Source organism: Rattus norvegicus, chromosome 2 (genome assembly GCF_021556685.1).
Source record: "Rattus norvegicus strain SHRSP/BbbUtx chromosome 2, alternate assembly SHRSP_T2T, whole genome shotgun sequence".
Classification (NCBI taxonomy): domain Eukaryota; kingdom Metazoa; phylum Chordata; class Mammalia; order Rodentia; family Muridae; genus Rattus; species Rattus norvegicus.
In genome coordinates, this window is record NC_141535.1 from 228,423,068 (window position 1) to 228,495,156 (window position 72,089).

The window sequence follows — 72,089 nt, forward strand, 5'->3', positions numbered from 1 at the left end:
GTAACAACAGAGGTTGGTGAGGATGTGGAGAAAGAGGGACACTCCTCCATTGTTGGTGGGATTGCAAACTGTTCTGGAAATCAGTCGGGAGGTTCCTCAGAAAAATTGAACCTTCCACTACCTGAGAATCCAGCTATACCTCTCCTGGGCATAAACCAAAAGATGCTCCAACATACAACAAAGACACATGCTCCACTACGTTCATAGCAGTCTTATTTATAATAGCCAGAAGCTGGAAAGAACCCAGATGCCCTTCAACAGAGGAATGGATTAAAAAAATGTGGTACATCTACACAGTGGAGTACTACTCAGCTATCAAAAACAATGACTTCATGAAATTCATAGGCAAATGGAATGAACTAGAAATTATCATCCTGAGTGAGGTAACTCAATCACAGAAAAACACACGTGGTATGCACTCATTGATAAGTGGATATTAGCCAAAAAGCTCGAATTACCCAAGTGCAATCCACAGACCACAGGAAGCTCAAGAAGAAGGATAACCAAAATGTGGATGTTCCCACTCCTTCTTAAAAGAGGAAAAAATATACATAGGAGGGGATATGGAAGCAAAGTTTAGAGCAGCGACTCAAGAAATGGCATTCAGAGCCTGCCCCACATGTGGCCCATATATATACAGCCACCGAAACTAGATAAGATTGATGAAGCTAGAAAATGCATGCTGAAAGGGACCAGATATAGATCTCTCCTGAGAGACACATCCAGAGCATGTCCAATACAGAGGTCAATGCTAGCAGCAAACCACCGAACTGTGAACAGGACCCCCTTGGGAGGAATTAGAAGAAGTATTAAAAGAGTTGAAGGAGTTTGCAACCCCATAAGAACAACAATGCCAACCAACCAGAGCTTCCAGGGACTAAACCACTACCGAAAGACCATATATAGACTGACCCAGGGCTCCAATTGCATAGGTAGCAGAGGATAGCCTTGTTGGGGCACCAGTGGAAGGGGAAGCCCTTGGTCCTGCTAAGATTGCACCCCCTAGGGCAGGGGAATAAGGGGGGATGTATGGAGGGAATACCCATATGGGGGAGGGGGAGGGGAGGGAATGGGGGCTTATGGACAGGAAACCGGGAAGGGGAATAACATTTGAAATGTATCTAAAGAAATATATCTAATTAAAAATTTTAAAAAAAGAAAGCATGCAAGGCCAGGGGTAATATATGTGCAATGACATATAAACTGCTGGAAGCGTCCAATTCCATGTTGTAATTGGGTCTTTATAAAGCTGTAACTATAACATTCCAAAATATTACCTCGGTTATCTGTAAGGCTACTGAAACATGGTCTCAAATGATGATTTGTACAAACTTTCACCCAAACAATATCATGACATTCCAAAATCAGGACTAGACCCAACATCCTGGCTACTAAGTTAGATATTAAAGAAATTTCAAAGTATAAAAACACTTTCTTGTTTCACTAAACCATATTTTTATTTTAGAAAGCATTTATCTTTTAACAAAAATATTATTTAACAGGTATCTGATATATTAATTTATCATTTGACATTAATTCATAGTTTTTAAATTTTCTCAGTGTTAGTTTCTGAGATGGTCAATTTGAGAATATCTTTTCTTTATTCTTTGAAAACCTCACATATCTACAGTGTACCTTGATCATAAGATCACCCAACCATTCCCCATTTCCACTCTACCTGAATACTTTGTAACACATCTCCTTCCTGCCTTCATGCCCTGTTGATTTGTGGTTTTGTTGGTTTTCTGTTTGTTTGTTTTTTTTCTGTGGGCCACTGGGACCAGACAGTATTTCTTTGTAATGTTATTAGTTTCATTGACTTGATCCTGTGTGAGTAACCATGTTAGCTCATGAGCGCCATAATATACCCACAAGGCAGCATTTCACAGCTCTCCCCACACCAGTGTTCTAACTCTAACCTTGTTCCCACACCTTCTTTCTTAATTTTTCCTGAGCTTCCAACTGGAGATTAATACCAATGTCCCACTTAAGGTTGATCATAAACAGTCTCCTGTTCTTGGCATTTTGAGACTGCATTAACCAAGGACAAAGGTCACTCTGACCAAGCTAGAGAACAGCACAAATCTATTAATATAAACATAAATATTTAGAAAGCAATTGGACATGTCCATTTAGCAAAGCAAGCTTAATAGGTTTCCCCCTAGGACCTCTGACCTCCCCAGCCACAGACTTTGTCAAGGTTACATTACTAGACATGACTTCCTTCCTGTGAAGTAGGCCTCAAACCCCAAGAGCAATTAGTTACCTGCCTAGCCTTCATGATACAGTTAAACTAGTGGGTACTTGGTACTATAACATCTAGGTTTTACTGCTAAGTAATATCATGGATAACCCCTCTCCTTCAAGACCTCAATAGGACTTTCTGGAACAACAAAAGCTAAGTTTTCAGGTCATTTCAGGTTGGTTGTTCTCTCTCTTGGAACCAAGGCACATTGTGTCCTAAGCAGTAAGGTCTTACCTTCCAGTTACAATGAGTGAGCCACCAAGAGAAATAACGATCTCCTGTGTTTTGAGACTTCTGGGACCTCCCTACCCAATAACCCATAGGGAGGTACCCCATACCTAACATTGAAAATTTTCACCTAATAGTCCATGTCTTCTGAAGAAAACATACACGTATGCAGTATACATGTGTCTAAACTTCCTTTGTTATTATATTAATTAGCTTACGAAGCACCAGGTTCCTAGAATGGTTATTCATTCATGTATCCTTAGTTTTGGTTAACCCATCTCCCACACCCTCTCTCTCCGCCTCTCTATCCTAGGATAGTAAATATTAAAACTTAAACTCATCTACATGAAAAGTCTCTGGGGGAAGCTCAGTAATTTTAAAAGTGGAACCAGAAGAGTAAGGTGACTCAACAGGTGAACGCCCTTGCCACCAATTCTGATGACTTGAGTTTGATCCCTGGGATCCACATGGTGGACGGAAAGAACTGATTCCTGCAAGTTGCCCTCTAATATGTCCATGCACACAATAGCACATGCACAACGCATATAACACAAATAGAAACAAGTACGTATATAATTTTTTAAAGATTTATTTATTTTATGTATATGAGTACAGTGTTGTTGTCTTCGGACACACCAGAAGAGGGCATCTGATCCCATTACACATGGCTGTGAGCTACCTTGTGGTTGCTGGAAATTGAACTCAGGACCTCTGGAAGAGCAGTCAGTGCTCTTAACCACTGAGCCATCTCTCCAGCTCCCATACATAATTTTTAAAAGAAATTAATGGACTATAGAGAATGAAGAGATGATTTCAACTCATACACCATTGAGCCACGCAAAACATTTGCTTCTTATAAATTCTTTTTGAAATTTATGGATCAAATATAAGTATAATAAAACTTAGAATATGTTATGCTTGGGGATTAGTCCGCTCACTCTGCATAGGTTGCCTCACTTTTGAGGCATTGGAAGCCCAGATAGTAGATGTTAAGGGATAAAAGCAAATTTCTCCAACTCCCCTCCAGCTTCCTCATTTCAGTAGATACACTTCCATTCTACTGGGTGGATGAAAGTCACACCCAAAGGTCAGCAGGCAGAGGTTGAAAATGAAGCTACAGGGAATAACTCAAGGGTGATTTCTGGCATTTTTTCAGAACAGATGACTAGGGAAAGCCTGCCTTTCATTTGTAGGGTATTTTTTTTAGACCTCTGTCATCATGTACACATCTTCTCCTTATATAAGTAGATATGAACCCCTGAAGTAGAATTTCAGAATGGGTCAAGCCACAGTGATCCATGAAGTAGACCACTGGACTATCGGGAAGTTATTCTGGAGTATTCTTTGGGGAATCAGCATTGAGAGGTAACCTAAGATAACTGGAAAATGATGGAAGTCTGTCCTCTTTGCAAGCTGCTGTCACTCCTACCCAGATCATCCATAAAAAGGAAAATATCTAAGTTTCTTTGGGGAGAATGGGCTCATGGAAGAAGAGCTTCCTAGATTTGCCATGATCTGCTGTGAGAAGCAGTGATTTGTGGTCACTGTATGTCTAAGTCACTAAGGCTGTGTGTCTCGAATGAAACACATACACCCTCGCTTCCTCTCTCACCAGGTTCTACAACTACCCAACTGATGGATGGCATTTGGGGCTATCTCAAACTTTGTTCATTTAGTCTTATGACCCAACTCAATCATCATGGGACCCCTAAGCTCCAAACTGCTATATTGTATCTATTATTAAAGAAGAGTTTTCTAACACAGACTCCATTGTTTAAAGATTTCTGACCAGAAGGTAAAAATCAAATAACAAAGCACTTTGGGTCCTCTGGTGAAAATATAATTAAATACTAAATTTATATTAAATATATTCGAACAAGACAATGTAAGAATATATAAAAAAATTGAAGGGCAAGTTTAAAAGTGATCCCCAAGCTGATTCAAGAGATGGCTCAGCAGTTAAGAGCACTGGCTGCTCTTCCAAAGGACCCAGGTTAGGTTCCCAAAACCTACACAGGAACTATCTGAACTACACCTGAACCTACTTACAACCATCTGTAACTCCAGTTCCAGGGGATATAATTCTCTCTTCTGATCTCCTCAGATACAAGGCATAGTGCACAGACATTCAAACAAATAATCTATACACATAAAAATAAATATAAACTTTTTAAACATAAACCTTGAGGATTTTCCATAACAATAGCATACTTGACTAGCATGAGCATGTCCCTGGATTTGATTCTTAGCGTCAGGAGGAAGAAAAAAGTTGTTAGCTCGCTTGATAGCACAAACCTTCATCCCAGCTACTCAAAAAACTAAGATAGATTCAAGACCAGCCTGATCAATAAAGTGTGTCCCACTGACCAAAGTAGTGATGAAGATGATGGTGATGACAGTGGTGGTTGTTAAGGTTGAGTCTGTTGCTATGTATTGTAATGCTAAATTCTGCGCCCAAAGGGAAGATCCAGGCCTACAGAGTGAATTCTCCAGTTTACAAGCTTTTGTTACGCAAACCTTGTTCCTTGATTTAAAACTATTGGTTAAATAAAATTGACAACAGCCATTTACTGGAGGGATTAGAGGTAGGTAGGTTTGGAGTGACCTGGTTGGAGGAGAGACCAGTGGGGAGGGAGAAGAACAGGAGAAGAGAGAGAAGAGAGGGAAAGAGGAAGAACGAGGAAAGAGAGGAAGCCTTCATGAGGAGAGACAGACAATGGGCACATGGACAGGAGAGACAGCAAATATCTGGGGTATACCACTAGGAGATAGCCAGGCCAGCAGTTAGAAGAGTAGATTAGGGGTGACCCCCATTGCCCCCCAGTAATTGTTAAATCCAAATAAAATAACCTTAGTCTGAGTTTTATGTATTTGTAATCTAGTTACCCAACTAGCTTAAATTGGTGTTACTATAGGTGCTGGTGGTGTTGGTAGTGGTGGTGATGGTGTGCTGATGATGTTATATGGTCATGATGATGATGGTAGTGATAATGGTGGTGATGATGATGGTGATGATTGATGATGTTGGTGATGGTGGTGACAAAATGGTAAAAACATACTCCCGAGTGATAAACCTATCTAGCATTACTTTATGCTTTTTTAAATGTTCTACATTTGTTTATTATGTGCATGCATGTGCATACACATGCCATGGCTTACACAGACAAAAGGACAACTTGCAAGGGCCCATTCTCTCCTTCCACCATGTGGCTTCCAGGCACCAAATTTAGATTATCAGGCTTGTAACAGATATCTCTACCTGATGAACCATCACCCCACCCTCTATCTGTTTTTAATTTTTAAACACCACATTTAGAATAAAACAAGAAATGGCAAATAGACAACACTTGAATTCTTTCATGGGAGAATGACAAATATCTGGTTGAAATTTTTTCATAATTTCTTTGTCTTGATTTTGTTATTGCGTTGCATCAATTTTCAAGTTAAAAAGAATGGATACAGTAAGTCACGAGAGCTCACTCTGGGACAAAGAAATAAAGCGTGGTTGACCTGAAGGAAAGAAAAAAAAGTTAAAACTATTTTGGGGTTGAGAAAGACTAGCACAAGTCCAGGTGGAGGCCGAGGTCCCAAGGAGCAGGAACTTCTCCACACTGAATCTCTTAAGAACAAAGTATGAAGGGGGGAACACTGTGGATTGACAGTTTTCTCTCCAATGAAGTAAGAAGTCTTCACAGGGGAAAGGGGTCAGGAGTCACGATACGATGTGAATTTGTTAGTCTGTTTTCTTTTAGTTTTTTTCTTTTGTTTTTGTGTGAGAGGAGAGTCAGTATATTTCAAAGGCTGACCTGAACCTCATAAACCTTTGGCTTCAGCCTCATGAGTACTTGGGTTATAGCAATGTGCCACCACAGCTGCCTTTATGGTCACTTTTAAAATTGCTGAACTCAGGCTACCTCAGGAGCTGACTTCAATCCTACCCTCCATTCACCACCTCAACCATAAGCCAATGAATAGGTTTGCTTCCATTTTTTTTGCTGCAAATTAAAACAAAACGAGGGCCAGCGAAATAACTCAGTGAGTAAAGGTACCTGCCATCAAGCCTAAAAATCTGAGTTCAATTCCTGTGACCAACATTATAGAAGAAAAAAAACCAGGACTGGAAGAGCATGTCATCCCAGTTGAAAGAGTTGGCAGTGTGTTTGGGGTACCTAGATCTCAAACTCCTAGCAATGGAAACTATCAGCATACAGGTTGGAATAGAAAAGCTTGAGCTGAAGGAGAAGAGGAAAGCAGAGGCCAAAAGGTTGAAAAGGAGAGGACCCCTGACAGGGTTACTTCCCAGCATCCCTGGGCTTCCAGGACCCTGAAATCTTGCTCTAGAACTTCATCTGCAAGCCAAGCTTAAATTAATATGGGCTTTTGTCCTTTGCAACCACAAGACTCCCAATGCACTAATTCTCACTGTGAATGAGACAGAAATTGGAGAACTCTGACAAGACCCACTGAAAACTCAGGGTCTCCTGAGCAGGCACTGAGGAATGAAGGGAGAAAAGAGCCGAGGGAGAGAGATGCCATTTGGCCTGCCATAGCCAAGAGGATTTGAAAAGGAAGTTTCTGGTGATGCAGGCTCATGGGGTGTTTTGTTAAGACCAGAGGACATGTGATGTTTGGAGAGAATATAAATGGACTCAACAGACAGTGTCAGCGTGCTTACATAACTAGCCTTGTACCGCTTCATTGGTCTCCAGTTTTCATCTTCGCTGATCTTCACTCATTGAGCTTCTCCTGGTGGCCAGGCTGCTCCTGGTTGCTTCTGACTTGTGCAGCATTGGCGGAGACCATGCTGTTTCTGCTGCATTGTGCTGATTCATATTTAGTATCCCGACCCCACTGAACTGGATTACTAGTTTCCTGACCAATGGAGATTGGAATCCACATTCCCTTGTCCTATTTACCATCTTTTCTCCCTACCTTTGGACAGTTGGCTAGAAGGGGGACCAAAAGCTTGAAAAATCTAAGCCCATAAAGACTTGTTACTGAGTCAGGTACAACAGGACTTGGAAGTGCCCAGAAACATGGGATAAGACTGTGCTCTGTAAGGAGGATGGCAGCTAAAGGAATGCTTTTATTTGTTTCTTTATTTGGTTGCTTGGTTGGTTGGTTGCTGTTTTCAATTACATGGTTGAGACTGGTTTGGTTTGGTTTGCTTTCGTTTGGTTTGGTATGCTGGATATGTTGCCCAGGTTATCCTCCTTGTCTTAATCTTCCTGCATGGTTGCCCAATTGCTGGGATATTAGGATGTTAGTGTTGATATCAATTGGTAATTGAGTGCCCTACTAGTTTGACCTGAAGAACAAGGTTTACCAGGGGAAGTGACATAGCCCAACTATCATACAGAGCTCAGTAAATTTCTAGATGCTTCTTACTGTAGCACAAGTAATTTTATCATGAAGAAGCTTTATTCACCAAAGATTAATGTATTGAAGAACTGTCTTTTCCTAACCAAAATTTGAGATGAAATGTGCTCTCTCTCTCTCTCTCTCTCTCTCTCTCTCTCTCTCTCTCTCTCTCTCTCTCTCTCTCTCCTCCTCTGCTTAACTGTCTTGTCTCCTTCCTAGACTAGAGTCACAGTCCAGTGGAGATTTCTGATTTCTGGCTAGTTGCTCTTCAAAATGGTTGCCAACCCACAACTTCAATGGGGTTTGTACCAGAGTTGGCAGTGTGGCCATGATCCCTTCCCCAGGTTTCCAATGTAGTATTTCCCAATCACGTAGCCCTCTAAACGAGATCCACCTACTCTCCTTGACACCTGTCAATTTTATTTATAACCTGTTTTTTACCAGAATCATTCAACACAATAGAAAGATACCAGATCTGGCTTCCACAGGTTTTTAAGGAAGACAAATAACAAGCAATACTGGACGGAGAACAAGGATGAAGGTGGTCAAACATGCCAATCATGCAGGCCAATTACTACTCTGTGTCTACCATGTTTCCATGCTTCATGGCAGCAAGAAGCTACAAAAAAAAAAAAAGAACAAAAACAAACAAACAAACAAAAAACCTTCTATTAACGTTGGCTTAATTTCCCATTCCCTTCATAGGACAGCACTATTCAATTGAAAAGGACTCCTCTTGTGTGGAAGTCAGTGTTTGCAGTTGAGTAATCCTCTCTGGACGTTGTCAGGTGATGCAGAGTAAACCTGGATGTCATGAGTGTGTTGAGCATAATTACTCATGTGTGATATTATATTTTCTCAAACACAGCAAACTGCATGTATTTCCGCCCTGTGTCCAAGGGGCATGTGTTAGTGTCCACTTTACCACTGCTCAACGAAAAAGAAGTTATTAGCAAGTTGAGATTATTTTAGCTGTCTCTAATTTTAGTCAAGACAAACAAGCAAACAAAACTGTAGGTATTAGGAACTTAGCTCGGTGTTAGAAGGTTTCACTAGTAAACAAAATGTCCTGGGTTCAGTCTCTAGCTCTAAAAAAAGAGAAAAAGAAAGGAGGAAGGAAGGATGGGAAGGAGGGAGAGGGAGGGAGAGGGGAGAGAGAGGGAGGGGAGGCTGGCAACTATACCTTCAGGAAACAGGTTGAAAGGAACAATACAATTTTCATTCTATTTCTTTAGTGCAAAAGAGAACAGTCATACTTCCGCAAAGAGTTTAGTTTAAATGAGCAGAGTGCAAACAGCAGTACCCAGTTCATCCAAACAGAAATGCATCTGCTCAGAAAGTGATTAAAAATCCAAAAGCCCCAGGGCTTGTGCAGCTTCAACCCAGCCTGGCTGCAGGGATCTTGACTCTGGGACTGAGCCAAACCTTCTCGAATGCTGGCAGCCGCCCTACTCAGTATCTCCCTCCAGACCAAAGGGGGAAGCGGTAAACAAACCCATCCATCACCTGCAACCGGGAAGTGGTGAGAGCCATAAGTTTCAGCCACTGGTAGGGAAAACGATTGAGAACTCTCCATCCATCACCTCTCCCGCCAGAGCCCTGCTTCGAAGGCTGGCTCAAAGGGGTGGAATTCTGAAGGCTAAGCAGAAAGAAGACAAAGGCTCGAAACCACCCATGGAGAAGGCACGATGGCACTAACAGTTTTAGGGACCGAGTATTCTTGTACTTTAAAAATATGAACACAATTCCCTGGGATATTTATATTCCTGGGGGGAATACAATCAAGGTGCTGACACATGAGATGCATAAATAAATTGCCCGGTAGCTCATTCGGTCTTTCCTTTTAAAATATTTACCAAGAGGCTCAGCAGGTAATAGTGCCTGCTATTGAGCCTGACACCCTGAATTAGATCCTCACACCCCATATGCTTGCAAAAAGAACTGACTGCCCCAGGTTGTCCTTTGACCACCCAGGTGCACACACACACACACACACACACACACACACACACACACACACGCACAAAACTTCTTAGAAAAGAATGAAAATAATTATCAAGCACTTTCTTGATTCTCATACAATTCAAATTCTAAGGATAAATGAAGAGACATAAGAGATATAGGGACATAAAAGACAGTGTCTTCTACCAAAACCTTGTCATCTGAAAATGTGGGTAGGAGACTGTGTATCTACTTCCCACCAGATGTACAAGTTCTGCACCCCCCAGATTCAAACAACTCCAAGTTGAAAATATTTGAGAAAAAGTTGTCTCTGTGCTAAACACATGTGGATGTTTCGGGCCTTTATTCCTGGAGAAATACAGTATGACATATATACTGCATTGGGTGTTATAAGTAATTGAGAGACAGTTTGAAACTCTGCCCAGTGAACAAACACTGCCCCATTCCATGATAGGGATCTCGGTATCAATAGAAATCCTTTGTTTCTGAAGAATGACGACAAATTCAACTTTTTTTTTTAAGGACAGGAAGGTCTCATGCCATGATGCACAGGTAGTGGGCAGAAAGAAACTTGTGGGAATCGGTTCTCTCCCTCCACTGTGTGGGTGTCAGGGATCAAACTTGGATGCCAGGCTTGACAGCAAGTCTCGTACCTGCTTAGACATCTTGTCAACCTTTAGTGCTTACACAGTGGGAGTTAACACTTAAAACAGAATAAAAATAACACAGGTTCTACTCAGGGTTATTCACCAGCTTCTAGAAGTTACTAGCTACATTCTTGCCCGTGACTCTTTTTTACCTTACTAAAACACCACAAGATAATTAGTTCTTAAAGTTAACTTCTGCTGGGTGGGAAAAAGCTTGTCATCCCTTGGTAGTACCTGGGTATAGCCAATATGTTCTATGTTTCGGGTCAAAAAGAAAACCAGATGGAGCTCAGAACACCTGGGCCAGGCCTGTGTTCTCGGCTGGTGCACACTTCTGACTTGAGCACGTGACAGTCTGGGATAGTTTGAGTCCAGCCTGAGCTGCACAGCGAGGGCCTGTCTCAAGAAACAAAACAAACAAAAGAAAAAACCACGTAGAGTTTGCTTATATCTGAAAACACTGAAAAGATGAAGGCAGTAAATTCCTAAAATAAATAAACAGTAATTCTCTACTTGGGCCACATATGGCATTATGTAGAAAGCTTTTTGGAAAAATTATATATCTAAACCCCACTTCAAACCAATTAATTCAGAAGATCTGGATTCACAGACTGAGTGAATTGCTTGGTTTTTTTTTTCTAAACTCCTTGAGCGATTTATCAGTATTGAGTTTGGCTTTACAAAGGGCATAGCATCAAATCAATCAAACGACCATCAAGTTCTTCCCAGGACATTTTACCTTGAGCAATATGACTTCCCCACATAACTCCCAAGGTTGCTGTTATGAGCCATTTCAGAGGTAATTAATTCTATTATTAAGTGCATGCAGGCCAGGGCAGTAACTGAAGGACATCACTCAGAAAATATTAGCTCCCGTCCATTTTGAAAAGTTGTTTCCATTTCTCATCTTCCCGCCCTGCAGTTTGTGACAATACAGCCATATGACATACATCAAAGAAGAAGAATTATTCCCTGATACAAGAGGCACTCGGAGAGCCCCCCTTGAGGAGAACTCTGCATATCGTGATCACCGAGTTCTGAGAACAAATTACACCAGGTGGTGCCCACCCCTAAACCCCTACCCATCACGACAGCCCCACCTCACCCTAACCCTCAAAGTAACATAGAGGTATTGCAGAAGCTTTGGTGAGTGGTGGGGACACTCACTCTCATTTTTTGAGACCCAAGAAGACTAAGGTTGGGGAATGGACAACAAAAGCCACCAAGTAAGGTATGCGACTTCTAGCAGATGTATCCAAGCTCTAGTAATGAAGAGAGTTCCTGTGCAGAAGGCCTTTTGTTCCTCATTCAGCTGTGACAATTACCATACTGGCTGCCTAGCCATCCGGTTGCCTAGGGAACCTGCTTAGAAGCATACATGCTCTCAGGGCCTCAATGAATCTTGAAAGGACCCAGGAATCTGTATTCTTAATGAAGACCTTCAGAAAATTCCTTTGCAGCAAGTCTGTGTGTCTTCTCACAGAACCCTTATTTCAAAGAGCCAAGGCTTACAATTCATCAAGAGGACAGCTGGAATAATTTTAACTGGCATGTCTAATCTCCATACAGCTGGAAGGTGAGAGGCTGCCGCACTCTAATGATGTTGATTGCACTCTGGGCTCCCGGCGTTATCGTTCTTTGTCGATGGCATTGTCTTATATGTACATTTGTTTGTTCCTTGAAATGTGGTTTCCTTGGATAGAGCAAATGCTCTCAAATAGTAGGGTTTTTTTTTCTATTTTGTTCATTTATGCCTCTCCTGATTTAGAACAGATCTTACTCCATAGACACTAGTTAGCAAATAGAAAACACGTGAGGTGCGTAGCGATAGTGAGTTAATATTGAGGATGCAATAGTGCTGATAAACTAAATCCGACCTAATACAGCAGAGCAGTTTAGTGCAGGAACAAGAGAAAGAGAGGCCACCTCATCCACCCTACCCGTTCGACACAGAAAGGTCAGAACCAGAGCAAAATGGGAGGATACAAATAATAAAGGGAGAAGTCAAAGTATCGCTATTTACAGATGACACGGTCCTGTGTTTTAAAAAACATAGATCTAGTAAACACTTTCAGAAAGTAACAGAAACAAAGTCAGGATGTAATACTCATCTTTTCCCTCTGAGGGGGTTGGGGGGGTTGAGAGAAAAGGTCCCTTTGACAATTTTTAAAAGCACGTAGTTTTTAAAAAATTAAAAAAGGGCTGGGGATTTAGCTCAGTGGTAGAGCGCTTACCTAGGAAGCGCAAGGCCCTGGGTTCGGTCCCCAGCTCCGAAAAAAAGAACCAAAAAAAAAAAAAATTAAAAAAATATAAAAGCCCTGGCATGACTTTGCATCTCCAGACTCTAGATGCAAATCCCTTGTCAGGTTGTCCTCCTTTCCGTGGGCTATCTGTTCTCTAAGTTGATAATTTCATGCACCTTTCCGTGTGAGTCCTTGGTAATCATCCCTGTGCTTTTGGATTCTTGTTTGGAAGGGAAGGCCTTCCATGCTCATAAACCAGCAGACTTAAAATTGTAAAAATAACTATTTTATCGAACACAGCCTACACATTCAATGAAATCCTCAGTAAAACTTTAAATTTTTTCACAATAATGAAAAGAGTCAAAAACAGATATAAAAGCAAAAAGAATCCCACATATCCAAAGCAATGGTAAGTCAAAGGTGCAATGCTGAGGGACTCACACGCCTGACTTCAAACTGTAATTCAGAGCCATAGTGACGAAACAGCATGGTGGTGGCGTAAAACTAGACATCTTGGTCAAAGTCATAGAACAGAGGACCCAGAAGTAAACCTATGATGCCACAACATAAAAGTGCCAAAAGTACATTATAAAATACATACATACATACATATATACATACATACATACATATATACATACATACATACACATACATACATACATACATACATACATACATACAAACAGTCTCTTCCACAAACAGTGCTGGGGACAGTAGATATCTACATGCACAATGAATCTAGGTCCACATGGACAAAAACCCTGAAACTATCAAGGAAAGCAATCAGAGCCTTTCACAATGGCACAGGCAAAGACTTTCTGAAAATGGTTCTAAGGGCACAGGACATCATTCTAAGAGTTGACAAATGAGACTGCATCATATTGAAAATCTTTTCATAGTAAAATAAGCTATCATTAGAGTGTGACAAAAGGCACACAAAAAGGAGATTATACTTCCAGTTATACAGAAAATTAGTATCTAGACTCTGTAAAGAACTCAAGAAAACCAGGCAGTTGAGGTACACATCCTTAATCCCAGCATTTGGGAGGCAGAATCAGGTGGATCTCCATGAGTTTGAAGCCAGCCTAGTCTACAGAGCTGGTTCCAGGACAACCCAAGCTACACAGAGAAATACTGATTCAAAAAAGAAACAAAACAAAAATGAAAGGAGGAGGAGGAGATGATGATGATGAAGAAGAAGAAGAAGAAGAAGACCTTAAATACCAAAAAATAAAAGATAAATTAATAACCATTAAAGAAACAATTCTCAAAGAATAAAGATAAAGGGTTGTATGCATTTCTGTTGGTAGATTATATATCTAGCATGCACATGGCCCTTGTTTCATCCCCAAAACAAGAAGAAGAAGAGGAGGAAGAGGAAGAAGAGGAAGAAGAGGAGGAGGAGGAGGAGGAGGAGGAGGAGGAGGAAGAGGAGGAGGAGGAGGAGGAACAATAAATTACTAACAAATATAAAATGAAGTGCCCAGTATCCTAAGCTATCGGGGAAACACACATCAAAGATCCAGGTGAGTCCATCTCCCCTGAGTCACAATGGCTATCATACAGAGAACCAATGGCAACAAATGCAGATGAAGGTGTGGGGAAAGAGGAAATTTTATACACTGCTAAGAGCAACAGGAGCTGGCACAGCCTCTGGGGAACTCAATTCAGATTTTTGATACCCACTTTTGATGTAGTTTCTTAGTGTTTGTGCAATGTATATGTACACATGGAAGCTATGTCTTTATAAGTTCTTTATCTCTGAAAAACATTAGTGTTGTGTTTGTACTACTGAGCACTATGAACCACTAGTGACTGTAGGTAGGGAGTTCTGCTGGGAGCCTTACATTATTACTATGCACAGATTTATATCTCAGAGGAATGTAAATCAGAAAACCATAGAGAAACATACTCATCCATATATAACTGCACTATGCACAACAGCCAAGACATGCCCATCAGTGAATGAGCACATAAAGGAAATGTGCCGTACATAACCAACAGAACTGGTTTTAGGTGTGAGCAGGGAAATGGGTGAAAATGATGGATGTCATCATGTTAAGTGAAATAAGCCAGACTTAGAAAAGCATATGTCACTTCTTTTCTCCATATGCGAACCATATGTGTGTGTGTCCATGTGTATGTGTGTGTGCATATGTGTGTGCATGTGTGTCTGTATCTGTATTTGTGTATGCATGTGTATGTGTCTCTGTATATTTTATGCCTTGAGTATTCACATGCTTTCTGAGGTCAAAGAGGTACTGAATCCCCAAAAACTAGAGTTCCAGTCCCATTGTAATCCACCAAACATGAATCCTGGGAATTATACTCTGGTCCTCAGAAAGAACAGGATAATAAGTGCTCTTATCCAACCAACCAGAGCTTCCAGGGACTAAGCCACTACCCAAAGACTATACATGGACTGACCCTGGGCTCCAACTGCATAGGTAGCAATGAATAGCCTAGTAAGAGCACCAGTGGAAGGGGAAGCCCTTGGTCCTGCCAAGACTGAACCCCCAGTGAACATGATTGTTGGGGAGAGGGGGGAGGATGGGGAGGGGAAACACCCGTATAGGAGGGGAGGGGGAAGGGTTAGGGGGGATGTTGGCCTGGAAACCGGGAAAGGGATGTAAATAAGAAATACCCAAGTTAATAAAGATGGAGGAAAAAAAATAAGTGCTCTTATCCACTGAGCTCCTCTGGAAGTCATTACAGTGCATCTATATACTGGTGGAAGTGACCCTGTAGAGAAGGCAAGGCTGAGGACAAGAGAGAGAAGAGGCCAAAGGTAAGCACCAGAGTGAAGCTGTAGGAAGAAAAGTGGGAGGGCTCTTTGAAACAAAAGGAAAGGTGTGGTCCTACTGAGGAGCCAGAACCTATCCTTATATGAGCATGAAGACGTAGCAAGGGAGGAGTGGATCTGGTCATGAGAGAGCTGGCACTGCCCTCTGACTTTTCTCAGTGAAGTGAAGGTGCTGTTATTATTAGAAAGCAAACAGGGAGGACGAGTAAAGTCTCCACAAACAGGAAATGGGAGGGGAGAAGGTAACATCATTTCCTGAACAAATTGGAAAGTGAAGTGAGCAGAATGGGTACAGCTAGCTGCCCTGGTGTGGTCCTACCAACCTGGTTTGGTTTTGCCTAAGTGATGTTTCCCTGCTCTCCTGTATAGAGTAGGTAGACTGAGTGTGGAGGAGTGGACTTGTACCTGCAGCAAAGAGTAAGGGCTTATGCAAAGGAATGGCTTTGCAGAGGCCACCGGTGGAACGTGTAATTTAAGTGGAATAAGTAGACAAAATAGAGCAGACAGAGATGACACAGTGGGAGTGTGATGGAACTGACGGATCGGACGTGGCATTGAAGGAAGGTTACAAGAAAACTGGCTAGGAAGATTGGAGCTGGCACTGCACACCGTGTACAATTCGAGAAAATGAGTCTGCTTTGGTTGTTGGTATTGGCAATTCAAATTATTTCTAATAACGAGATCTTAGTATAGGAGATAGTGGCTGAAGAAATGTGGGGAAGGAGGAAAAAGAGAATAAAAGGCAAAATGCTTCATGGATTATACACATGAAAGCCAGACTAGCCTGAAGAAAGTGCAGGGGCCAGTTGCTGTCAGTGTCACTGTCTGTCATCCCCAGCAAATGAGAAGGAGAAAACAGATAGGTAAGTTTATCCACAAGCAGGATTACAGTGTGAGTTTTGTGTTCTTCCTTGGAGACTAATGAATTAGGCAGGGTTGGTTTGTTTTTATTTTCTCTAATTTTTTTATTATTGCTGTTGTTATTATTACTATTATTATTAAATCTTGAGGTAGCTATTTATATGCTAATGAAAGAGAGAAAGAAAGTATGAATTTGGGTGGGTAAGAAGTGGGGAAGCAGGAGTTGGGAGAAGAAAAAACCAAAACCAGAAAATATTATTTTTAAAAGTTTACTTTCAATAAAAAGAAAAAATATGAAGTGGAAAGCCATCACCTCTGCCCTTCATGTGCTGGCGCATGCACACATGCCCATAGCCACACACTCACTTGTATATGTGTATAGACATGTACACACTCATATGTATAAACATGTACACACATAGACAAAAACACTTAGACATACAAATAAAATTCGAAATGAATAGACGTACCTTTATTTGTTTTCTTTTGTTTTTGTAAATAGGTCTCATATAGATCAGGCTGGCCTCGAACTTGCTCTGCAGCTGAGGCTGCTTTGAAGTCTTGACTCCACTTGTCTCTGCCCCTCAATTGCTGGGATTACAGGTTTGCATCACCATGCCTGTCAAGAAATTGGCTTTAACACAGTATCTGGAGCTTCAAATCACAGTAGTCAAGAAAAACAGTGTTCTTTCCTATCATGTATTTTAAAACTCAGTTATATCCCTAACCACAAAGAAATTACAATGAGTGAGAAAAGAAAAGTTACTACATCATCGGGAAAATAAAACATCTGAACAAATCTAGTTGGTATCTGTCAATGTTCAAAGTAAGGAGACATTTTACAACAATCTGAGTTTTATAGAAAATAAACTTAATATTTTGTTTCTATGTTGTGCCAGTCAGTGTACCACTACAGCAACAAAGGAGATACTGAGGTACTCGGCTTTAGAATCGGGAAGGATTTCAGAACTGTGAGCATCTGGACGCCCATCTCTGATGGTATTGGTCTAACTAGACTAGGACATCCTGACAGGAATGTGGAGGAAGAGAAGCCTGTCTTAGTTACAATTTTGATTGCTATGATCATGGCAACTGCTAAAAGGGAAAGCATTTCCTCAGTGCTGGTTGGCAAGTTCAGAGGTTTAGTCCGTTCTCATCGTGACAGGAAGCATGGCTCCATGCAGGCAGACACGGTACTGGAGTAGGAGCTGGCAGTTCTACTTCTTGATCCATAGGCAACAGAGATGAATGACAACCTAGGCCTGGCTTGAGCATCTGAGACTTCAAAGCCCACCCCCATGATAACACATTTTTTCCAACAATAGTGCTCCTCGAGTACTATTCAAACACACTTATCCATACCTGTTGAAACTACCACAAACCCTATTCACCCCTTAATACCTCACAAGCTAAAATAGTGTCAAGAAGCAGCAGGGCTCTTCTTGTGCCCTTCGGAAGCATGCCTCCAGTGTTCTATTCCCACTAGCCACACCTCTTAATGATTCTACCACCTCTCAGCAGTACCACCAATTGATTGCTAAGCACGTGGGACACTGAGGATCCAAGCACTGTTAAAGACCAGAATTCACGTTTTATTCTTTTAAAAAGAAAATCTCTTATGTAAGAAGTTATCAACGTTATACTTCCAGAAGGAATTAACAATATAGACAAGAAAGTTAAGGAAGAGAAAGCCCATATAAAGAAAGAGGAGGTGGGATGGGAGTGAGAAAAATCACTGTGGTTAATCTGTGGCTTCCTGTATAATCAGAAACCTACTTGAAGGTACTTACTTCCTGGCACGTGATAAGTTTGGTGGAATTACCAAGAATAGATGAATATTTTGTTTCCATAGTTGAGCCCTTTTGATTGTAGTCCTGTATTATGATTAAGAGTGCCCCGTCTTGAGACTAGGGGTGTGGTCCTGTCAGTGGAGAGCTTGGATTGCAAGTAGTGAAGATCTAAGTTTGAACTCAGAACTCACATAGAAATGTCAGTATGATGCATGCTCCTATAACCCCAATGCCAGGGAGGTGGGAACAGAAGGGGCCCTGGGGTTCCCTGGCCAGCCATTCTAGTCCAACTGGTGAACTCCAGATCAATGAGAAGCCCTTCTTCAAAATATGTGGCTAGTGTTCCTGAGGCTGACAACTTGATTTGTCCTTCAGGCTACACTTACACACACACACACACACACACACACACACACACACATACACACACACACACATACACACACACACATACACACACACATACACACACACATACACACACACACATACACACACACACACACACATACACACACACACATACACACACACACACACACACACACACTAATAGAATTGTCTTTCTGTAGCAACACAAAGGTTCATGACCTTGGAACCTGACCACCATGAACCAAGCTTACCTCTGTCTGTCTGTCCCGTCATATGCCCCAGCTATAGCCCACATCCTGTAGCTGGTGTCTAAGCCATCTCCACCTGAAGACTGTGACAAGGCTTAGCATTTTTAAGAGACACTTTTATTTTCTTTGCTATGTGGGAGATTTTTTTTATTTCTTAGAAGAGCTTTACTGTCTTTTTTTTTTAAGCAAAGCAGCTTAGCTGTTTTATTTAGGAATGTGCTCTGTATGTGCCAATTGCTAACTCTGTAAGAGAATAAACAAACAGCCAACTCCTGAGTGATTTGTCCAAGGACGTGTTTACACACTGATCTACATGGAGAAGCATTTGTGGGAGAGAACCATCTCTGCTCTATTGGTTACATAATTATATTAGCTCATGTGCCTAAATGTCTCCACAAACATTTTCTAAAGTGCTGATAGCAGCCTTGTTTATATAGCTTGTGAGTCTCCCAGGCACTTTGGAGGGCAATGATACCATCTCCTCTCACACTTCTGATCATTCATTATGATGAATATTAATGCAATGGCGAAAGCCATGCTCAAAGTATTCATCCTAGCTCTGCACAGTAGGGTTGTCTCCATTTAACACACAGGGGAACTGAAGTGCTCTAAATAACTAGGGGGCCAAAATTGTAGAATTGGTGCCACCTATCTTTAGCCCCAGGTCTGTTGATTTGTTGGTCCATGCTATTCAACACTAGAAGAATTCCTGCTATGGAAACAGAGCTGGAAATAAAAATATAAATGTATTTCCATGAAGTAAACTAATTGAAGTTTCATCTTCATAAACACAAGGACAATTTCTCCAAATCAAATAATATTCAATAAGGAACACGGAGACAGATGAGATGGTCTGGTCTGCTGTCTCCCATTAAAATATCCATGAAGATTAAAAGAAATGCAAACCCAGTGATTACAAAAGAAGAGAAGAGGGATCAAGATTTACAGGCAATCTCCCCTAAATACACCATATAGTGGTTTGAATATGCATGACCCAGGGAGTAGAACTATTAAAAGGTGTGGCCTTGTAGGAGGAAGTGTGTCAGTATGGGGGTAGGCTTTGAGAACCTTCCTCCTGGCTGCCTAGAAGCTAGTCTCCTCCTGTTTGCCTTAGAAACAAGATGTAGAACTTCCAGCTCCTCCAGAGCCATGCCTGCCTGGGTACTGCCATGTTTCCCACTGTGATGATAATGGACTGAAACTCTGAACTGGTAAGCTAGCCTCAATTAAATGTTGTCCTTATAAGGGTTGCCTTGGGCTGGAGAGATGGCTCAGCAGTTAAGAGCACTGACTGCTCTTCCAGAGGTCTAGAGTTCAAATCCCAGCAACCACATGGTGGCTTGCAACCTTCTGTAATGAGATCTGATGCCCTCTCTTGGTGTGTCTGAAGACAGCTACAATGTACTTATACATAATAAATAAATAAGATTTTAAAGAAAGAACTTGCCTTGGTCATGGAGTCCCTTCACAGCAATGGAAATCCTCTCTGTCAGTGGGGATTAAAAAAAAATAAAAAGCAAGGTATTGGCCTCTACCATCTCTTTATCATTGATCACCAATCATCTATCACTGATCATTTATCTAGCTTTTATCTATCATCTCTCACATCTATCATCATACAGAGAGAGAGAGAGAGAGAGAGAGTCATTTCCCCTTTGCATGCTAACAACAGAATGTAGTAGTTGGACTCTTCAAACACAGGCAAACGAAGCAGAAACCTTACTTTCCCCACCCTCCTTGTCAGTTCCTCTTTCATTTTTCTCTACATCAGTAGAAGGTAGAAAGAAAACAAAGATAGTATTCCAGGAGACTGAGAAGAGCTGTGATCATGAGTTGGGCCTTCTCTTCCATCTATGACTCTCTTCAAGGAACCCCCAACTTGCTTCCTAGGAGAAGCAGAAACACAAAAATCATTTGAGCACCAGCAGAGTTGGTGAAAGCCATTTCAAGTGGGCAAAGATATACAAAAGTCCAATGTTCCACCCTACCCTTCAGATTAGATCTGCCAGAGAAAACGCTATTTGGTTAGATTAAAAGCAGAGTAGACCAAGGAAGCAGCTTCCTAGAGTGCTGCCATCCTGGATAGCTCTCCCCGAGTCAATCAACACATTACAAGAAAAAATGGGAGCTCCCTACCTAGACCCCAGAGGGAGAAAACACTGAGAAAAGAAGCCTAGAGGATAAATTCCCCTGAAGACTAAGGGGGAGGTCATAGCTCTGAAAATTGCTTTTTGTTTTTCAAAATTATTTAAGCATTTCCCAAGATTCAGTCTCCTGGCAAAACCCCCTAGAGCCTCCGTTATGCAGACACAGGTATCCCTGAAAAATAGAAAAGGCTGCAGTAAAGCCAGAGACCAAAACACATTGGCCAAAAGGACCAAAATGAAAGTCTGCTTTAGGGCCAGTGAAGAAGTGAAGAGACACTTCAGAGAATGAGGAAAAGTGTGGAGATGAGAGCGTGGCTATACCTTTGATGCTAGCACTCAGTGGGTGGAGGAGACGCAGGGGGTCTGTAGAAGAGCGAACTTGAAAAACCCATGTAGAACCTACAGCGAGAACACACAGACATCACACACAAACCGGAACAAACCAGACGGAAGAGAAAGTATTCCCCGCGCTGAGAGTTAACGGCGTCTGAAACAGGAATAAGAACTAAATAAGACTGCTCTGCTCTAACCCAAAGTACCCACTGAATATACTCCTAAAAAAAATACCCAAATGAAGAAAAACATGCCGATTACAGAGGTGGAAAGACTGTTTGCTATTTAAGCTCAGTCGCTGTGTAAGGAAAGCAATACAAAGCCATCTAAAGATAGTCTTTTTGTTCACAGAACCACCAAAGCATGTTTATTCAAGTAGGCACATTTTATGAAAACATCATTATCAATAGGATGAACAGAGGAAGACCATAGTAACAGCTACGGCCCTGTACTGATTGAAACCTCAGAAAGCCAGGAACCCTCCCTCCATCCACCCGGCTCATTGCCTGTCTGACAGAGTGCAGAATCACTGTCCTCACATAGAAAACCAACTTAGCTGCAGCTACCCTGAAAAAGAAGCTGAGATCAAGGCCAAGATCAAAGGCACACGGGTAGACTGGCCTTGAGTCAGTTGCCTACCCTGGCACCAATAGCTTGTCAGCAAGGACGAGTGAACACAGCAGCTCACAAGCATGAGCGACCAGCTGTGAGTCAGGCCCAGAAGGGCCAGAATCATATCCACAGGAAGAACACTGACTGAAGGTTCCTCCCCAGAAGTTGCCAGCCTATGCCACTGATACTGCATATAATAGGACAGCAGACACCAGCATCAGAGAGCTCCTGTAGAGCCAGATAGAGCCATGTGAACTTGTCATCCCAGCATCTCAGAGATAGCGGCAGGTTCAAGGTCAGCATGAAATATTTAGTGAGACTGTCCCAAAGATAGATAGATAGAGAGAGAGAGAGAGAGATGGATAGATAGAGAGAGAGAGAGAGAGAGATGGATAGATAGAGAGAGAGAGAGATATGAGAGAGAGGTGAGAGAAAGAGATGAGAGAGAGAGAGAGAGAGAGAGAGAGAGAGAGAGAGAGAGAGAGAGAGAGATGAACTGTTAACATTTGAACTTCAGGAAATATTATTCTTCTGGATTTTCCCCAAAGAATCTCCTGGAGCACAGGCTTCCAAAACAAAAGAGACAGAAAAGCAAAACATGCGAGTTGTAAAACTAAGACCCAAAAAAATGAAAGTTTTTTTTTAAAGAAAAAAAATGTTGAATGTGATGATATAGGATCAAAAAATATATATTATAACTACCAAAGGAGGGTAGAAATGACCAAAAAAAGTCAAGAAACTATTGTGTTCTCTGTTGCTATCTTGCTTTAAACATTGCTGCTATCCTGAGCGTGTTAAATGGAATAAAACAAGTAATTACGACATGTTCGAACTTTCTTATTCTGTGTCCTTTGGAGGTGTGAATTTTAGTGTAAGAGAAGACAGAGAAACAAAACAAGAGATTTTAAGAAAAAAATTAATAACCCTATAAACGAATTTTATAGAACCATGAGGGGAATGTGTCTGTGTGTGTGTGTGTGTGTGTGTGTGTGTGTGTGTGTGTGTGTGTATGTGTGTGTGCAGCATTTGTGGTGCATGTGGTATGTGTGTGTGTGTGTGTGTAGCATTTGTGGTACATGTGGTGTGTGTGTGTGTAGCATTTATGGTGCATGTGATGTGTGTGTGTTTGTGTGTGTGTGTGTGTGTTTGTGTGTGTGTGTGTGTGTGTGTGTGTGTGTGTGTGCTGTATACTCCTTACCTCAGTTCACTGGAGAGGTCTAGGATTAGTGACTTTCCAGCCAGCACTGAGTACATCTTGTATTCATGTTCTTAACATACCGTTTCCTAAAGAATCCTGAGCATTTTTCCAGTAATAGCAGACTTTAAGCACAGGACAAGACAGGTTTGACAGACCTAGACCAACTTGTCGCACTGTAGATGTTCAGAGAGGCTTGGCAGATGGAGAAACACTGAGGAATTAGTGCCTGATCTTCAGTGCTTCTGTATTTGTTCCGAAGACAAAAGATGCTCAAGCCAAGCACAAGTATATACCAGGACTGAGAGGCTGAGACAGAAAGATTTTAAGCTCCTGACAGCCTAGGTTGTAAATAAGGCCTCAAAGACTCCCAGTCCCCATTTAGACCCTGCCTACATCTACTGCAGCTTTCCCTGCATTCATTTTGCTCATGTTTTCCCACAATTCCCGGGCAGTGAGTAATTGGATGTCTGCACTATTTCTGGTATACACACAGTTGTTTGTAAATCCAGGGTTTTCTGCAAGCCATTGCATAAAGCTTACACAGTGCTTTCATTATTCAAGTTCACCAATTTGTAGCTCTCTTTGTTTCTCAGAGGAACTACCCCACTCTTCTCCTTGGCCCACCTGGGAACCCTGTGTGCCTTGCATCCAAGAGTAAACAATTAGACATTCAGCATTAACTGAGCATGTGGCAACCTGGAAAGGGCAGTACTGAGTTTATGTCAAAACATAATTAGACCCTTGGGCCATGCTACTGTCAGGGGCCATACCTAAGGTCATGGTGATATCCCAGCTCCTGTGGCCTTCAGAAGTTTTATTTATGTCCAATGACCTACTAAAGCTGGGGGCTGGTCTGTGCTGTCACCAGAAACCATGTGTGAGCCCTGAGTTGCACTTCATCTGGTTGTAAAGAACAAGAAAGCTACTTCTGTCATAATATCGATGACGGCAGATGCAATGGTTGAGAAAGAGGACATGGACGGCTTCTGAGGAAAGCCTTACCTTCACTCCAAACCCACCACCTGAAAGAAAAGCAGCCACCTAAATAGGAAGTCACCAAAGAGAAGTCTCAAAAAGAATGATGAGGATGCTGAAGTGGTAGCTCTCCACAGTTGATGGCTTCTCGAATGGGCATGGAGAGGGGAAGGACTCGATTCTATTTAAGGGACAGGTCACTGAGAGTTTGACAATGCTTCTGTGAGTATTTAGGTACCACAAATTGTACTTTGGGGTAGGGGTGGGGGGCATAAGAGTGGAGAGTAGACATGGAGGGACTGGGAAATGAGTGTGGTTGGAATGCACGATGAGAAATTCCCAAAGAATCGATAAAAATAGTACATTGAAAACTAATAATCCTGGTCAGACAGTGTGCAAAATCTTGACTGTTTTAGAAGTGATCAACAAATGAGATCTGTGAATGTAACCCAAGGTAGAAAGTAAGATGGCATCGTCAAGGACAGATGGGACTCCGGAACCTATTTACCATGCCAGAGCATGAAAGAAAGAAGTCACCATAAAGGCCAGTAAGAACTTGAGATTTTTTTTTTTTAAAAATGGTCTCCATAGACTCATAGGGAGTGGCACTATTAGGAGGTGTGGCCTTGCTGGAGCAGGTGTGGCTTTATAGAAGGAAGTGTATCACTATCTTCCTTCCTGCTGCCTACAGATCCAGATATAGAGCACTTCAGCTCCTTCTCCAGCACCATGTCTGCCTGCATGTTGCCATGCTTCCTGCCATGATGATAATGGACTGAACCTCCGAAACTGTAATCCAGGCCCAAACTAATATCTCCCTTTTTAAGTGTTGCCATGGTCATCGTGTCTCTTCATAGCAATAGAAATGAGAACTAAGACAGAACTCAACAAGATTTTTAAATTAACTACTCAGGACCAAATTCTATTAACACAAGTATTATGACCCTTGAGAAGCACAGTTCTTGCCATGAGTCTAACAGGGTGCTCACCAGGAAGACTGAAGATAGAAACAACACTTTAGAAATCCTTCCTCAGATCCATTCCAGGGCAGAGGAAGAAGAAAATACAGTAGAGAACAAAGGCCAATATGAGTTCTTCTTCCCTTCTGCCCTTAGGGAGCAAACAACTTAATGACTGGGAGAGAGTCATGCATCGCCAGCTCAGGACATATAGATCAGCACTATCACACACAGAAGGGAGTACCAACAACCTTCCAGCCTGAGGAAAAGGTATAAGAAAACTCATAGACATCTCTAAAAGCAGGAGAGGATCCAAAATCCCTTAGCTCTGTGACTGAAGGAAGCTAAGCAAAAACTACAGACCATGCCAACCACCAGGATGCCAAGCATTAAATCACATCCATTTTCTCCTGAAAGATTCAGGACCACAAAGAGATAGCCTACCAAAAAAAGAATTGCTGGCAATGTTCTGTACAAAATTCAAAGTAATGTTAGTCATTTGAAACCAAGAGTTTAGTGAAAATAGCAAAAGAAACAAAGCCCTAAATTAAATCAGCACTAACTATACTGACTCAATTTACACACTAAATGCCAAGTAAAAGATATCTTAAGTCCATTTCCAGGAATAAGTACTATCTACATCTGTGTATTGGGTACTTTTCTAACAAGTTAACACAAACTGGGTACCCTGGAAAGTGGGAATTTCACCTAAAGAATTTTATTCAACAGATTGACCTAAGTATATCTATGGGGCATTTCATTCATTGCTTTGATGGAGAAATCACCAGCCCACTGTGGGCGGTGTCATCCCTAGGCATATGGGCCTGGACTGCATAATAAAGGTAGCTGAATAAGCCAGAGAGCAAGCTAGGACACAGCATTCCTCCGATTATTCGACTTCTTCAAGCTTCTGTCATGAATATCTGTCTGCCTTGGCATCCCTCAACAGCGGACTACATCTCATAAGCTAAATAAACCCTTTCCTCCCCATGTCAGATCTGGTCAAAAGTTTTTTTTTTTCACAGCAAAAGAGAAGCAAACTAGAACACTCAGACTCTAGTGTTCTCAGTGGAATGTTTGGTTCTGGCACAAAGAAGTAAAGAAAAACAACTAACCATCAAAAGAAAAAACAACAAACCCACAACGATCAGACTTAGCTATGACACACCTGTGCAGGTGTATGAGGCAGAATCCAAAATAAGTGTGGTTAGTGCATTCAGTGTTCACATAAAAAACATGAGCAGTCTTCAAGGACACATGTGCAAAGGCAACAAAGAGATGGATATCATGAGACAACAGGTGAAATGGTAGAGTTTCTTAGGGGTTTTTTATTGCTTTTAATTGTGTGTGCATGTGTGTACATATATGCTCTGCACTTGTGCATGCCAAATCCTGTGGAGGCCAACAGAAGGCATGAGATTCCCCAACACTATAACTACAAGTGATTACGAGCCACCCATGTAACTGCTAGGAATTGAACTCCTAACTGCTGAGCCATCTCCCCAGCCCTAAAAATGATAGCTTTAAAATGTACTTTGAGACAGAGACTGTCTTTAATTGATTTGTCTACAGATATAACACAGCTGAGGACACTATTGATAAACATGAAAATATATCTATAAGAATTTCACAAAGCAAAACACCAAAACAAAGAATAAAATGTTTTAATAATAGAAAACTTCTAAGAATGTAGGCTACTGGTGCAGTTTTGAGGCGATATGAACAGTGTAGCAATCTATAATTAAAGCCCAGAAGGGAAAGAACAGAACAAGAAAAGATATGAACCAAATATTTTTCAAAAATAATAGCAAAAACTTTCTCAAAGGTTATAAACATTTTTTTAAAAAAATATTTTAAAAGAATCGTATAGCCCAGAAGTTTAGAAACTAACCAAAATGAATCAAAACAACAATTAAACTGTAGACACATCTATTCAAACCAGAAAATGAAACATAAAAACAAAATACAGATAACATAAGAAGTGACTCTATGGGGCTGGAGAGATGGCTCAGTGGTTAAGAGCACTGACTGCTCTTCCAGAGGTCCTGAGTTCAAATCCCAGCAACCACATGGTGGCTCACAACCATCTGTAATGGGATCTGATGCCCTCTTCTGGTGTGTCTGAAGACCACGACAGTGTACTCACATACATAAAATAAATAAAATATTTAAAAAAAAAAGAGGACGTGACTCTATACATACAACAAAGGTTAGAATTCCAGCAGACATCTGAAACTAAGACCCAGAGAAATGGAATGGAATATTTAAAGTGCTCAAAGGAGTGAAATTCTACTGCTATAAATTCTGTTCGGCGAAAATATTTTTCAAGAGTAAAAACCAGCAAGAAGACGATGGAAATGTGCACAGCACTGAACATTTTTTTTTAAAGTCCTTGTTGACAGGGCTGGAGAGATGCCTCAGTGGTTAGCAGCATTTGCTGCTCTTGCAGAGGACCTGAATTCAGTTCCCAATCACCCATATTAGACAGCTCGCAATGTCTGAACTCCAGCTCCAAAGAGTCCACACTTCACCCCCTTTCTGAGCCCTGTGAGCGCCTGTACACATATAGCATACATACATATACATTAAAACAACAACAACAAAGAGTAATGGCTAATTAATTACAAACAGCTACTACCTGGTGGTTTAACTTTCTCCATGGGCTTTTGACCTATAAAGTCATCACTCTGGCCAAGAATAGCAATTATCATAAATTTAGAGATAGAAAATTTTCTTGATGAAGGAAAAAATGATTTTTTTTCTCATATTTTAATCTAGAGTTCATATTCCTGCTAGCATTTCTTCTAGGCTCTGCCCCACAGTTACCTGGCAACAGCCAGGTAGGCCTGACTCACTATAAAAAGGGGCTGCTTGCCTCCTCTCTCTTGCTCTCTTACCCTCTTTCCTTTCTGACCCTTCTCTTCCCGTCCCCTCCCCTCTCTCTCTTCACATGTTCATTGCTGGCCTCTACTCCTCCATTCCCCCTCCCCCTCCCCTCTCCCTCTCCCTTTTCCCTCTTTCTCTGTCAATTCCCCACCCCATTCCCTAAACTCTATTCCATTACTATTTCTGCCATGTTGCTTGTACCTCACCAGGAAGGGATGCCTCAGTATGGACTCGCAGAGGCTCCCCTCCTCCCCTACCCCTGCACCATACTGTGCCTCTACCAGACATAACCCTGGCTTCCCTTTCTTTTTTTTTATTAAATACAAAACCATGAACAAAATAGTTTTTATGGATAAAGGCTAGAAGTAAAGCTTACATAAAGTCTTTATTACTATTATAACATACCCTGTATATCAGAGACGGTAACGTAAATTACCAATCTTTCCAGTATAATTAAGGCCAATGGAACCCATATTTACCATCAGAAGTAGCATTTACTCCCTGAGCATTTTAAGGTATCTTTGTCAATTGAATCCCTTAAGCAACTAAGGCTCAGATAATTATCTCTTCTAAGACAGGATTCCAGTTTCCCTGTGCCTCTTTGATATCTTCCACTCATCTAATGTGATGGTTCATTTATGTGCCAACTTGGCTAAGGAGGATCAGATATTTAGTTAAACGTTATTCTGGATGTTTCCGTGGAGATACTTTTTGATATATTCAGTGTTTAAGTCATCAGAATGCCTTCTCTACCCTGGGTGGGCCTCAGCCAATCAGTTAAAAGCCAGAATAAATAAGTGTTTGATCTGTCTTGCTCAGGAACAGAATTCTCCCGAATGAGGCCCATCGAACTTTCCAGCTCATAGCAGCACTGACTGTTGGGCTCAAACTGGGACAGTGGCTCTGCAGATTTTGCATTTGTCAGCCTCTGTAGTTAGGCAAGCCAGTTCCTTGTAGTAAGTCAATATATAGATGATAGATATTAGTAGTTACTACGTAGATAGACAGATAAAGGGAAGGTAGTATTTGAACTATGTTCAAAATAAGTCTTGGAGGGTATACCTTAGATAATATCCCTTCTCACCCAGACCGGAAAGAATGCCACTCCTATGTTAATGATGGTTGTGACAGTTAATATTGTCAACTTGTCAGACTATGCATGCCTGTGAGGGATTATTTATATTAGGCTAATTGTAAAGGGAACAGATGCCCTAAATGTAGGCAACACCATTCCAGGACCGTGAGTTCTTGACTAAGTAAGAGACATCAGCATTCATTGCTCTTTGCTTCCCGATTACAAATAAAAAGGGACCAGATATCTCCATTTCATTCTACCTTGATCTCCACCCCATGATGACTGGACCCTCAAATTGTAAGCCCTTCCCCCATCAGTTGTTTCTTGTTACGTTTTTTTGTCACCGTAATGAAAAAAAGAAGCTGATACACAAAATTGGTATAGAGAAATGGGGCCATTTCTGTGGCAAGCCTGACTGTGTTGGTCTTAGGCCTGTGGAATTGTGTTTGAGGATATAATGTGAAAGAGTTTGGAGCCCTGGGCTAGAAAAGCCCTTGAATAACATCATCGAAGCATAATGGATCATTCTGGTAGAGCGAGAAAGACAAGAATTCTAAGAAAGATAGACAGTAGAGGCCTAGCTCATGATGTGTTGACAGGAAAAAAGACTCTCAAGAATTGGGTTAGGACCATTCCTGTGACATCCTATAAAGAAACTGCCTGTGTCCCAAGAACTTGAGGACACTGAATATCAAAATAATGGAGCAGGTTTTCTGTTGGTGGAAATTTTAAGAAAGGACAACCTTCAGGCAGGGCCATGGCCATGTTTTTATCTAAAGTGACAGTGAAGAAAAGCAAAAATGGAAGCAGAAAGATAAGAAAAATGTGAAGTTTGGCAAGAAAAAAACGGGTGAGAAACTTGAAAGTCCCCAACAGGAAAAGTGGACATGGTAAACATCTATAATTGTTTAAGAGATTAGTTATCACAACCTTTTCTGCCCGGGCTCTTTGTTTCCAGAATAATGACTCTGAGACTTAAGTATTTATGAATAAATACCTAGGCCAGAAGCTTTGACTTGTTCCCAGACTAGCTTGTAACTTACATAACCCATTTATTCTGGTCTATGTCTGCTGCATGATTTGTTACCTCCCCTCAGTGTCGAGCACCCGACTTCCACAGAATTCAGGGTAAATCTCACGCTCTTGACTCTTTTCCAGAATTCTCTCTCTCTACCAGAGCTCCCACCTTTTCATCCTGCCTCAGCCCATAGGCCATCAGGTGATGCTTCCACACGGTACTTAAGAGATTCACCCTACAATTAGTACCACTAAAAAGAGATGTGCTTTCTACTGGGGCAATAAATATGCTGTGAGGCCTTCTACCCATTGAAGGTTCCACCTTATGAAAAGTGAGATCATTTTCGATGTGGAGAAACTAAACTGTGTCTTGAAAGGGTTCCCTGCATCCAGAAAGCAACTCCCTGTGTAAACTGACATGATCACGTCATGGTATGGTCAAGGAGAAGGTTTTTCTTATAGGAGAGAGAGAGAGAGAGAGAGAGAGAGAGAGAGAGAGAGAGAGAGAGAGAGAGAGAGAGAACAGTCAGAGGTATGTAGGAGAGCCTAGAGTAGACAGAGAAATAGGCTGAATGTGGCCAGCAGACTAGACCTGGCCAGAGCTCTCTGTGAGAGAGATGAGAATAGCATCTGGTAGAGAATAGAGCAAGCCTAGTGAGAGAAGCAGTGGGATGGCATAGAGAGAGGATGCAAAAGAGCAAAGTGAAAACAGCAGAGCTATTTCAAGGGGAAGGAATGGAGGGAGCTTGGGGAATTAGGGTAGAGAGGAAGGTGAGAAAGACTAGGATGACAGCAAGGACTGTGAAATATGTAGCAGGGACTTGTGATACCAGGGAGCCTGGAGGCCACAGGAAACTATTTGTCCCTTCTGCAGATATAAGGGAAACGATTCCTTTTGGTAGAGGAAACCAGCTTCACGACTCCCTGAGGAATGCTGGCATTTGTCTAACTGCCAGGAATCATCCAATAGTCTAGGTTAAGTCCATTTCTGGATATTTGGACTGTCCTTTGGAACATGGGGAATCGGGGTCTCCTTTGTAACTAATGTTCCCTAAAGAAGAGCTGTCCTAGAGTCTGCATAGATGTTGGTACAGCTGGGGTTGAAGGGGGATGGCCTCCATCTACAAAGTTATGAAGGCGACACCATTTTACAATGGAGACACCAGGATGTCAGAAATGCCAGAACCATGGAATGTCCACTTCAAAAGCCTTATATATAGAGTGGAGTTAGTCCAAGGAAGAGGTCACGTGTGCTGTGGGCCGGAGGGATGGGGTTACCTAATCCTTTTATGCATCCAGGGAATTCTAACACAAGCATGGTTCCCTGCTGGGTCAGTCTTCTTTGCATTAGTCCCATGCTATGTGCCCATTCTTCCACTTTGAAATGGGTATTGTCATGCCGTTGTATGCTGCAAAGGTATGATTTGTTTTAATCCGTATTTTACTTTATGTTATGAGTGTTTCATCTGCATGTTATATATGTGCACAGTGTGTATACTGGTGCCCAGAGAGGTCAGAAGAGGGGCATGGGGTCTCTTGGAACTGTAGTCATGGATGGTTGTTAGCTGCTCTGTGAGTGCTGAAATTGAATTTGCATCCTCTCCAAGAGCAGCCAGTACCTTTAATCGCCGAGCCATCTCTCCAGACTCTATTTTTATTTTACAGGCCCTTCCAGTTAAGAGATGTCCTTGAGTCTCAAAGACTTAGATTTTTAACTTTAAACGGTTTTGGAATTGTTAAAGACTATGGGGACTTTCGAAGTTTGAATTAGTGCACTTTGCATTATATGGTGGCCATGAGTCAGTGGGGATATGGAAGGTTAAGGCTTTAGAATAGTGTGTTTGGGTGTTAGCATTCCTTCCAGGCCCCGCCCAACAGGTAGACCTGGCTTGCTATAAAAGGGTCTCTCTTCACTCCTCTGCACCTTTTCTCTCTGACCCCTTTCTCCCTCTCTCCCTCCCCCTCTGCCTTCCCTTTCTGTCCTTCTCTGACCCCTCTCTTTCTCTGCCTCTACTCCATTCTCAACCCCACTTTCCATGTCTCCAAATAAACTATTCTATACTAGACCTGTCCGTGGCTGATTCCTTCTGGGGAGGGGATGTCTCGGCATGGGCCGGATGAGCCCCCACCCTCAACGCTCTACAAAACATATCCTTGGCTATTAAAGCTGACAAGGGGTGGAGGTGCAATGGTTAATATCAGCGTCTGAGCCACTTAGGAAAGAACCTTCTAGGCATGCCTTTGAGGGATAATCTGCATTAGGTTAGCCTCTGGAGCCTGTAGGACAAGCTGAGACAATGGAGACAGGAAGGCCTCCTGAGCTGTGAGTGGAACCATTTCATGAGCTGAGGACATCAACTGAATGGACAAGGTAGCAACCATCAGCACCCATGCCTCTCTGCTTTCTGACATAACATGACCAGGTGATGCTCCTGCTGCCAGACTCTCCCGGCATGATGAGCTGTCCCCTCAAACCATGAGGAAAATAAACCCTGTCTTTCCCGAGTTGTGTCTTACAGGGTGTTTTGTCACAAAAGAAGAAAAAAATGACTAAATTCCTTAATCCTGGTGGTTGATTAATAAAAGCGTACTTTCATCCTAAGAGATTTTAAAACTAATTCATATAACACAAAAGAAAAAAAAGGACATTTCTTAAGTCTTGAAACATCATTTTTCCCAGAGAACTGTATATTACTTTTATGGAACTTATGATGTTATGGGGGACATAAAGATGATGACGACGACAACAACGACGTTGGTGGTGGTGATGTGGAGGGGGATGGGAGATGGTTGTGGGGTATAGGTGGCTAAAATACAAGTCTCCATGGCTTCTTAAGCTTACTATTCTATTATCTGCATAACTGTTGATAAGCTTAAGAACAAACTCCCCAAATAAAAATGATCCTATGGCTGGTTTTATACAAATAATCTTGCATGAAAAATTACTTCTCTGTTAAATATTGATCACTGTGCTAACCTTGGTCTCTCACTGCATGCAAGGATTCGTTACACTATTTTGACAAACTTGTAGAATTGGCTCTGTGTGTGTGTGTGTGTGTGTGTGTGTGTTTATGTGTTTATTGTTAATAAGCTTAATATTTCCTGGCAAGAGTTCAAGCCATGGGTCTTGATCAGTATGGAAATGCAATTTTCCACTGAAACAAAGAAATGTAATCTGGTTTGCGACTGTGTTTCTTGTTCTAGGTACAGCCTTTATTCAGAATCACCAAAAGTGGGTCAGAATATAAATGTACATAATCAAATTTTGCTTTAATTTTTCAGGAGAAAGAGAGTCCGTACACTTTGCTGAAATCGTCGGTATTTTATAATTTCCCAATATTCACAGGAAACCTAATGAGATTCCAACAATGAGTGTGGAAATAACAGTCAGCATAATTACGTCTATGACGCCAACTATTTCTTTTCCACCTCCATGTGAGAGAATAAACATTATGGTGTTGGTAATTTTTAAATTGAATTCAGTCAACAAACGCTTACTTAACAGCATCAAGAAAAAGACATCGCAGGGATAAGATGTGTTTGCAGGGATAATCGCTCGATAAGCTGGGGGGAAGAAGCAAGACAAGCTACAACATTCCTATCTAACTGTTGTGTTAACCCTCTGCTCTGCCCTCAGTGTTCACAGTAAGGAGGTCACTGCTCATCACATCTGAGAAAACATGGCCTTCGCAGTGGGGAACATGAGGCACTAAGAGAAAATTAACCAGTTCTTAATCTTTCTCCACTTCTAAATTTCTTTTGAATTTCACGCATGTGTACAGTGTATTTTTATCATATCCACCCACAGTACTCCTTCTTTCTTCCCACTGAACTTATTCCCAACAATCCCTCATGCTATGTTCCAACCTTTTTTAAAAAAATCTTTACACAAGTCATTTTTCTAGATTTCGTTTTAAAACTGACTCTTTAGAATGAACCAGACTTGTCTAAAAGTGCCGGAAAGGATGAATTAAATACATTTAAAAGTTGTCTTTGTTCCAAATAAAATAGCACTGCCTGGCAGTGTTCGAGGTATCTAAAAACCCATAGAAAGTTCTAGGGGGTGAAGAACCAGGTCAGTTGGCCATTCTACCTACAAAATGCCAGGCAATTGTTTTCTCTTGGGTTTTAAATTATTCACTTATTTGTTTTTGCTAAATGTTGGGCCCAGGATGAAGCTTCAGACTTCCCTGAGCACGCTTCAAACAGTAACACTTAAAGAAAGGAATCAGAAATCTTTTCCTATGTATGAGTGAAGACATTTCCTAACAGAAAGAGACTCATTTTAAGAATAAAGTAATACAGCTTGGCCCAACAACAAACTCCCAGCAATAAGACAGAAAGGTTTAAACATGGCCAAGAATCTGCCATGTTGAAGGTATGACAAATGAGAGGGGGAGTTTCTGTTCCCTGTGAGATTCCACCAGCCTTGGTAAGGGACTTGGGTAAGGTAGGGGATAGATCGACCTAGGAACTGGAAATAGAACGGATCTAGATGGATGAGTGTGTGGAATGGGAGGATCAAGTGGGGAGGGGAAGGGAAGAAAGGGATGAGGGAGAGGCTATGGGAAGAGACAGTTAAATTTAAGGGTCATTTGAAGGGTCATATGGAAACCTAAAACAGTAAATTCATTGACATATATGAAGGTGATCTAAATCACCAAATAATGGAGGAAACAGAGCCCCAACTGTGGTACTGGGTTTGAGTCACATCTACTTGAGCTATTGGCCAAAGTGGTCTCATGGGAACCCCTAAAGAACCCAAGTTGTTACCAGAACTGTATGTTGCTCTCCTCCAAACTGATGGCAAGGCCCTATTTCTAACACAACACCTACACAACTCCTTGAACATGGAGAATTTCCCTGGTGCCTTCAAAGAACCTTCACCCCTACATTCCAGTACCTTTGGTTAAAAATAAAAAAGTACATTGTACTCCACCAAAGGAGAAAAGTAAACATTAACGCAGCCACAAACCCTTTGATATTCAAGGATGTCCTGCCTCTATGTGTGTGTGGCTGTGGCTGTGGCTCTGTGTGTGTGTGTGTGTGTGTGTGTGTGTGTGTGTGTGTGTGTCTACCTCAACCTCTCTCTCTCCACCTTAGCTTTTGAGACAGTGTCTTACTGAACCCAGAACTCCCTAATTCAATCAGACTGACTAGTCAGCAAGGCCCAAGGATCCTCCTCTTCCCACCCCTTGAGCACTGGGATTACATTCACAAAACCCTACTCAGCTTTTTAGAAGACTTAGGGATCTGAACTCAGATTTCAGTGACTGCCTACCAAACTCTTTACCAGCAGAGTCATCTCCACAGCTGCTGGACCTAGAAGGCTTTGTTTGGAGTTTTTTCTTTATTTCTTCTTTTTTCTGGGTTTTGGTTGGTTGGTTGGTTGGTTGGTTGGTTGGTTGGTTGGTTGATTGGTTGGTTGGTTGGTTGGTTGATTGGTTGGTTTGGTTTGGTTGATATATTAGTTACGGTATCCATTGCTATGAAAAGACACCATGACCAAGGCAACTCTTATAAAGGAAAACATTTAACTGGGGCTGGCTTACAGATTCAGAGTTTCAGTCCATTATCACCATGGCAGGAGCATGGCAGCTTCCAGGCATGCACCTTGCTGGAGGAGCTGAGAGTTCTACATCTTGTTTAGAAGGCAAACAGGAGAAAAATGTCTTTCAGACAGCTAGGAAGAGGGTCTCAAAGCCCCCTCCCACAGTGACACAATTCTTCCAAGAAGACCACACCTACTCCAACAAGACCACACCTCCTCATGTGCTAATCCCTGAGCTAAACATATTCAAACCACCACAGTTGGTTTGGTCTTGGTTTGGGATGTTTTTCTCTCTTTCCTTTGAAAGTTTCAATTGAGTTTATGATGAGAAAAGACTACCAGAAACTTCAGTAGTAACATCCTATTAAAAATGTGACATCAGCCAGGACTAGTGCAAACTGTCCATGTCTAAAACTGCACTCTATGCTGAAGTCTTCCCTGTAATCCTTAACTAACTCTACTGACTGACTACAGAAGCCAAAAGCAAACAGTGCCTATGAAACACATCATATGAAGGAAACGTCACTTCTCTGTACTTTCTATTCACTGCCTTTTGGTGTGATACAGAACAAACCATATTCTTTTGAGTGACAGCCCTTCCAATAGGCAGAAATTTTCTAACACTCCGAGCAGGTGAATGTGAATGAAACCAGCCATTAAACCACCACTGAGCCCTTTAAGCTTTCTCGATCCCTCCTTTGTTCTCAGCACTGCCCAGGCCAAAGTCTGTGAAAGAGGCATGACGGGAGCAGGCAGTTAGCTATGTGCCTGCCATATGTCTTAAGATTCTTGGTTCTTTTACAAGTTATATGCCACCCCACCACTCACATGTCTTGTAAAACTCGGTATGATACAGTGGGAGAGGTTGCCCATGCTAAGTAACCCACCCCAACCAGGTACAAGTCATAAGACAGATCTAGTAAAGAATGAAGTTTATTTGGGGGCATGAGAAGGGAGTGGTTGAGAAGGGAATAGAGGCAGAGAAAGAGGGGACAGACAAGGGAGAGAGAGAGAGAGAGAGAGAGAGAGAGAGAGAGAGAGAGAGAGGAAGAGGAAGGAAGAGGAGGAGACCAGCCCAGAACTCATGGAGTGTGGTGAAGGAGGACAGACAGAGGGAGAGAGGTCAGACAGAGAAAGGGGTCAGAGAGAATTAACGAGATCAAACAATCATTTTATAGCAAGCCAGACTTGCACTTTTCCACCTTGGTCTCTCCACTGCCTGTTGTTAAGTAACTGTTGGGCAGAACCTAGAAGAAAGGCTAACATGCTAACAACCACCATGCCCTGAGTTCTACCAAAATGCCAGTCCACTCCAGGTCAGTATCCTTTTCTTTTCTTTTCTTTCCGATTTTGTTTTGCTTTGTTCTGTTTTGTTCTGTTTCCTATTTAGAAGTATCTTGAGGTTCATGAGGTTTTATTGTCTGTCCTGTGTTTGACATGAGAACTTTCTAGGTTTCCCAATTTGATATTGAATTCATAAACCCTAGCTATCTTCCTGCCTTTGGCTCCCAAGTTCCTAGGAATCCAGTGGCATACCACCACATTCTGCTATTATCTTGTTTTGTTAAACTCCATTGAATTCTAAATATTTTCCTGCATTAACTTGTGTCTCATAATAGCTCAGCTAGACCAAAACCTTTAGCAAACACAAGAAATATTCAAAAAATTTCCTGCGGCTCTATCTAGCTTCACTGCCTCCTTTAATAGCAAATGGAAATTTGTGCTAAGCCCCACCTGATTGTGCCCCACAGTCTCCCACACACAAATGAAGAGTTTTATGAGTCTTTGTCTTTTTCGCATTCCTACAGGATTCTCTGTGGTGTGTGTGTGTGTGTGTGTGTGTGTGTGTGTGTGTGTGTGTGTGTGTGTGTGTGTGTGTAGTGGTTGCCCCTATGGGCCTTTCTGAAGTATATACACATTTAAGTAATGTTCTCTAGGCAAAATTGTGTACAGAGAAGGATCAGTTATCTAGCATATGAAATAACAGAATTGGCCACTAACACTGATTTTCTTTTCCTCCACTTCAAGACCCTAGGAAAGCATTCTGAGGCAGCTTCTTAGAAAACAGCATGTGGCTTAGAGGTCTCCAGGCCCCCCACCTTGGTCTCTCCACTTTTCCTGTCAAGCCATCAGATAACGGGTGTTTGTACCTGACACAGGACTCCAGTTAGGCCTGCAGGGCAAAGGCAAAAGAGCACTGATCATCTCATCCATTTAATCCATACAAAGAATCAAACCAACTCATGTCTTTAATTTTGAAAATGAATAGAAGAACAGATTAGTTTTCTAAGAATAGATTTTGTACAATAAGTACAATCTGCAAAATGGCCCCGGACACTTCAGTCATAGTAACCAACAGAAGAAATACAAGAAACAAAAGGTGGAGAGAAAAGGGTTCTTCCTCCATACAAGGATGCGATTCTAAAATGTGTTTTTAAAATAAAATCAGAATATTTTATAGTTAAGAAAATGTGTAGTGTATAGTACATAAATGTATAGTATAGTTATATAATTCCATAACTGACAATTTTTTTCTAAGCAAAGTCACAATAGGTTTTTCATATCTATTTTGAATGTAGATATAAGACTAAGAACAGCTTAGGGCTGGAGAAGTGCTTCTGCAGTTAAAAGTGCTTGCTGCTTTTGCAGGGGACCAGAATCCTAGCACCTATGCTATGATTCACAATTGCCAGGAGTTCCAGGTCCAGAGGACCCAATAACATCTTCTCCTGCACAAATGTGGTTCACATGACTTCATACAGACACACATGCACATGACAAAATAAATAGGTTAAAAAACTTTGAAAAAATAGCCTGGGGTGTTTTAAATGCCTAGTGTTTACTACCTCACTAAAACTTCCTAACAATACCGTAAGTGTCATTCGTCAGCGGCGGCGTCATCGTCATCGTTCTCATCATCATCATCATCATCATCATCATCGTTTCTCATATATGAAGACAAAACTGAACCTCAGACTACTTATTGTTCCCAGAGGATTTAAGACAGATTTTAGGATGCACTTGCCCATCATTTTAAGTGCTATGTGCTCATTGTGTCATTACTCTGAGACCATGCACTTTAAGTTCTCACTGGTACCTGAACCAAACTGTTGCTAAGGGATAAAAGAAACTTGCAAACCTGATAGACAGAAGCCCCTTTGGCCCATGAAGGGAAATGCCTAGTTGACAAGAGTACTTAGAGATGAGCCCTTGTGCTGTCATAGCTCCTCATTCAAAAGCAAATGTACAACGTGAGTGGCCCAAGTGAAGTCTGGGGCAGCTTATCACAAAATATATGTTAGAGCTACTGACTGATTTATTTCTGTTGGCTTCTCCCCTGAGTTCAAGAAGATTACAATCCACGCCACAGTTAGGAAAAGAAGTTCGAGACTTGCATGTTGATACAAACTGACAGAGACATTCAGGCTGCTATAGCAAAATGCTGTGGAACCGTGACTTTACATAACAGAAATGTATTTCTCACAATTCTGGAAGGCTAAGGAATGTGAAATCAAGGTATTGGTGTTAGTTCCAAAGGAGTTTCTGGTTCCCCAAACTCTAAAAGGAAGTCCGAACCTTCAGGAATGGTCTCAACCTGGTCTGTAGGGGGATTTCTTGAGGTTAGATAAAAAGCCAGCACTCATCAGGAATTTGTAAAGCTGACATCCCTCTACCAAAAAAACAAAACAAAACAAAAAAACAAAACAAAACAAAAAAAAAAAAAACTCAGTTACCTTAGCTCAGACAGAATGGACATTGGTTACCTATGGTGCCTATTTGCATAGCAAAGCACTTGCTGGCCTCCAGGCTTCCTCTGTAGCACAATGTTATACATTTCCTGGCTCCCCTCCCCACCCTAAACTCCCTCCAGTTCATGGGCTTCCCTCCCCTAGCCACTCACTCTCCTTATAACCCTGCTATTCCAATGTTCTCTCTCTCTGCCCCCTCTCTCCCTTTCTCTATCTCTCTGCTCTGATACCTACTTCTCTCTCATGGTGAGATCCAGTCTGCTGGCCATATTCAACTTACTTCCTTCTCTCTCTGCTCTGAACTCTTTTAGTTGCCTTTGGCTGTTCTCTCTCACATCTACAATAAAAACCTTCCCGTTAACCAGATCATGCAGCTGTCATATTGGTGATTCTTACAATCGTAGATCTACTGTTGTGAAAGATTGTACCCTCATATGATTCTCTCTTCTTCATAAATGTTGGAAAAGGACAGCCTATCCTCTGGGGTCTTGTTTATAAGGGTTCTAAATACTCATGATCAGTCCCTGTTCCCAAAAATACCACCTTAAGGAATTGGATCTTAACCCCTGCCTGAGCCCCTACTTGTTTTCCATTTACATTTGAGGAAGCTTGAACTTACTACAAAAATTGTTCCAGTCATCTTCCTCAAAAGCACCATTGAAGTCCAAGACACAAATCATAGGCTCTGAGAAGGTTAAGGGAGTCAGGGCCCTTCCCTCAGTCAAGGAAGGAAGGAAGTATTGAACAACAGTCCTTGTGAGAGCAGAGCAGGCGGGGACTCACTGAGGACTATCACAGTGCATTCAGAAGAGGCCACAATGAGTTGCAAGAGTGGATAAGAGAGATTGGGCTCCACTCCAAACACAGTGTGCTCAAGTGGAAATTTATAGCCAGGGAGCAGGAATGAGTCAGTGGCTGGAAAAGTACTAAGACACTGCATCAGGAATAAGAATGATTCTGGGTAAACAGATCTAATCAGATTCTAGATGCAGACAAGCTAGGGTAGTGAGGTATCAACCTAAAGGACAAGACTGCAAGCAGATATCAAGATGATCAGATATCTGAACCCAAGGACTCTTGATAAATTGGCTTAACAGGTTTCCTGCTAGAGCTGGTTTTTACATGGAAATGTAAACAGACCCAGACACCTGTGCTGAAGAAAAGAATCTTGGTCCCAATCAAGTTGGTCTCCATGAAAAACATCTAGTAGCGAAGGTCCCTTTCAGATAGAAGCACTCCTGTCCTAAGGGGGGAAAAATAATAGTTAAGATGAAATATTTAGAAAGAGACTGGGAGGAGATAATGGTTAATATTCTTAAAAGCAGATAGCATTCCTGTCTGACTACCAGGGATGAAGATTTCAACTGGTTCCAATATTCCTATGGGTTTGGAAAGTAGAAACTAAGATGTAAAGAGTTTAAGAGTCTTGCAGAGACATCCCATCTGGGGGCTCATGAATATGTATGAGCAGCCAGAGACATCTGAAAAATACAAATGAGACCTCCCTCCTTAAACTTTGGGAAGCAGCATAAAAGCATAAAAAAAGATTCTTCTTCGGGACCTGATAAGTAGCCAATCCCTAATTAAGTAAATGTAACAAGAGAGCAATTGAAGAATGGAAAAATACAGGGCATAAGAACTGATCCGCTGGCTTGTAGCATTCCACATGAATGAGACGAGAAGTCACAGCACTAGGGTTAATTGGCTAATGGGTTACCACAAGGATGGCTTTTGTATGGGCATATTTTCTAAATGAAAATGGGTAGGAATCAAAAGGCAGCAAGTGGTTTAAATATCTTTGTTTTCCTCTAACCCTGTTAAGAGTATTTTTTAAAAGTATTTCTTTCAGTTAAAAAAAAATCTGTATTTTATACAATAAAGATTGTTTTCTAAAAAGCTGTCTTTAATGTTTGAGGATTGGTAGCTTTTTATATACTCATTTATTCAGCAAACACTCATTTGTGTCCCCTCTGAGCTAGGCACTGTCTACATAATAGCTCTCATCTTAGTCTCTCAGATCAATTTAATAGCAGCAATAAAAACTTACTCACCCAGTTTCTAGAAAGTCCCAGATCAAAGCAGCAGTAGATTTGTGCCTAATAGAGATCCTCTTTCTGGGTCACGTTCACTGCCTTCCATCCATGACCTCAGAGTCGAAGGGTGAAAGGGTTTCTTTTGAATTTAAAAAAGAAAAGTATTATTAAAATAATATAACTAAAATAAATTAATGTAAAATAGGAGGCTACTAATCTCATTCAGAAAAGTCCCAGCCACAGGACATAGCTACTTACCAGAGACCACACCTCACTACATAGTCACTTTAGGAGCTGTGTGATTTGAACATCTGACCAGGGAGGTGCAAACACTGTTCAGTCCGTTCAGCTGCTATCAAATGAGCACCCACCAGGTGCAGTTTATATGCTAAATTGCTTGATTCTTAGATTTAAGACTTAGATTTACTAGGCTCAAAGGTTTTGTTGACTTTCCACGTTCTGAAGCTAGGAAAGGTATTCCCTCCTGTAACACAAGCATTCAAGGGGTCTGACAAAAATGTATTGACGTGAGTTCAAGGCCAGCCTGATCTACACAATAGTGCTAGGGCAGCCAGGGCTACATAGTAAGACCATTTCAAAATAAAAATTTAAAACAAACAAACAAAAGCCCACAGAGTTCTCATGTTTAAGGCGCCAGATGGATTTAAAACTCAAGTTTGCTTCCAAAGCCCCTGATCTTGCCATGTTCTGAAGTGCTTCACAAATGAGAAAGATGGTCCGGACAATGCTACCCTATACAGGGAGCTATAATCTTGGCAGAGGCAGCTGAGTGTTTGTAATTCTGACAGAACTCTGTGTGGTAGCTTTGAAATCTTAAGCACTGAAATTACTAAACTTGAAGGGCTGAGGGTGTAATTCAATTGATAGAGTGTTTGGCTAGCTCACGCCAGGCCTTGTTTCCAATCCTTATACTTCTTTCTGTCTTAGAGTTCTGTTGCTGTAAAGAGACACCATAACAACAGAAACCTCTATATAGGAAAGCATTCAATTGGGGCTTACAGTTCCGAGGTAGTGTCCATTTTCTCAGAGCAGGAGGCAGGGCAGCACACAAGCAGGCACAATAGCTGAGAATTCTACACCCAAGTCTACAGGCTTTGAGAAGACAGAAGCACCGGACCTAGCATGAGCTTTTGAAACCTCAAAGCCCACCCACCTCAGTGACACACTTCCTCTAACAAGCCCTCATCTGCTAATCCTTTCCAATAGTGACAATCCCTGATGACCAGGCATTCATGAGCCTTTGGGGGCCATTCTCATTCCAAGCACCACAACCATATAAACCAACTGTGGTGACACACGCTTGTGATCCCATCACTCAGATGACAGACACAGAGGATCAGAAGTCTAAGGTTATCCTGAGCTACATAACAAGTTCAAGGCCAGCCAGGTACATGTGAGACTAGGTATCAATGTATATATGTGTGTGTATACATGTATCTGTGTCTGTGTCTGTGTCTGTGTCTGTGTCTGTGTCTGTGTCTGTGTCTGTGTCTGTGTCTGTGTCTGTGTCTGTGTCTGTGTCTGTGTCTGTGTAAAATTATCAGGCCTCAGTTTCTTCCTCTACAAAATGGAAATATTAACAAATTTCTTGCCATGCTTAACATTGACATAAAATGCCTTGTTAAGTTCAGCAAAGGTCAGTTACTGTTGTAATCTATGGTAGACAGAGACTTCAACAGAGCTCTTAGCAAGGATGCATAATAGTAAGTCTGTGCATTGGAGTGGGGCACTAGATTATTTTTATTTCTTTGCAGAAGGGTCTGCCTGAAATTGCAATGTTTTTTCGGGTATAATTTTCCCAGACTATAAACCCAGGTAGAACAAAGATACATATTTTTTTTTGTTTTTATGTTGATTTTAACTTCAAATTTTTCAGTGAACAGACTTCTTTTTTCTCAAGTCCCAACTCACTCACTCCCAGGTAAAATGGAGAGAAATTCATCAATGTCTTGGGCTTAACCTGAGCTTTACAAATCTTGTTCCTTGAGGATCTCATCTTCTCTCTGGGGTCCACAGATCTTGGAATCTTGGCACTTGATCCTTCCAAATGCTTTTTTTTTTTCTCCCTCAAAATGACTGCCTCCATCGTGTGTCTGTAGCTCAAATGTTAAACCTTGGCTCTTTCTTCTTTTACATTTCTGAGGTTAGAAACCTGATCCCAGGAATAGAGAGGAACATAGAAGACCTCCCTGCTGCTTAGAGAGTAGAAAGGGGAAAAATAGTCCCTGCTTGTTAGAGAAAGAACCTTCTTTAATTCATTTGGTCAGGGACAACTGAGGGTCAGGAGGCTGTGTGGGTGTCAATATTGAGAAGAAAAACAAAGGGGAACATGGGGATTTGAAGAGTGGAAGCCACCCAGCCCAAGCTCCTCTCCCTGTTGGCTGCCTTTCTCTAGCATTCAGTGTCTTTTCATGTCTGCTCCACCCTTCCCTTTCTCTCTCCTCTCTCAATCTGCCCCCAAACACCTCTCCCACTCTACTGTCTCTTAGTCTCTATCCAGGGATAATCTGCCTGGGGAGGTTCATCGGCTGAGCAGCCACGGCTCAAAGACTTGTCGATCAGTTTCCATTTCCAGTCAGTTCAACCAGCAATTTCTGGGGCAGGTACCCTGCAGCATATTGCTAGTCGTCGTCTTCTTCATCTTCTTCTTCTTCCTCTTCCTCCTCTTCCTCCTCCTCCTCTTCCTCCTCCTCTTCCTCCTTCTTCCTCTTTTTTATCTTCCTTTTAATCTTGAATTCTGTTTACAAGTATTTTATTTTATTTTTTCAATGATTTATTTTTTTATTCACTTTACATCCCAATCAGTCCCCCTCCCCTCCCAGTTCCACCCTTATGAATCTCTCTCCAATTATCCCTTCCCCTTCTCCTCAGAGAAGGTGAGGACGCCTTGTGTACAACCCCACCCTGGGACATCTAGTCTTAGCAAGACTAGGCCCATCCTCTCCTACTAAAACTCAACCAGGTAGTCCATGTAGGGGGAAGGAGATCCAATGGCAGGCAACAGAGACTGAGACAGCCCCCCTTCACTTTTTAGGGGAGCTACATGAAGACCAAGCTGCACATTTGCTACAAATATGTAGGAGGTCTATCTCCTGAATGTTCTCTGCTCGGTGGCCCAGACTCTGAACCCCCATGGCCCTAGTTCAATTGACTTTGAAGGGCTTCTTATGGTATCCTTGACCCCTGTAGCTTGCTCAATCCTATCCCCAACTCTTCCACAAGACTCCCCAGGCTCTACCTCCTATTTGGCAATGCGTCCCTATGTCTGCCTCCACCCATTGCTCTCTCACCTGAAGTCTCTCAGGAGACCATTATGCTAGGTTCCTGTCTGCAAGCAAAGCAGGGTATCATTAGTAGTGTCAAGGGTTGGCTGTCTCACATGGGATGGTTCTCAAGTTGGTTGGCTGTTCCCTCAATTTCTACTCCATCTTTATTCCTACATATCCTATAGGCAAGACAAATTTTGAGTTAAAGTTATTTTGTGAATGAGTTGATGTCCCTTCCACATGCTGGAAGTCCTGACTACAGGGATTGACCACCTCAGTCTCTATATCACCTCTGGTAGGGTCACCCCATAGACTCCCATATCCTCCCAGTTCCAGGGCTTTATCTAATCACCAGAGATACCCCCAACCGATTTTCATTCTCACCCCCAGCTCTGTTCCATTCCCTTCTCCCTATACCTGATCTATAGCCTCATTCCCCTCACTTCCTCCCTCTCTCCATCCACCACAGATGACTATTTAGTTTCCCCTTCTGAGAAGGTTTCGTGCATGCTCCCTTGGGACCACTTTATTACCCAGTTTATTTGTGTCTATGGATTGTATCATAGCTGTCCTGCATTTTATGGCTGATGGCCATTTATAAGTGAGTAAATACCATACCTGTCTTTCTAGCTCTGGGTTACCTCACTCAGGATAGTATTCAAGTTCCATCCATTTGCCTGCAAAATTCATTGTGTCTTTGGTTTTAATAGCTAGATAATACTCCATTGTGTAGATGTACCACATTTTCTTCATCCATTCTTTAGTTGGGGAACACATAGATTGTTTCCAGTTTCTGGATATTATGAATAAAGCTGCTGTGAACATAGTTGAACAAGTGTCCCCATGGTATGATGGGACATCTTTTGGGAATATGCCCAGGAGTGGTATAGTTGAGCCTTGAGGTAGAACTATTCTCAGTTTTCTGAGAAACTGCCAAGTTGATTTCCAAAGTGGTTGTACAAGTTTGCACTCCCAGCAATGGAGGAGTGTTACCCTTGCTCCACATCCTCCAGCATGTGCTGTCACTTGAGTTTTTGATCTTAGCCATTCTGACAGGTATGAGACAGAATCTCAGGGTCGTTTTGATTTGGATTTCCCTGATGACTGAGGATGTTAAACATGTAAGTTCTTGTCCATTTGAAGCTTTTCTCTTGTGAATTCTCTGTTTAGCTCTGTACCCCATTTTAATTGGTTTATTTGGATTGTTGGTGCATAGTTTCTTAAGTTCTTTATAAATTTTGGATATTAGTTCTCTGTCAGATGTAGGGTTGGTGAAGAACCTTCCCAATCTCTAGGCTGTGGTTTTGTCCTGTTGACAGGGTCCTTTTCCTTACGGAAGCTTTTCCATTTCACGAGGTTCCATTTAGCAGTTGTTGATCTTAGAGCCTGAGCTATTAGTGTTCTATTCAAGTTTTCTCCTGTACCAATGCATCCAAGGCTAGCCCCTACTTTCTCTTCTATTAGATTTAGTGTATCTGGTTTTATGTATCTGATTTCATGTCTTTGACCACTTGGACTTGAGTTTTGTGCAAGGTGAAAAAAAATGGATCTATTTGCATTCTTTTATATGCAGACATCCAGTTAGACCAGCACCATTTGTTGAAGATGCTTCCTTTTTTCAATTGTATTATTTTTCACTTCTTTGTCAAAAAACAAGTGGCAATAGGTGTGTGTATTTATTTCTGGGTCTTTGATTCGGTCCCATCTTCTCTGTCTCTATAGCATGCCATGCAATGTTTATTGCTGTTGCTCTGTAGTACAACGTGAGATCAGGGATAGTGATTCCTCCAGAAGTTCTTTTATTGTTTAAAATCATTTTAGCTATGCTGTTTTTTTCCATATGAAGTTGATAATTGCTCTTTCAAGGTCTGTGAAGAATTGTGTTGAGATTTTGATGGTAATAGACATGACTTTCGATAAGAAAATCATTTTCACTATGTTAGTCTGACCAATTCGTGAGCATGGGCAATCTTTCCATTTCCTGATATCTTCCTCGATTTCTTTCTTCAGAGATCTGAAGTTCTTGTCATGCAGGACTTTCACTTTCTAGGTTAGAGTTACAGCAGAATATTTCATATTATCTATGGCTATTATAAAGGGTGTCCTTTCCCTAATTTTTTCAGCCCATTTTATTATATGTATAAAAGAGGACTGCTGTTTTGGGTTTTTGGGGGTTTTTTTGTTTTTTTGTTTTTGTTTTTGTTTTTTTGTTTTTGTTTTTGTTTTTTTGAGTTAATTTTGTATGTAGCCACTTTGCCAAAGGTGTTTATCAGCTATAGGAGTTCTCTGGTAGATTTTTTTTTTTTTTTGGTTCTTTTTTTCGGAGCTGGGGACCGAACCCAGGGCCTTGCACTTCCTAGGCAAGCGCTCTACCACTGAGCTAAATCCCCAACCCCTCTGGTAGAATTTTTAGGCTCACAGTTTGTATCCCCTTGATCTCCTTTTGTTTTCTGATTGCTCTGTCTAGAACTTCAAGTTCTATATTGAATACATAGGGAGAGAAAAGGCAGCCTTGTCTTATACCTGGTTTTAGTGGAATTCCTTTATGTGTCTCTCCATTTAATTTGATGTTGACTATTGACTTACTGCACGTCGACTTTATTATTTTAGGTATGCACCTTGTAACTTTTAACATAAAGGGGTGTTGGACTTGACAAAGACATTTTCAGCATCTAATGAGATGATCTGATCCTGTGATTTTTTTTCCTTTCAGTTTATTTTTATAGTGGATTTCATTGATGGATTTTCATGTATTGAACCATCCTTGCATCCCTGGGATGAATCCTACTTGATCGTGCTGAATGATGTCTTGGATGTGCTCTGGGGTTCAGTCTGCAAGTATTTTATTGAGTATGTTTTGCATCAATGTTCATAAGAGAAATTGGTTCTCTTCCTTTGTTCAGTATTTGAGTGGCTTAGGTATCAAGATGACTGTGGCCTCATAAGATGAGTTTGACAGCGTTCCTTCTCATTTGTGGAATAGTTTGAGGAGTATTGGTATTCTTTGAAAGTCTGGTAGAATTCTGTGCTAAAACCAGGCTTTGGAAGTAAGACCCAATGATTCTCTGAATTTCCTCATTGTCTGTTATATCTCTCTTTTCAATTCTGACTTTGTTAGTTTGGATACTGTGTCTTTGCCTTCTAGTTTGACTAAGAGTTTCTCTATCATGTTGATTTTCTTAAAGAACCAGGACTTGGTTTCATCGATTCTTTGTATTGTTCTCTTTGTTTCTAATTAATTGATTTCAGCCCTGAGTTCGATTATCTCCTGCTGTCTACTCCTCTTGGGTGTGCTTTTATGTTTTTTTTCTAGAGCTTTCCGCTTTAGACTGCTGACAACGCTCCAGTTTCTTTACGGAGGCACTCAAAGTTTTCCTCTTAGGCACTGCTTTTCTTTGTGTCCCTTAAGGTTGGTTATGTTATGAATTCCTTCATTTCCATTGCATTCTAGGTCTTTAATTTATTTATTTATTTATTTCCCGATGCTGAGATCACTGAGTAGAGAGTTGCTCAGTTTCCATGAGTTTGTAGGCTTTCTGTTGTTTCTTCGATTCTGGAGTATAAGGTGTCATATTGTTGTTTCTTGTTTAATATTTAATAAAACGAGATGTCTTATGTATAAGAAAAACTGGCCAGACTTTGGGGAAAAAACAGCTTCAAGACCCCAACTAGACGTTTCCTATAAAATAGTGGGATCTTGGAACCATCTCTGCACACCATTCCCATCTGCCAGTCTGATTTGGGGCTTCTGGTGGTTGAACTCTGGGCTTTACGCATGCCCGGCGGGTACTCATCGGCGGCGCGCTCTCCAGCTCTTCAGCCAGTGTTTTCTATGAAATACACACTAAGAAGAGATCACGGTGTGTGTAAACATGGCTAGTGCTTTCTTGTATAACCCTTTCAGGGTTAATAAGAATGTTTCCCCCCGGTAGGGGAAGGAACTGATACTAAATTCCGGTTGCCTAACTGGTTCTTGATTTGGTCCAAAAATGTCAAAGTCAGTTGCCAGGCAAAGGGAAAGGGGTGGGATTTCCGGGTCCCAAGAGGAAGAAAAGGGATGCAGGGAAAGGGGAGGGCTTTTCGGCGGGCTTTGCAGTGGGAGGCAGGCAACAGCCATGTAAGATCTTGGGTAGCTGGAAACGGGCTCTGCCACCAGTAGATTGCAGGAATGGGCTAGCTGATAGAGTTAGGGCAGGAAATCCTTCGTCCAGCATTTGAGTTATCTGACAAGTTTTAAAATAAAAAAACTGTCTAGAGTTTTTTTTTCTGGAGAACTAAGATGGGAAGGGGAAAGAGAGAAGGGTTGAACTCCTGGGAAAGGCACCAGCTAGCAGTTGGCAGAGCTAAGTCAGGGGAGGGGGCTGGTGGGAGCGTGATCTCCGAACTAAATTGAAACTGCGGCCCCAGGCAAAGGAGCAAGCGTGTTTTTAACTCAAGCGTGTTTGAGTTAGGGCACTGGGACTTGTAAGCTATCACAGCAGGTCACTGGAAGATGATGGGGCAACATCAAAGAGAATTGTAGGAGGTCAAGAGACTCTTGAGCCAGTGTAAGATTTGATTTCAAAATGTATTCAACTTGAGAGGAAAGGCTTAAAATCTTTCAATGATGGGATTCGGAATCTTTGGAAAGTAGTATATTTGGTGGAGCCTTATCTGTGGGAAATAAAGGAAGCCAGGCTAACTCCTGGGTGTGACGGCAAAAGGAAACAGCGCTCCAAGAAGTATCATGAGTCCTTTCAATGAGTCCTTACAGGGTACTCTGAGATAACATTTATTTTGCTGTTTGATTTGTAATCAGTGAAGAAGATTATGATGTATATGACAAGTTTTTATCTAAAATGCAACCGATAGCAAATGAAATGACAATAAGAAACACTTGAAAGCCACAGAATGGAGACAAAATAAAATCAGATTCTGGTGACTTCTGTCCTTGCTGTTATTTAAGGTCAGTGAATTAACAAACAGTAGCAGATGGATTTTTAAAAAGCCTCAAATCGGGCCTCTCTTAAAGTGGAGGGTAAACGTTTCCTTATAAAGTGCATCTCAGAATCTTCCAAAAAAAGCACTTTTTAAAAAAGGGTTGACGGCCAGTGAAAGCAGGAAAGAGGGGGGAAAAGGAAGACGTTGTGGAGCTATAAATGGCCAGGTCACCTGTAACCTTACTTTCATCTTTTCTTTGGTGACAATTGAGTGACAATTTTAGTACAGTGATAATGCCTTGTTCAGGATCAAGTGCGGGGCATTGAACACAGTACACGAACACTCTATGGACCGAGCTACCTCTGCGGCCCCTTCTCTGTACGTTTTGCTTCTTGGTTTTTTTTTTTTTTTAACTAGTGGTTAAATACTTAGTAAAGATTTCCAAACCAGAAAAAGAAAGTTAGTTGGTGCAGAAAGAGACACGGGAAGCCTGAAAAGCAGATGCTACCTTGAGGGGAGGGATGCAAGCCGCGCCGGGGAGGATACGGAACTTGGTGGCGCTCGTCTGGGGAAAGCAGCTGTTGCAGCATATTCTCCCATGCTTCAGAACCAGTCCCTCCATTTTCATCATCCCCTTTCCCATCTGTAAAGATGATTATGAAAGTGTATTGCAAGATGGCCACAATTGGCCATCTGTGCGTAATGGCTACTGTCGCTAGTGAACACCAACACTTCACCAGCTGTCTCAACTGGAAGGCGCTCCGCTGCACAAGTCTGCACCACTGGGAGATGAGGCCGAGGTCAGGCGAGCGGAGGAGCTGAAGTAAATGAGACCTGACCCTGACAAGAAGGGACTACTGAGCAGCTGTACAATCTGGGGTATTTTAAAACCTAAATGGCACTTGACTTTGGAATGCCGTTGTGTGAAAAGGACATCTTCAACAAATGATCCTACACCTGGGTGGAGATTTGAGTCTTTGAAGACTTGTAGGGCTCATGGGATGGCTCCATGGGAGAAAAGCACCAGCCCCCAAGCCTGACAGCCTGAATTCAATCCCCAAAACCCACGTGGTAAGAGAAGCAACTCCCACAAGGAGACTCTGACCTCCATGCATGAAATACACACAAACACATATACTAAGTAAGTAAAAATATAACTAATCTTTTAAACTAAATGCGTTCTTTCCTCTCATAAGCTATGTCCCTAACTGTCATCAAAATGGAAATACAAATAAATAATAATAATTACACTTGACCATCCGATGTGATCACAGACTGCAGATGTATTGAACCGATGCGTTGGCTGCAAGATGAGCCCAGACAGGTGAGCGACAGCAGAGGTAGAACTGGCTTTGTTTTGCCCTCATTCCTGAGGAAGTCTTCCATAGTGACTCAGGCAGTGATGAAGACTGAGAGCATCTGAAATGAATTCTCACAGACTAGGAAGGAACCAGGCGAACTGTAGTGTCTGTCAACACATTTCAAAGTGCGCTGAGCCGGAAGCTGAAAGTGAGTGCTGCAGAATTAGATGCAAACCAACGAACAACAACTGGTGCCTTTTCTACAGATCAAAACAAAGGCTGAGAAATTGAAAGAAAGATCCATCCACAATAGAAAACCCAGGAATGGACACCGCCGGAACCTGAAAGAAACAGACCGGATAAACAGTTCTCTGCACCCAAATCCCGTGGGAGGGAGAGCTAAACCTTCAGAGAGGCAGACAAGCCTGGGAAACCGAAGAGACTGCTCCCTGCACACACATCTCGGACGCAGGAGGAAAAAGCCAAAGACCATCTGGAACCCTGGTGCACTGAAGCTCCCGGAAGGGGCGGCACAGGTCTTCCTGGTTGCTGCCGCTGCAGAGAGCCCCTGCGCAGCACCCCACGAGCGAACCTGAGCCTCGGGACCACAGGTAAGACCAAATTTTCTGCTGCAAGAAAGCTGCCTGGTGAACTCAAGACACAGGCCCACAAGAACAGCTGAAGACCTGTAGAGAGGAAAAACTACACGCCGGAAAGCAGAACACACTGTCCCCATAACTGACTGAAAGAGAGGAAAACAGGTCTACAGCACTCCTGACACACAGGCTTATAGGTCAGTCTAGCCACTGTCAGAAATAGCAGAACAAAGTAACACTAGAGATAATCTGATGGCGAGAGGCAAGCGCAGGAACCCAAGCAACAGAAACCAAGACTGCATGCCATCATCGGAGCCCAATTCTCCCGCCAAAACAAACATGGAATATCCAAACACACCAGAAAAGCAAGATCTAGTTTCAAAATCATATTTGATCATGATGCTGGAGGACTTCAAGAAAGACATGAACACACTTAGGGAAACACAGGAAATCATTAATAAACAAGTAGAGGCCTACAGAGAGGAATGGCAAAAATCCCTGAAAGAATTCCAGGAAAACACAATCAAACAGATGAAGGAATTAAAAATGGAAATAGAAGCAATCAAGAAAGAACACATGGAAACAACCCTGGATATAGAAAACCAAAAGAAGAGACAAGGAGCTGTAGATACAAGCTTCACCAACAGAATACAAGAGATGGAAGAGAGAATCTCAGGAGCAGAAGATTCCATAGAAATCATTGACTCAACTGTCAAAGATAATGTAAAGCAGAAAAAGCTACTGGTCCAAAACGTACAGGAAATCCAGGACTCAATGAGAAGATCAAACCTAAGGATAATAGGTATAGAAGAGAGTGAAGACTCCCAGCTCAAAGGACCAGTAAATATCTTCAACAAAATCATAGAAGAAAACTTCCCTAACCTAAAAAAAGAGATACCCATAGGCATACAAGAAGCCTACAGAACTCCAAATAGATTGGACCAGAAAAGAAACACCTCCCGTCACATAATTGTCAAAACACCAAACGCACAAAATAAAGAAAGAATATTAAAAGCAGTAAGGGAAAAAGGTTAAGTAACATATAAAGGGAGACCTATCAGAATCACACCAGACTTCTCGCCAGAAACTATGAAGGCCAGAAGATCCTGGACTGATGTCATACAGACCCTAAGAGAACACAAATGCCAGCCCAGGTTACTGTATCCAGCAAAACTCTCAATTAACATTGATGGAGAAACCAAGATATTCCATGACAAAACCAAATTTACACAATATCTTTCTACAAATCCAGCACTACAAAGGATAATAAATGGTAAAGCCCAACATAAGGAGGCAAGCTATACCCTAGAAGAAGCAAGAAACTAATCGTCTTGGCAACAAAACAAAGAGAATGAAAGCACACAAACATAACCTCACATCCAAATATGAATATAAAGGGAAACAATAATCACTATTCCTTAATATCTCTCAATATCAATGGCCTCAACTCCCCAATAAAAAGACATAGATTAACAAACTGGATACGCAACGAGGACCCTGCATTCTGCTGCCTACAGGAAACACACCTCAGAGACAAAGACAGACACTACCTCAGAGTGAAAGGCTGGAAAACAACTTTCCAAGCAAATGGTCAGAAGAAGCAAGCTGGAGTAGCCATTCTAATATCAAATAAAATCAATTTCCAACTAAAAGTCATCAAAAAAGATAAGGAAGGACACTTCATATTCATCAAAGGAAAAATCCACCAAGATGAACTCTCAATCCTAAATATCTATGCCCCAAATACAAGGGCACCTACATACGTAAAAGAAACCTTACTAAAGCTCAAAACACACATTATACCTCACACAATAATAGTGGGAGATTTCAACACCCCACTCTCATCAATGGACAGATCATGGAAACAGAAATTAAACAGTGATGTCGACAGACTAAGAGAAGTCATGAGCCAAATGGACTTAACGGATATTTATAGAACATTCTATCCTAAAGCAAAAGGATATACCTTCTTCTCAGCTCCTCATGGTACTTTCTCCAAAATTGACCATATAATTGGTCAAAAAACGGGCCTCAACAGGTACAGAAAGATAGAAATAATCCCATGCGTGCTATCGGACCACCACGGCCTAAAACTGGTCTTCAATAACAATAAGGGAAGAATGCCCACATATACGTGGAAATTGAACAATGCTCTACTCAATGATAACCTGGTCAAGGAAGAAATAAAGAAAGAAATTAAAAACTTTTTAGAATTTAATGAAAATGAAGATACAACATACTCAAACTTATGGGACACAATGAAAGCTGTGCTAAGAGGAAAACTCATAGCGCTGAGTGCCTGCAGAAAGAAACAGGAAAGAGCATATGTCAGCAGCTTGACAGCACACCTAAAAGCTCTAGAACAAAAAGAAGCAAATACACCCAGGAGGAGTAGAAGGCAGGAAATAATCAAACTCAGAGCTGAAATCAACCAAGTAGAAACAAAAAGGACCATAGAAAGAATCAACAGGACCAAAAGTTGGTTCTTTGAGAAAATCAACAAGATAGATAAACCCTTAGCCAGACTAACGAGAGGACACAGAGAGTGCGTCCAAATTAACAAAATCAGAAATGAAAAGGGAGACATAACTACAGATTCAGAGGAAATTCAAAAAATCATCAGATCTTACTATAAAAACCTATATTCAACAAAATTTGAAAATCTTCAGGAAATGGACTATTTCCTAGACAGATACCAGGTATCAAAGTTAAATCAGGAACAGATAAACCAGTTAAACAACCCCATAACTCCTAAGGAAATAGAAGCAGTCATTAAAGGTCTCCCAACCAAAAAGAGCCCAGGTCCAGATGGGTTTAGTGCAGAATTCTATCAAACCTTCATAGAAGACCTCATACCAATATTATCCAAACTATTCCACAAAATTGAAACAGATGGAGCCCTACCGAATTCCTTCTACGAATCTACAATTACTCTTATACCTAAACCACACAAAGACACAACAAAGAAAGAGAACTTCAGACCAATTTCCCTTATGAATATCGACGCAAAAATACTCAATAAAATTCTGGCAAACCGAATTCAAGAGCACATCAAAACAATCATCCACCATGATCAAGTAGGCTTCATCCCAGGCATGCAGGGATGGTTTAATATACGGAAAACCATCAACGTGATCCATTATATAAACAAACTGAAAGAACAGAACCACATGATCATTTCATTAGATGCTGAGAAAGCATTTGACAAAATTCAACACCCCTTCATGATAAAAGTCCTGGAAAGAATAGGAATTCAAGGCCCATACCTAAACATAGTAAAAGCCATATACAGCAAACCAGTTGCTAACATTAAACTAAATGGAGAGAAACTTGAAGCAATCCCACTAAAATCAGGGACTAGACAAGGCTGCCCACTCTCTCCCTACTTATTCAATATAGTTCTTGAAGTTCTAGCCAGAGCAATCAGACAACAAAAGGAGATCAAAGGGATACAGATAGGAAAAGAAGAGGTCAAAATATCACTATTTGCAGATGATATGATAGTATATTTAAGTGATCCCAAAAGTTCCACCAGAGAACTACTAAAGCTGATAAACAACTTCAGCAAAGTGGCTGGGTATAAAATTAACTCAAATAAATCAGTTGCCTTCCTCTATACAAAAGAGAAACAAGCCGAGAAAGAAATTAGGGAAACGACACCCTTCATAATAGACCCAAATAATATAAAGTACCTCGGTGTGACTTTAACCAAGCAAGTAAAAGATCTGTACAATAAGAACTTCAAGACACTGAAGAAAGAAATTGAAGAAGACCTCAGAAGATGGAAAGATCTCCCATGCTCATGGATTGGCAGGATTAATATAGTAAAAATGGCCATTTTACCAAAAGCAATCTACAGATTCAATGCAATCCCCATCAAAATACCAATCCAATTCTTCAAAGAGTTAGACAGAACAATTTGCAAATTCATCTGGAATAACAAAAAACCCAGGATAGCTAAAGCTATCCTCAACAATAAAAGGACTTCAGGGGGAATCACTATCCCTGAACTCAAGCAGTATTACAGAGCAATAGTGATAAAAACTGCATGGTATTGGTACAGAGACAGACAGATAGACCAATGGAATAGAATTGAAGACCCAGAAATGAACCCACACACCTATGGTCACTTGATTTTTGACAAAGGAGCCAAAACCATCCAATGGAAAAAAGATAGCATTTTCAGCAAATGGTGCTGGTTCAACTGGAGGGCAACATGTAGAAGAATGCAGATCGATCCATGCTTATCACCCTGTACAAAGCTTAAGTCGAAGTGGATCAAGGACCTCCACATCAAACCAGACACACTCAAACTAATAGAAGAAAAACTAGGGAAGCATCTGGAACACATGGGCACTGGAAAAAATTTCCTGAACAAAACACCAATGGCTTATGCTCTAAGATCAAGAATTGACAAATGGGATCTCATAAAACTGCAAAGCTTATGTAAGGCAAAGGACACTGTGGTTAGGACAAAACGGCAACCAACAGATTGGGAAAAGATCTTTACCAACCCTACAACAGATAGAGGCCTTATATCCAAAATATACAAAGAACTCAAGAAGTTAGACCGCAGGGAAACAAATAACCCTATTAAAAAATGGGGTTCAGAGCTAAACAAAGAATTCACAGCTGAGGAATGCCGAATGGCTGAGAAACACCTAAAGAAATGTTCAACATCTTTAGTCATAAGGGAAATGCAAATCAAAACAACCCTGAGATTTCACCTCACACCAGTGCGATTGGCTAAGATCAAAAACTCAGGTGACAGCAGATGCTGGCGAGGTTGTGGAGAAAGAGGAACACTCCTCCATTGTTGGTGGGATTGCAGACTGGTAAAACCATTCTGGAAATCAGTCTGGAGGTTCCTCAGAAAATTGGACATTGAACTGCCTGAGGATCCAGCTATACCTCTCTTGGGCATATACCCAAAAGATGCCTCAACATATAAAAGAGACACGTGCTCCACTATGTTCATCGCAGCCTTATTTATAATAGCCAGAAAATGGAAAGAACCCAGATGCCCTTCAACAGAGGAATGGATACAGAAAATGTGGTACATCTACACAATGGAATACTACTCAGCTATCAAAAACAACGAGTTTATGAAATTCGTAGGCAAATGGTTGGAACTGGAAAATATCATCCTGAGTGAACTAACCCAATCACAGAAAGACATACATGGTTTGCACTCATTGATAAGTGGCTATTAGCCCAAATGCTTGAATTACCCTAGATCCCTAGAACAAACGAAACTCAAGACGGATGATCAAAATGTGAATGCTTCACTCCTTCTTTAAATGAGGAAAAAGAATACCCTTGGCAGGGAAGGGAGAGGCAAAGATTAAAACAGAGACTGAAGGAACACCCATTCAGAGCCTGTCCCACATTTGGCCCATACATATACAGCCACCCAATTGGACTAGATGGATGAAGCAAAGAAGTGCAGACCGACAGGAGCCGGATGTAGATCGCTCCTGAGAGACACAGCCAGAATACAGCAAATACAGAGGCGAATGCCAGCAGCAAACCACTGAACTGAGAATAGGTCCCCTATTGAAGGAATCAGAGAAAGAACTGGAAGAGCTTGAAGGGGCTCGAGACCCCAAAAGTACAACAATGCCAAGCAACCAGAGCTTCCAGGGACTAAGCCACTACCTAAAGACTATACATGGACTGACCCTGGACTCTGACCCCATAGGTAGCAATGAATATCCTAGTAAGAGCACCAGTGGAAGGGGAAGCCCTGGGTCCTGCTAAGACTGAACCCCCAGTGAACTAGTCTATGGGGGGAGGGCGGCAATGGTGGGAGGGTTGGGAGGGGAACACCCATAAGGAAGGGGAGGGGGGAGGGGGATGTTTGCCCGGAAACCGGGAAAGGGAATAACACTCGAAATGTATATAAGAAATACTCAAGTTAATTTAAAAAAAAAAAAAAAAAAAAGAAAAAATTTAATCATCCATCTTAAAAAAAAAAAAAAAAAAAAAAGAAAAGCCAGGAATGAGTATGTGTGTGTGTGTTTTATATATATATACATATATATATATACATATACATATGCATATACATATATATGTATATATAATCAGCTAGATGGAAATCTTTTTTTTATTAACTTGAGTATTTCTTATATACATTTCGAGTGTTATTCCCTTTCCCGGTTTCCGGGCAAACATCCCCCTCCCCCCTCCCCTTCCTTATAGGTGTTCCCCTCCCCACCCTCCCCCCATTGCTGCCCTCCCCCCAACAGTCTAGTTCACTGGGGGTTCAGTCTTAGCAGGACCCAGGGCTTCTCCTTCCACTGGTGCTCTTACTAGGATATTCATTGCTACCTATGAGGTCAGAGTCCAGAGTCAGTCCATGTATAGTCTTTAGGTAGTGGCTTAGTCCCTGGAAGCTCTGGTTGCTTGGCGTTGTTGTACATATGGGGTCTCGAGCCCCTTCAAGCTCTTCCAGTTCTTTCTCTGATTCCTTCAACGGGGGTCCCATTCTCAGTTCAGTGGTTTGCTGCTGGCATTCGCCTCTGTATTTGCTGTATTCTGGCTGTGTCTCTCAGGAGAGATCTACATCCGGCTCCTGTCAGTCTGCACTTCTTTGCTTCATCCATCTTGTCTAATTGGGTGGCTGTATATGTATGGGTCATATGTGGGGCAGGCTCTGAATGGGTGTTCCTTCAGTCTCTGTTTTAATCTTTGCCTCCCTCTTCCCTGCCAAGGGTATTCTTGTTCCCCTTTTAAAGAAGGAGTGAAGCATTCACATTTTGATCATCCGTCTTGAGTTTCATTTGTTCTAGGCGTCTAGGGTAATTCAAGCATTTGGGCTAATAGCCACTTATCAATGAGTGCATACCATGTATGTCTTTCTGTGATTGGGTTAGCTCACTCAGGATGATATTTTCCAGTGATGGAAATCTTTTAAAGTGACAACCTTGGAAGATAAAAAGACTTCACGAGCTCATGGGTTTGGCTGAGTCAATATTGTAAAAATGACTATATTATAATATCCAAAAGAATCCACAGATTCAACACATTACCCAATAAAGTTCTTCTTAGGACTAGAAGAAACGTTCTAAAACTCATGACTTCAAGAACCTTCCACATAGACAAAGCAATCTTTAATTTTAAAGACGGGTCTCAGCTGAGAGCCACAGTAACAAAACAGGCACGTGGACCAATGGACTAAGCTAGACCTCAGTGTAAACTTAGTCAACTACAGGAATCTGATCACACACCAAAGTGTCAAAAACATTTTAAAACTAAATGGCTTCCTCATGCTCATGCTGGAAGAGCCGAATGTCCACCTGTAGAGGATGTGACTGTCTCCCTATTTAAGAAAATCAATCCAAAGGGGTTGGGGATTTAGCTCAGTGGTAGAGCGCTTGCCTAGGAAGCGCAAGGCCCAGGGTTCGGTCCCCAGCTCCGAAAAAAAAGAAGAAAAAAAAAGAAAAGAAAAGAAAAGAAAAGAAAATCAATCCAAAATGGACAAAAGACACATTGGTTAAAGGCCTGAATCCTTAAAACTACTAGAAGAAAGCAGGTACACTTCAAGACTTTTTTAGGTAAGGTCTCCCTGAAAAGTACTCTGGCAGCCCAGAAGATGATCCCAAGAGATGTGTCCTGGTTAGATTGTTGTCAACTTGACACAAGCTAGACTCAAAGGGGAAAGGGAAACTCACTCAAGAGAATACCCCCATCAAAGGCCTTGTCCTGTAGGCAAGCCAGTGGGCATTCTTGATTGTTGATGCAGGAAGGACAAGACCCTGGGGCGGCAGATGGGGGGTGGGGGGTGAGTGCCAGGTTGAGCAAGCTATGAGAAGTAAGCCAATAAGCGGAGCTCCTCCACAGATTCTGCATCAGTTCTTGTGGTTGTGAGCCTAGCGTTTGCCGACTAAGCCATCTCTCTAGGCCCTGCATTGGCTCTCAACCTCTGGGTTTCTACCTTGATCTCCTGCCTTAACTTCCCTAGTGATAGAGTGCGGCCTGAGACGTGTAAGGTGGAGTAAACCCTTTATTGCACATGTTGCTTTTGGTTATGTTGTTTTAAGTTGGCAAACCGGATCCACGAAGTTAAAAAGTTTCTGCACAGCAAAGGAAACAGTCAGTAGAATGGAGAAACCGGCTGTAAAGTGGGTTTATAATTCCAAGTCTGCAAATAATTTCACAAGTTCAATAGCAAACAAATCGTCTGGCTAATGAGCTGGACAAGAGACTTCCAAAGAAAGAAATGAAAAGGTCAATGAATGTCTGGAAAGGTGTTTGAATCCTTAGCCATCAGGGAAGTGCAAATTCAAACTGCTTTGAGAGTTCACCTTACCACTGTCATAATGACTTTCATCAAGAAAACTGATGACAGCTGGTCAAAGTACTGAGACTAAGAGGCTGTTGAATGCCAGCCATAAATGAGTCCTCTCTGTCACCTCCTCTAAGGCTCAGGGGACATCATGGAAGATAGGGCAGATAGAACCTGAGAGTCAGGAGTGAGGGAGGCCATGGTAGAAGGATGAGTTCTGAGCAGCACAGCAATAGGATTGTGTGTGCACAAGTCCCACCCAGAACTGACCCATCAGCACCCTGTCACAGAAGGAGGAGAGGCCATGCCCCTTCCTCTTTCCCTGAGGATGTCTATGTGATTAATGGTGATTCAGGAGGGAAAGACAGTTTCGTTTGTGGTAAGGAACACTTGCTCAGGTAAACAGCCCCTTACCCATGCTCCAGCAAACAATGCTAATAAAACTAATCCCCCCTCCCCCATACACACAGGGTTGCCTTAAGACTTGTGAATTCATACATATGGTAGCGTTTGTTGTACAAACCTTGCTCCTTAATTTAAAAGTATTGGTTGAGTAAATATGCCTACAGCTTGTCACTAGACAGAAGAGAGGAAGGCGGGACTTTAGTCCCCCTGCTTGTGGTCACAGCAGAGACCAGGAGTAGGGAGGAGGGAGGAGGAAGTCATCATGGGGTAGGTGGATTGTGAGAACGTGTCCTTGAAGGTCGACCATTTGGAAAAAGAACAACTCAGACAGAAGATGGCAAGTGGTATCTTGGGACTATTGACAGGGAAATAGACAAAATAGACCAGAGGGTTGATACCTGCCCAGCACTAGTGCTTTAAGGGTTACGTAAATATAAAGGTTTTGTGTCTTTTATTTGGGAACTAAATAATCTAAGGTGGGGTAGAAACCTAAGTAATATTTACCCCAACACACACACCTTCCACCTACCTATCCTCCTTGGAGTTTGCCTGACCCATTGGACTTATTCGTCCGTCCCACATCTGTTAGCATTTTGTTTTGGTTTTTTTATACCATCTGCAGTTTTCACTGTGCCTACATCTGCCTCTGCTCTGACTGACATTATCTACTCTAAGTCATCCCTTAGTCTCCCGTGTATCTCTAAACTCCAAGTGACACAGAGAAAACTTTGATTCACCCCTCTCGAAACTCTTCTTCCTATTCCTAGACTTGAGTTTTAAAGGAAACACTTTCTCCACAGACACACCCTGCCCCCAGTGGGGAAGGAAAATCCCTTGCCTGTCTACAACTTTCTGAACACATCCTGTCTCCTTAGAATAACTGTTGGATGAAGGTACAGAGACAGTTTTCCCACTTTCTTTGAAAAATCTTTTTCCCCCAGTTCTGAGATTGAACCGAGAGTCTCTTGCATACTGAGCAGGTACCCTCTCAGCCCTTGTTTTAGTTTTTAGCAAAGGTTCTCATTACAATCCCCAGAATGGCCTTAAACTCACCCTACAGACCCAGGCTAGCCTTGAACTTTTGATCCATTTGCCTCAGCCTCCCACGTAGTTGAACCTATAGGCAGGCCTGTGTCACCAGGCCTTGGGCTGCTTTGCACACTTGCATGGGCAGTTTCTATTATTACACAGCAGAGTGATTAGCATAGCTCACCCCAGCATTTGCTGCTCGTTTGTCTGAGCCCTGCCAGGGCATTTTCCATCTTGTCTAACGGGGTACTCATGTTCCCAGTTCTTCTTCAAGACAGTTTTGTTTTGTTTTGTTTTGTTTTGTTTTGTTTAAAGAAAAACAATTGTTAAGGAATGAATGATAAAATGACTTTACGTGTCTTATATTCAAAACAAAATGAATTGGCTGTGCATGGTGGTACGTGCCTTTAATGCCAGCACCCTAAGGCAGAAGCAGTCACAGTTCAAGATCAGTTTGGATTATGCAGTGAGTTCCAGGCCAACCAGGACTATACACAGAGACCCCGTCTCAAAGAGAAACAAAGAAAGATAAAGTAAATGAATAAAAAAAGAGAAAAAAGCATATCAATGATAACCTCGACATCGCAGTTGCTTTCTGCACGTCACTGCTGTTTAGAGAAAAATAAACTTAACACTCATACAAATAAAGTAAGACTGTGTCAGGTTAGCCTGACACGTAAAGCCTTGAGGGTGTGGACTTTGTACAAAAATATCCAAACAAACAACTTTGAAACACCAACACCCAAATCCATACCATATGCCAAATTCAGACTGTTAGACATTGGCCAACGAGCAAGTAACTGTATATTTCCTTTTAAGAAGGCTGTTTGTTTCCAGCTAGTTAGCACACCGGCTTTGCACACAACAGTGTTTATTTGGGAAAATACTTCCAATAAGTTTTTCAACCATAGTTATATATAAATGGCGGGGGGAGGGATATTTGTCAACACACTTTTATTCAACATAGTTCACATTCAGACTTGCGGGGATGGGGAGGGGGAGGCTGTTTGATGAGCTTGGTAGCACACATTTGTAAGGAGATGGAGGTATAAGGATTGTCAAGGAATTCACAGCCAGCCTGGGCTACATTATGAGCCCACAGCCAAGGCTGGGATACATAGTGACATTTTTGACTCAAAACAAAACAAGGCATACTGAAGGACACAGAACAACCCTATAGTGGTTAGGTCTGTCCTCATAAGTGCCTGAAAATGAAAAAGTTCTCCAGACCCCATTCATCAAATATATCTTTACTGAACTCTGATGGGTACCAAGAAGTTGCAACGAACCAACCAAACAAGGAGCCTGGCTGCATGACACTAGCCCTCTTCAGTAAGAGACAGAAGCAATGGGACGGAACCAATGTCAGTCACTATGATGCCTAGGACCATGGGGGGAAGTGAACATGTAGGATAATATAATATAACTGAGGAACCACCTTGGAGATGGAGTTAACAGCACATCCTCTCTGGGGATAGGAGGGTAAACCAAGAGGTCAGGAATAAAAAGGAGCTGGATGTCCAAAGACCTGGGAGAAGGATGCCATCCAGTACAGGCAATAAAAGAGCCAATGAGCAGAAGATGCTAAACAGAACCTGTACCAGACATGGAATGGTGAGAGGCTGAGGGCAAGAAGCAGGAAATGAAGTTGGGGAGGGGAGCAAGACTGGACTCCCACTGACTGAAAGCGTTTACCCTAGCACACAAGTGAGATGAGTCACTAAGTTTCTGAGAGAAACCCAATGACAGAAGCAAAGAACCATGCAGCTTCCTGGGGTTCCACAGGTTGAGGACACTGTAACTCTCCCATCTCCCAAGGTGAGACTCCAAGCTCACCTTGCAGGTAGGCTTGTTTGCTAGCTCAGTTTGCCTGTGATGGTGTCAGCATCAAAGTCAGCGTACTGGGTTTTATTTACTATGTTGAGCCCCCATTACAACTTCTCTTTATATATTTCTGCTAGAGGAGAAATAAAGGCCCCTCAAGAAAAACTTCTGGTCAAGAGAACAGAATCCCTGGTCTGGGATATTCCAGTAGGGGCCGATGACTGACCTGGCCAAGACACCATCTCTAAAAAGTCCTTGCCTTAAGCCATGCTGAAGAGATGGGAAGAATAATTCTCCCTTTAATGAGATACTTTACTTTTTATCCCCAAACCCTTGCCCTTTAAATGCAGCCTCTCATAGAGCACAGACATGCTAGCTTGTAAGTCTGCACACTTTTCTGAATTATTCATGAAGGTATAACTTTTTTCTTTCGTTCTCTGACACTCTGAGCTTCCCCGACATACATACTGGGTTTTCTTACTCTTTCTCTAAGGTCTCCCTCCCTATCATGTGACTGCTTGGGTTCTCTATGTCTGTCCTCCATGCTGGGTTACACAGCATGGCTTCTTTACTTCTCTCTTCCAGTCTCCTTCAGAGTCACAGTTGGCCCTAGGAACTTTCCTTTTTTAATAATATTTTATTTATTGAGACTACGATATAATTACATCATTTCCCCCTTTCCTTGCTCCACTTACACCTTCACCTTGTTCTCTTTCAAATTCAAGACCTTTTTCTTTCATTGTTGTTGTTGTTGTTGTTGTTGTTGTTGTTGTTGTTGTGTTTCTAAATATGAAATACAACCTGCTTACTCTGTCTAATGTTACTGTATACACATACATTTTTAGGATTGATCACTTGGTATTGGATAACCAACTAGTGGGGAAAACTGGTTCTTCCACTCTTAAAGAGCATTCCTTTATTGTAGTTTTGTTTTTTTTTTTTAAGAGTTGAGGTGTAAGGATCTTTCATTTTTCCATACTGGCATACCTGTTAGTTTCAACTTGTTCAGATCATAGTTAAACAGCCATGGCATTCCTGTTTCTCTAGGGTCTTAGAACCTTTCCACTGCCTCACCCCTGATGTTTCCTGAGCCTTGGGTGTAGGACTTGTTTGTAGATGTACCCATGGGGACTGGCTTCCATAACTGCATTTTCATTGGTTATAGTTTTCTGCAATGGTCTCTGTCTGCTGCAAAGGGTAGCTTCCTTGATACGGGGTAAAGATAACACTTATCTATGGATATAAGAGCAAATATTTAGAATGTAGTTAGGGATTACACTGGTTTAAAGTGGTGGTTGAAGGTTCTTCCCAAGATCTGTGACTTCACTAGCCTTGGGTAGTACACTAGTACTATCATAGTATCCGGCACGATTTACCTCTTGTTGAGTGGGACTTAAGTCCAAATAAAGCCGTTGGTTACCACCAAGGTATGTGTGCCACTACTGTACCAATAGGCTCACTGTACCATGCTGGCTGCTGTTGTGGTTCAGGGGCATCACAGCTGAGTAGGACTGTTGGTTCCTTCCCTCCTTTGGAATCTTGCATGGGCACCTTCTTGTACCATGAGAGCTTGTCCTCAAGGAAGGGGCATTCAGGTCAGTCCTAGATCAGGGGCAACTGGGCTATATGTGCAAAGCGCATGGTATCTTCAGCAATAGAAATTCACCTTCCACCTTTGTAAGGCGACCAAGAGGCAGTCACAATAGCAGCAGCCGCTAAGGTTCTGAGGGCCTCTCAGACAAGCCTAATCAGCGGCTCTTAAAGGAGTTTCTCATGTCTGCTGTTGAGGCTTTTGTTTGATAGTCTATGGCACTTTGGAGGAACATTGTCAGCCCAAATGGGAAATTTTTATTTAATTTTAATATACATGTGTATGTACTGTGGGCACTGTTCGGTGAATGGTTAATAGTCTGGTTTCTTATGACCCTTTCAGACATCCTTACTGCTGTTTTACTTCCGTATCTATCTCTTCCTCATCCTCATTAAGCACCTCCCTATTTTCCTGTTTCTCTCTTCAGAGGACTTGTAGCCTGCTATTTCCTAAACTCTAATAAAAAAAAAATGCCATTGAATTTACATTTGAGTCTGTTCTCTTTTTTTTTAAGATTTATTTATTTATTTATTTATTTATTTAATGTTTGTGAGTACACAGTCACTGTCTTCAGACACACCAGAAGAGAGCATTGGATCCCATTACAGATGGTTGTGAGCCGCCATGTGGTTGCTGGGAATTGAACTCAGGACCTCTGGAAGAGCAGTCAGTGCCCTTAACGGCTGAGCCATCTCTCCAGCCGGAGTCTGTTCTTAAATTATTTTATTAGAGATACTGAGAGCCCAAGACAGGATCTAGACTTCCCTCATGTAATTTATAAAAGTGACAATCTGATTGGCTAGCTCATCTCCTTAAGCAAGACCATATCTATGGGCACCTGATGGGGGGTGGGGGATCACTGGCCTGCTTAGCAAAGATCTTTCAAGATAACTAGTATTTCTCCAGTTAAGGCTTGACCTATAAAACATGGTCATTAGTTACAGAATATAACCAGAAACTTCAGTTTCTGCAAAGATTTCCCTGACACACTGGGTGGCCAGTGAAGACTGTGTGCTGTTTATTTGGTGTACCAGTGAACGCGTAAATGCCTCTTTGACAGATATGTTGCATGATTTGCAAGGATTTGCTAAAATTTTGCCCTTTCAGGTGAACATTTGTCCTCACTAATTCTGGGAGGCATCTGCTCTAACGACTGTAATTGTCCTCGGACAATTCAGTCCTTCAGTTTTTCAGGTTCCCAACATTCTAAATGTTTAGCCTCAAAGCACGTAGCCTACTTCAAAAACATGAAACCCATTAGACCTGAGCTCTTCCCTGTAGACCGGGCAGATTTGCTGGCCTGTGGCAGGCATGTGTGTTCCCATACGCTCTGGCTATTTGTTACTTTAAGGTCCTTTGAAGTGGCTTCAAAATGTGATTTGTCAGTGGAACGGTCATAAAAATTTCTAAACTGGCAAAAAAAAAAAAGAAAAGAAAAGAAAAGAAAAGAAAGAAAGAAAAGCCTTTAAAAGCATGGGCTTGAAATTTATTTCTTCAGTTGTGAAATTTCTATTTTATTTTCACCGTGGGGAAGGAGCTGGCGGAGAGCGCCTTCAGGACTCTCCCATCCCACTTCAGCCCCCTCCTGAGTCAATTTTGTAGGCCTTGTCATGTGTGGGAGTACACAGGAAGTGAGAAGCTGGAAGCTTCACCTCTCCTCCTGTCTCTGGACCCTTTTCACACCCAATGCCTCCTACTGATCTTCCTGGAAGCCACCTATCTAATTGTCAAACAAAGCACAACTGTCTAAACGCTCTGTTAAATAATGAGAATAATGGCAGTGCTGGCAGCCCTCTGGAGCTTTCTTCACGAGGAGTCCTTAGCATCACAATGGATACCACACACCTCCATGGCAATTGTCCTCCTATGATTGAAATGCCTCCCACTTGTGATTTCACAGAAGGGTTCCTGATGTGTGGTGAACTGGGAGATATGAGGATGAGCTTATTTGTCCTATTCATTTAATGTGGAAATTTGGGTTCTTGGAGCATTTATTAATTCACAGGCTCAGTACATAGTGCATATAAGTATATAATGCATACAGCTTTCAACTCCTCCCCGTACACTCAACGTAAACTTCACGCCCCTTTCTGAGTTCTCCAATGGTACAGAGATGGGTCAGAACTTGTTTGGCAACTACAAACTGGTTCAAAGACTTTTGTGTTGTTTTTCTTTCTGGAAACGTGAATCCTCAGTCCCTTAGAAAACACAATGAAGGAATGAACAGGTTTCTTTCCTCAAAAAGCTAACTAAAGTGGTTCTTAAACTTTATATTTTGAAAGGGCCCATGGAGCTTATCCAAAGCCACAGGATCCTAGGTTCCACTCTTTCGGCATATGTTAAATCAGAATATTATATAACATCCATATGGACTCTCCATACACTACACTAAGAGAGAACCCCCATTCTTATTTCTTTTCTTCTGTATTTTATTGTTATAATTTAAAATTATGTGTATGTACATATGTGTCTATGTGGGGTTGTGTGCACGTGAATGGAGAGGCCCACAGAAGCCTCGTAGTCACCAGACACTTCTCTGGAGCTGAGTTACTGTTGTTTGTGAGCCTCCATGTGTGGATGCCGGTGATCAAACCCAGGTCTCTGCGAAGCAGTTCTTACTGTTAACTGCTGGATATCTCCAGACCTTTTATTTTTTAAGTGTGTGTGTGTGTGTGTGTGTGTGTGTGTGTGTTGGTTTGTTTCCATGAGCTTCTGCCCACGGAGACCCCTGAGAGAGACCACGGAGAGGGTATTAAATCCCCTAAAATTACAGTTACAGTTGCTGTGAGCTGCCCAGCACGGAGGTGGAAAGCAAACTCTCGTCCTCTGTATGAACAGTACACGCTCTTATCCACGAGCCATCCCTCCAGTCCAAGGGAAGACCTCTTCTGAGGGGCAGGGACTAAAGCTCATCAGTAAAGCGATCGCCTACCATGTACAAGGCTTTTGGATATTGATCCCTGATGCTGTACTTTTTAAAAAGAAAGGAAACCAGTTCCTAAGGGTAAAGAAAAGAAAGGTAGGTGGGTGGAACAGAACGCAACAGTGGAGTCGGGAGGGAGGGAGGAACAGTCAGAGCTGCCCCTGCTGTGAACCAAGCAAAGGGCTGCTGCTACTGAACCCCGGCTTCCTCAGCCACGCTCCGTCCCCACGTAAGGGCACAATGCACCATGTCTGTCCCATTTTGAAGAATGGCTGGTGTAGAAAAGGGATTTGGGAAGTAGGCACAACACAGACCAAGTAGCTACTTCATCATAAAGGTCATACAACAGAGCAACTTACGTGACTTTTCTGACCCTTAGTCTTGTCAGCTGTTCAACACACAGGATGATTTGCTTGATAGTGTTAAAAGAGTTAAAAATAAAATAGGTGCTGTGTCAATTACTTGCCTTGTTACCGTGGCAACAGGCTTGCCAGACACAGGTTATGAGAGGAAGGCTGGGTTTTGGCTCACAGTTGCAGTCCATCAAGGCTCTGGAGTCATGGCCGTAGGAACGTGAGGTTTCTGTGTCTCACGTCTCAGGGGATCAGGAAGCAGAAAGCTCAGGCAGGAAGTAGAAACAGGTATCACCTTCAAAGACAGCCAGAGAACCCACTCCTTCTAGCTAGGCCCTACTTCTCAAAAGTCTAGAACCTCCCAAAACAGGGTCCTCAAGTGGAAACTAAAGTTTCAAATATGTGAGTGTACAGTAGAGGTTCAAATCATAACAGGCACCTAAGAAACAATAGCTTCTGGAGCCAGTGAGGTGGCTTAGTGGGTAAAAGCAGCCTGAGCTTAAGCAATCAGAGCTTAACCCCCTAGGACCATAAGGTGAAAAGAAAGAACCAACCCCCATGTGTTGTCATGGCCTGAACACACACAAAATGTGTCTCTCCATGTGTATAGAGTAATAAATGTAAAAAGTAAATAGCCACTGTTAATAATATGACTTCCTTACATGCTTAGCTACTTTCCCTTTTAAATGACTTTTAAAAATAGCTTTAAATTGTCTCCTATTTTGGCATACAACAGATGATACAATGGAACCAAAGACTGACTCATCAGTGGGCAGATCTGACAAAGGACAGATTCTCCTAAACTTGGCAATCAGGATTCCCATTGCCAAGAGTCAAAGTTTACTTCCAAGAATGCACAGGATGCAGCATGGATGTGTCCATCATCTGTGAGCAAAAACATTCATCAAAGCCTGTGCCAAACAACAAAATAACAAATCAATCTAAAGATCTTGGTTGGCTTCAAGGGTGGGAATAAGGGGTTAGTTGCTTGATTTGGGTTTTGTTTTACCTTCAAGGTCTTCCTGTGTGGCTCTGGCTGGCCTAGAGCTCGCTGTGCATATAGAACTGGCCTTGAATTTGCAGCCATCCTCCAGCTTCTCCCTCCCACGTGCTGAGAATACAGACACAGGCCAACAATCCCTGCCCTAGTGGGTAAGTATAAAAGCCACCCCGACAATAAGAAGAGAGCGGAAGAAAAGTAGAACAAGAAACAAGAGCTGATTGGTAGCTTCAAGCAAACGGGGAAGGTAGAGAAGCATCACTACCAACACCTCAGAACTAGCCTGTATAAGCACACATTTGATGTCTTCAACAACCACCCAGTACCCTGCAGCCACAAAGCAGTTGTGTTTCACCTCCTTCATTTGCAACTCAGGCCACACTGCAGCTCTGGAAGGCAATAGGCTTCCCTTCCATACTGAGGCACGCAGACCGGAACCAAAATGAATGGTACTTCCGGAACTGGTCCCTGAGCCTCAGCAGATTCAGTTGTACTTCCGGGTCCTTGCTCCCGTACAGCAAGAGAGCTGGTCGTCAGCTGGTGCCAAGTTTACTACGCTCAGCATCCCAGAGCTCCAGCATTACCGAAACGAGAGAGGTAAAAACACTGTCACCATATCATGACTGAGCCACTAAGAAATGTTTCAGGCTTTATAGTATAAGAAACAGACCCTTTCTTTCTCTCATCTCATACCTCCTTTTACCTTCTTGTGTCTTTAGGGTGCAATAAACACTTTAATTTATACATTAAAAAAATAATAATAAAAGTATTTATTGTACCATCCAGAAGTGGGGAAATCTTGAAAGTAGAAAAAAGCCCATGCCAGGGAGGAAGAGATCTTTGATGGGGGGTTGAGGGAAGGAAAACAGGAATACAGGGAGTGCAGGAGTATGTGGGGCTCATAATCCAGCTCTGGAGAGGCAGGGACACAAAGGAGCTCAAGGTCAACCTCGGCTGTTCAGTTAGTTTGAGACCATCCTGAGCTACAGTAGATCCTGTTATTAAAACAGACTGGGGAAAACAGAGGCAGGAAGAGCATAGACAAGAGAAGCCCAGAGGGCCGTAAAAGGAGAGGAAGAAGGCCAACAAGTAGGGGAAACGGTAGGGGGGTGCGGGCGTCAACCAAGGAGAAGGAGATGGGTAAGAATAAAGGATATCAACAGATGGTATGAAATACAAGTGAAACCCACACTTTCTGTGCTCACTTAAAAAATAATTTTTAAAGTCATTCTCCAGTGCGAACCAGGGGATTACATTTCTGCCGCTCACAAATCTTGCAGCCTTAGGGTGGAAGCGCTCTTAAATCCGTGCTTAGCCTTAAGGGAAATCTTAAGCCCTAGCTTCGCAGTCTTTGCTATCCTAAAGACATTGTGTTGGTGATTAAATAACCAAGGATGGAATTTTGAAAAGTAAAAAAAAAGTGCCAGGAAAATAAAAATATTACTAAGGTCTTGAGCGTGACTGAAAATTTAAACCACGATGATATTCCTTTCGTATCATAATGATAAACTCTTACGCTATACTTAACATCTGAGAGAAGGTGACTCACCACAGTTAGAATCAAAGTCCAGGGCAGTGACCCAGGAGGGGTCCAGGGCCAACCAGAGAGGCAGTCACTCTGATTTATGAAGTGGAGTAGCTGCTGCTTCCTCTGTAGTGACGTGAGCTGAGGCACAGTGTGGATGAAGGCTCGTCTCAGTGACACACATCCTGCTGGTTCTGCTCCTAAGGACCCTGCCTTACACTGTTTGCTGTAAAGTGGGGAAAGGACTTGAACAAATGCCAGGTTAAGTGTAGTGAGTGCCAACACCCTGTCAGTGGCATTGCCCTCACTGTCCTCAAAGCGGCTGTCCCCCGAAAGCAGCTAGTGCTGACTGATAGGCATCTAGGAACCTTCTGCATCAGCCCACAAGACCTGAGGACACTGCAGGCACAGATGAGCTGAACAGAGCCTTATTGATACGCATGAGTGGCCATGCACCGAATTCAAGAGTAAACAATAGACTCCCCAGGTCCATCTCATGACGATAAATGCTAGAAGATGTAGTCCCAGTTTCGTGACTGTGATCATATAAAGCTGTCCACAGATGCTCAATCAATTCTTCTAAGCACTTATCTGTCCAATATGCAAGAATTTTTTTTAATGAAAGGTGGATACATCCAAGATATTCCTGTAGAAATCCAGGCAGAAGCTCCACCCCGTGCATAGCTATTGCCAAGCCTGGAAGTTTGGTCCCTGAGATGAGGAACCCATCACTCACTTGTTCCTCTTGGTGTCTTCAGATGTACAAACTAGAAAAAGGAGCCATCAAAAAGGAATTGGCAAGATGGCGAAATGACAGACTGGGCTTGGTCCCTAGAACCAGGTAAAGGTGGAAATAAAGAACTGACTCCACGAAGTTACCCTCTGACCCTCACATAGTGACAGGAAAAACCATTGAACATTCAGACACATTTTACAATTTTTTTTCCACTCCCAATAGTAACAGGGTCATGACCCACAGCATGGCGAGCTGTGACATAAGCACCTATGTCCTTCCCACTGCAAATAATTTACCCATTTTCCTGTGATTGGCAGTAATTATTTTGTTTCCAATACTGAAGAGTCAAGCTTGGGCCTCACACATGCTGGATAATACTCTGATTCTGAGCTGTGTCCCCAGCTCTTTTCCACTCTTTCAAGAGAGAGTCTAAGTTGCTTCTGTTAGCCTTGAATTCACTCTGTAGCCCACACAGGTCACACACTTGTGATTCTCCTGGTTCAGCCACCAGAGGAGAAGAGGTTTCAGGTGTGCATAGCAGCCTCAGTCTGTAGTTTGTCTCTCTTTGAGGTGTAGGAAGGATAGAAGACTTGGGAAACAGCCAATCCTTTTATTTAACCTTGTATCTCCTCTTTATTATTTCATCCACTTATTTAATGTTTCTGAGACAGGTAGACCTATAGCCCAAGCAGGATTTGAACTTATAATATGGTTATGGCTGGCCTTAAACTCTTGACACTCCTGCCTCGACTTCCCAAGTACTGGTATCACAAACATGTATTGCCACGCTTATCTATCTTGTGTGTATGGAGTATACATATAATTCTTGGAAAATTCCTTTATCCTCTATGTATTGACCTGACTTTCATCCCATCAGCCAAGACATGACATTAGCTCACACATGATCTCAGTTCTTAGAAAACTGAGGCAGGAAGTGCAGAGAGTTTAAGGCCACCCGACCTACACAGTGGGATACAGGCCACACTATACTGCAGAGGAGACCTTGTCTCA

The 72,089-nt window shown here is 42.0% G+C and overlaps 1 long non-coding RNA gene across 7 annotated transcripts; it reads right to left on the minus strand.

Moving 5' to 3' along the window:
• Nucleotides 1-7,879: 7,879 nt before the first annotated feature.
• On the minus strand, nt 7,880-42,423 carry LOC108350121 (uncharacterized). Of its 7 annotated transcripts, XR_015676996.1 has the most exons (9): nt 42,319-42,423; nt 41,317-41,437; nt 21,232-21,309; nt 20,487-20,649; nt 20,211-20,249; nt 16,824-16,972; nt 10,678-10,839; nt 9,341-9,473; nt 8,234-8,761 (listed from the first exon to the last, which is right to left on the minus strand). It is a non-coding gene; the product is annotated as an uncharacterized LOC108350121 (long non-coding RNA). The 7 variants fall into 7 exon arrangements; XR_015676995.1 differs by lacking the exons at nt 20,487-20,649; nt 21,232-21,309 and adding an exon at nt 40,414-40,508; XR_015676992.1 differs by lacking the exons at nt 20,211-20,249; nt 20,487-20,649; nt 21,232-21,309 and adding an exon at nt 40,414-40,508 and having other exon boundaries at nt 7,880-8,761.
• Nucleotides 42,424-72,089: the final 29,666 nt, after the last annotated feature.